Raw genomic sequence first — 72089 nt, forward strand, 5'->3', positions numbered from 1 at the left:
ACAATGCTCCATGACCCCTGTCATCACAATGCTCCATGATCACTTTCATCACAAAAATCCATTACCCCTTTCATCACAACACTCCAGTACGCCTTTCATCACAATGCTCCATGCCCCCTGCCATCACAATGCCCTGTGACCCCTGTCATCACAAAGCTCCATGGCCCTTTTCATCACAATGCTCCACGATACCTGTCATCACAACTCTCCATGGCCCTTGTCGTCACAATGCTCCATGACCCCTCTCATCACAATGCTCCATGACCCCTGTCTTCAAAAAGTTTTATAACCCCTCTCATCACACTGCCCTATGACCCCTGTCATCCCAAGGCTCCGTGGCCCTTGTCATCAGAATGCTCCATAACACCTGTCATCACGATCCTCCATGACCTTGTCATGACAACGCTCCATGACCCCTGTCATCACAAGGCTCCATGGCCATTGACATCAGAATTCCCCATGACACCTGACAACACAATGCTCCAGTACGCCTTTCATCACAATGCTCTAGGCCCCCTGTCATCACAATGCACCATGATCCTTTTCATGACAATAATCCATGACCCCTCTCAACACAATGCTCCAGTATGCCTTTCATCACAATACTCGAAGCTCCCTGTCATCACAATGCCCCATGAGCACTGTCATCAAAATATTCAATGTCCCCTGTGGTCACAATGCTCCATAACCCCTGTAATCACAATGCTCCATGACCCTTGTCATCGCAATTCTCCATGCCCCCTGTCATCGCAATGCTTCAAGACAACTTTCATCACAATGCTTCATGACCCCTTTCATCACAATGCTCCATGACCTCTGACATCACAATGCTCCATGATCCATTTCATCAGAATGCTCCATGACCACTTTCAACACAATGCCCCATGATCGTTATCATGACCATGAACCATGACCCCTTTCATCATAATGCCCTGGTACGCCTTTCACCACAATGCTCCATGATCGCTATCATCACAATGCTCCATGACCACTTTCATCACAATGCTCCATGACCCCTGTCATGACAATGCTTCATGACAACATTCTTCACAATCCTCAATGAACCCTGTCATCACACTGCTCGTGTATCCCTTTCATCACAATTCTCCATGGCCCCTGTCATCACAATGCTCCATAGCCCTTGTCATCACAATGCTTCATGACCCCTGACATCACAATGCTCCGTGACCCGTTTCATCACAATGCTTCATGCTCCTTCTCATCACAATTCTCCAGGACCACATTCATCACAAATCTCCATGACACGTTTCATCACAATGCTAAAAGGCTCTTTTCTTCAAAATGCTCCATGGCGCTTGTCATCACAATGCTCCATGACCACATTCATCACAATGCTCCATGACCACATTCTTCACAATGCTCAATGACACGTTTCATCACAATGCTAAAAGGCCCTTGTCATCACAATGTTCCATGGCGCCTCTCATCACAATGTTCCACAACCTCCAGTTATCACAATGCCCCATAATAACTTTTATCACAATGCTCCATACCCCTTTCATCACAATGCTCCCTGACAATTTTCATCACATTGCTCCATGACCCTAGCATCACAATGCTCAATGATCTGTTTCATCACAATAATCGATGAACCCTTTCATTACAATACTCCAGTATGCATTTCATCACAATGCTCCATGCCCCCTGTCATCACAATGCCCAATGATCCATGTCATCACAATGATCCAAGGCCCTTTCCATCACAATGCTCCATGCGCCCTGTCATCACAATGCTTCATTACCACTTTCATCACAATGATCCATGACTCCTTTCATCACAATGCTCAATGACCCCTGTCATCAAAACGCTTCATTATCCATTTCATCACAATACTCCTTGACCACTTTCATCACAATGCTCCAGTAGGCCTTTCATCAAGATACTCCATGCCCGCTGTCATGACAATTCCCCATGACACTTGTCATCACAATGCTCCATGACCCATTTCAACACAATGCTCCATGACCGCTTTCATCATAATGCTCCATGATCGCTATCATCACAATGATCCATGACCCCTTTCATCACAATGAACCTTGGCTCGTGTCATCACAATGCTCCATGGCCCTTGTCATCACAATAGTCCATGGCGCTTATCATCACAATGCTCCATGCCCACTCTCATCACAATGCTCCAAGACCACATTCATCACAAAGCTCCATGACACGGTTCATCACAATGCTAAAAGGCCCATGTCATCACAATGCTCAATGGCGCTTGTCATCACAAAGCTCCATGACAATATTCATCACAATGCTCCATGATACCTGTCATCACAATGCTCCATGGCCCTCATCATCACAATTCTCCATGACCCATGACACCACAATGCTCCATGATCACTTTCATCACAATAATCCATGACCCCTTTCATTACAATATTCCAGTACGTCTTTCATCACAATGCTCCTTGCCCCCCGTCATCACAATGATCCATATCCCCTATCATCAGAATAAAACATTACCACTTCCATCAAAATGATCCATGACCCCTTTCATCACAATGCACCTTGGCCTGTGTCATCACAATACTCCATGACCCTTGTCATCACAATGCTCCCTGATTCTTTTCATCACAATGCTCCATGTCCACTCTCATTACAATACTCCGTGCTGTGATCTTCTCCAGGCTCCATGCCCTTGTCATCACAATCCTACATGACCCTTTTCATCACAGTGTTAAATGACCCTTTTCATCAAAGTGTTAAATGACCCTTTTCATCACAATGTTAAATGACCCTTGTCATCACCATGCTCCATGGCCCTTCCCATGACAATGCTCCATGACTGCTTTCATCACAATGCTCCATGACCTCTGTCATCACAATGCTCCATGTTGTGGTCTTCACCATGCTCCCTGCCCTTGTCATCACAATCCTACAAGACCCCTTTCATCACAAGCCTCCATGACCACTTTCATCACAATGCTCTATGACGAGTTTCATCCCAATGCTCCATCACCCCTTTCATCACAATGCTCCTTGGCCCGTGTCATTACAACTCTCCATGAACCTTGTTATCACAAAGCTCTATGGCCCTTGTCATCACAATGCTCCATGAGCCATGTTATCACAATGCTCCATGACTCTTTTCATTCCTATGCTCAATGACCCATTTCATCACAATGCTCCATGACCGCCTTCCTCACAATGCTCCATGAGCGCTATCATCACAATAATCCATGATCACTATCATCACAATAATACATGACCCTTTTCAACACAATGCTCCAGTACCACTTTCATCACAATGCTCCATGGCCCCTGTTATCCCAATGCTCCATGACCCCTGTCATCACAGTGGTCCATGCCCATTGTCATCACAATGGTCCATGGTGCTTTTCATCACAAAGCTCCATGCCCACTGACATCACAATGCTCCATGAGCACATTAATCACAAAGCTCCATGACAGGTTTCATCACAATGCTAAAGGCCCATGTCATTACAAGGCTCAATGGCGCTTGTCATCACACTGCTCCATTACCACATTCATCACAATGCTCCATGACAACTGTCATCACAATGCTTCATGGGCCTTGTTGTCACAATGCTCCATGACACTTGTCATCACAATGCTCCATGACTGCTTTCACCACAATGCACCATGGACCTTGTCAACACATTGCTCCATGCCCCCTGTCATCACAAAGCCCCATGACCACTTTTATCACAATGCTGCATTACCACTTTCATCACAATGCTCCCTGACCACTTTCCTCACAATGCTCCATGACCCCTGTCATCACAATGCTCCATGATCACTTTCATCACAAAAATCCATTGCCCCTTTCATCACAACACTCCAGTACGCCTTTTATCACAATGCTCCATGCCCCCTGCCATCACAATGCCCTGTGACCCCTGTCATCACAAAGCTCCATGGCCCTTTTCATCACAATGCTCCACGATACCTGTCATCACAACTCTCCATGGCCCTTGTCGTCACAATGCTCCATGACCCCTCTCATCACAATGCTCCATGACCCCTGTCTTCAAAAAGTTTTATAACCCCTCTCATCACACTGCCCTATGACCCCTGTCATCCCAAGGCTCCGTGGCCCTTGTCATCAGAATGCTCCATAACACCTGTCATCACGATCCTCCATGACCTTGTCATGACAACGCTCCATGACCCCTGTCATCACAAGGCTCCATGGCCATTGACATCAGAATTCCCCATGACACCTGACAACACAATGCTCCAGTACGCCTTTCATCACAATGCTCTAGGCCCCCTGTCATCACAATGCACCATGATCCTTTTCATGACAATAATCCATGACCCCTTTCAACACAATGCTCCAGTATGCCTTTCATCACAATACTCGAAGCCCCCTGTCATCACAATGCCCCATGAGCACTGTCATCAAAATATTCAATGTCCCCTGTGGTCACAATGCTCCATAACCCCTGTAATCACAATGCTCCATGACCCTTGTCATCACAATTCTCCATGCCCCCTGTCATCGCAATGCTTCAAGACAACTTTCATCACAATGCTTCATGACCCCTTTCATCACAATGCTCCATGACCTCTGACATCACAATGCTCCATGATCCATTTCATCAGAATGCTCCATGACCACTTTCAACACAATGCCCCATGATCGTTATCATGACCATGAACCATGACCCCTTTCATCATAATGCCCTGGTACGCCTTTCACCACAATGCTCCATGATCGCTATCATCACAATGCTCCATGACCACTTTCATCACAATGCTCCATGACCCCTGTCATGACAATGCTTCATGACAACATTCTTCACAATCCTCAATGAACCCTGTCATCACACTGCTCGTGTATCCCTTTCATCACAATTCTCCATGGCCCCTGTCATCACAATGCTCCATAGCCCTTGTCATCACAATGCTTCATGACCCCTGACATCACAATGCTCCGTGACCCGTTTCATCACAATGCTTCATGCTCCTTCTCATCACAATTCTCCAGGACCACATTCATCACAAAGCTCCATGACACGTTTCATCACAATGCTAAAAGGCTCTTTTCTTCAAAATGCTCCATGGCGCTTGTCATCACAATGCTCCATGACCACATTCATCACAATGCTCCATGACCACATTCATCACAATGCTCAATGACACGTTTCATCACAATGCTAAAAGGCCCTTGTCATCACAATGTTCCATGGCGCCTCTCATCACAATGTTCCACAACCTCCAGTTATCACAATGCCCCATAATAACTTTTATCACAATGCTCCATACCCCTTTCATCACAATGCTCCCTGACCATTTTCATCACATTGCTCCATGACCCTAGCATCACAATGCTCAATGATCTGTTTCATCACAATAATCGATGAACCCTTTCATTACAATACTCCAGTATGCATTTCATCACAATGCTCCATGCCCCCTGTCATCACAATGCCCAATGATCCATGTCATCACAATGATCCAAGGCCCTTTCCATCACAATGCTCCATGCGCCCTGTCATCACAATGCTTCATTACCACTTTCATCACAATGATCCATGACTCCTTTCATCACAATGCTCAATGACCCCTGTCATCAAAACGCTTCATTATCCATTTCATCACAATACTCCTTGACCACTTTCATCACAATGCTCCAGTAGGCCTTTCATCAAGATACTCCATGCCCGCTGTCATGACAATTCCCCATGACGCCTGTCATCACAATGCTCCATGACACTTGTCATCACAATGCTCCATGACCCATTTCAACACAATGCTCCATGACCGCTTTCATCATAATGCTCCATGATCGCTATCATCACAATGATCCATGACCCCTTTCATCACAATGAACCTTGGCTCGTGTCATCACAATGCTCCATGGCCCTTGTCATCACAATAGTCCATGGCGCTTATCATCACAATGCTCCATGCCCACTCTCATCACAATGCTCCAAGACCACATTCATCACAAAGCTCCATGACACGGTTCATCACAATGCTAAAAGGCCCATGTCATCACAATGCTCAATGGCGCTTGTCATCACAAAGCTCCATGACAATATTCATCACAATGCTCCATGATACCTGTCATCACAATGCTCCATGGCCCTCATCATCACAATTCTCCATGACCCATGACACCACAATGCTCCATGATCACTTTCATCACAATAATCCATGACCCCTTTCATTACAATATTCCAGTACGTCTTTCATCACAATGCTCCTTGCCCCCCGTCATCACAATGATCCATATCCCCTATCATCAGAATAAAACATTACCACTTCCATCAAAATGATCCATGACCCTTTCATCAAAATGATCCATGACCCCTTTCATCACAATGCAACTTGGCCTGTGTCATCACAATACTCCATGACCCTTGTCATCACAATGCTCCCTGATTCTTTTCATCACAATGCTCCATGTCCCCTCTCATTACAATACTCCGTGCTGTGATCTTCTCCAGGCTCCATGCCCTTGTCATCACAATCCTACATGACCCTTTTCATCACAGTGTTAAATGACCCTTTTCATCACAGTGTTAAATGACCCTTTTCATCACAATGTTAAATGACCCTTGTCATCACCATGCTCCATGGCCCTTCCCATGACAATGCTCCATGACTGCTTTCATCACAATGCTCCATGACCTCTGTCATCACAATGCTCCATGTTGTGGTCTTCACCATGCTCCCTGCCCTTGTCATCACAATCCTACATGACCCCTTTCATCACAAGCCTCCATGACCACTTTCATCACAATGCTCTATGACGAGTTTCATCCCAATGCTCCATCACCCCTTTCCTCACAATGCTCCTTGGCCCGTGTCATTACAACTCTCCATGAACCTTGTTATCACAAAGCTCTATGGCCCTTGTCATCACAATGCTCCATGAGCCATGTTATCACAATGCTCCATGACTCTTTTCATTCCTATGCTCAATGACCCATTTCATCACAATGCTCCATGACCGCCTTCCTCACAATGCTCCATGAGCGCTATCATCACAATAATCCATGATCACTATCATCACAATAATACATGACCCTTTTCAACACAATGCTCCAGTACCACTTTCATCACAATGCTCCATGGCCCCTGTTATCCCAATGCTCCATGACCCCTGTCATCACAGTGGTCCATGCCCATTGTCATCACAATGGTCCATGGTGCTTTTCATCACAAAGCTCCATGCCCACTGACATCACAATGCTCCATGAGCACATTAATCACAAAGCTCCATGACAGGTTTCATCACAATTCTAAAGGCCCATGTCATTACAAGGCTCAATGGCGCTTGTCATCACACTGCTCCATTACCACATTCATCACAATGCTCCATGACAACTGTCATCACAATGCTTCATGGGCCTTGTTGTCACAATGCTCCATGACCACTGACTTCACAATTCTCCATGGCCCTTGTCATCACAATTCTCCATGACACTTGTCATCACAATGCTCCATGACTGCTTTCACCACAATGCACCATGGAACTTGTCAACACATTGCTCCATGCCCCCTGTCATCACAAAGCCCAATGACCACTTTTATCACAATGCTGCATTACCACTTTCATCACAATGCTCCCTGACCACTTTCCTCACAATGCTCCATGACCCCTGTCATCACAATGCCCCATGATCCCTTTCATCACAATAATCCATTACCCCTTTCATCACAACACTCCAGTACGCCTTTTATCACAATGCTCCATGCCCCCTGCCATCACAATGCCCTGTGACCCCTGTCATCACAAAGCTCCATGGCCCTTTTCATCACAATGCTCCACGATACCTGTCATCACAACTCTCCATGGCCCTTGTCGTCACAATGCTCCATGACCCCTCTCATCACAATGCTCCATGACCCCTGTTTTCAAAAAGTTTTATGACCCCTCTCATCACACTGCCCTATGACCCCTGTCATCCCAAGGCTCCGTGGCCCTTGTCATCAGAATGCTCCATAACACCTGTCATCACGATCCTCCATGACCTTGTCATGACAACGCTCCATGACCCCTGTCATCACAAGGCTCCATGGCCATTGACATCAGAATTCCCCATGACACCTGACAACACAATGCTCCAGTACGCCTTTCATCACAATGCTCTAGGCCCCCTGTCATCACAATGCACCATGATCCTTTTTATGACAATAATCCATGACCCCTTTCAACACAATGCTCCAGTATGCCTTTCATCACAATACTCGAAGCTCCCTGTCATCACAATGCCCCATGAGCACTGTCATCAAAATATTCAATGTCCCCTGTGGTCACAATGCTCCATAACCCCTGTAATCACAATGCTCCATGACCCTTGTCATCACAATTCTCCATGCCCCCTGTCATCGCAATGCTTCAAGACAACTTTCATCACAATGCTTCATGACCCCTTTCATCACAATGCTCCATGACCTCTGATATCACAATGCTCCATGATCCATTTCATCAGAATGCTCCATGACCACTTTCAACACAATGCCCCATGATCGTTATCATGACCATGAACCATGACCCCTTTCATCATAATGCCCTGGTACGCCTTTCACCACAATGCTCCATGATCGCTATCATCACAATGCTCCATGACCACTTTCATCACAATGCTCCATGACCCCTGTCATGACAATGCTTCATGACAACATTCTTCACAATCCTCAATGAACCCTGTCATCACACTGCTCGTGTATCCCTTTCATCACAATTCTCCATGGCCCCTGTCATCACAATGCTCCATAGCCCTTGTCATCACAATGCTTCATGACCCCTGACATCACAATGCTCCGTGACCCGTTTCATCACAATGCTTCATGCTCCTTCTCATCACAATTCTCCAGGACCACATTCATCACAAAGCTCCATGACACGTTTCATCACAATGCTAAAAGGCTCTTTTCTTCAAAATGCTCCATGGCGCTTGTCATCACAATGCTCCATGACCACATTCATCACAATGCTCCATGACCACATTCATCACAATGCTCAATGACACGTTTCATCACAATGCTAAAAGGCCCTTGTCATCACAATGTTCCATGGCGCCTCTCATCACAATGTTCCACAACCTCCAGTTATCACAATGCCCCATAATAACTTTTATCACAATGCTCCATACCCCTTTCATCACAATGCTCCCTGACCATTTTCATCACATTGCTCCATGACCCTAGCATCACAATGCTCAATGATCTGTTTCATCACAATAATCGATGAACCCTTTCATTACAATACTCCAGTATGCATTTCATCACAATGCTCCATGCCCCCTGTCATCACAATGCCCAATGATCCATGTCATCACAATGATCCAAGGCCCTTTCCATCACAATGCTCCATGCGTCCTGTCATCACAATGCTTCATTACCACTTTCATCACAATGATCCATGACTCTTTTCATCACAATGCTCAATGACCCCTGTCATCAAAACGCTTCATTATCCATTTCATCACAATACTCCTTGACCACTTTCATCACAATGCTCCAGTAGGCCTTTCATCAAGATACTCCATGCCCGCTGTCATGACAATTCCCAATGACGCCTGTCATCACAATGCTCCATGACACTTGTCATCACAATGCTCCATGACCCATTTCAACACAATGCTCCATGACCGCTTTCATCATAATGCTCCATGATCGCTATCATCACAATGATCCATGACCCCTTTCATCACAATGAACCTTGGCTCGTGTCATCACAATGCTCCATGGCCCTTGTCATCACAATAGTCCATGGCGCTTATCATCACAATGCTCCATGCCCACTCTCATCACAATGCTCCAAGACCACATTCATCACAAAGCTCCATGACACGGTTCATCACAATGCTAAAAGGCCCATGTCATCACAATGCTCAATGGCGCTTGTCATCACAAAGCTCCATGACAATATTCATCACAATGCTCCATGATACCTGTCATCACAATGCTCCATGGCCCTCATCATCACAATTCTCCATGACCCATGACACCACAATGCTCCATGATCACTTTCATCACAATAATCCATGACCCCTTTCATTACAATATTCCAGTACGTCTTTCATCACAATGCTCCTTGCCCCCCGTCATCACAATGATCCATATCCCCTATCATCAGAATAAAACATTACCACTTCCATCAAAATGATCCATGACCCTTTCATCAAAATGATCCATGACCCCTTTCATCACAATGCAACTTGGCTGTGTCATCACAATACTCCATGACCCTTGTCATCACAATGCTCCCTGATTCTTTTCATCACAATGCTCCATGTCCACTCTCATTACAATACTCCGTGCTGTGATCTTCTCCAGGCTCCATGCCCTTGTCATCACAATCCTACATGACCCTTTTCATCACAGTGTTAAATGACCCTTTTCATCACAGTGTTAAATGACCCTTTTCATCACAATGTTAAATGACCCTTGTCATCACCATGCTCCATGGCCCTTCCCATGACAATGCTCCATGACTGCTTTCATCACAATGCTCCATGACCTCTGTCATCACAATGCTCCATGTTGTGGTCTTCACCATGCTCCCTGCCCTTGTCATCACAATCCTACATGACCCCTTTCATCACAAGCCTCCATGACCACTTTCATCACAATGCTCTATGACGAGTTTCATCCCAATGCTCCATCACCCCTTTCCTCACAATGCTCCTTGGCCCGTGTCATTACAACTCTCCATGAACCTTGTTATCACAAAGCTCTATGGCCCTTGTCATCACAATGCTCCATGAGCCATGTTATCACAATGCTCCATGACTCTTTTCATTCCTATGCTCAATGACCCATTTCATCACAATGCTCCATGACCGCCTTCCTCACAATGCTCCATGAGCGCTATCATCACAATAATCCATGATCACTATCATCACAATAATACATGACCCTTTTCAACACAATGCTCCAGTACCACTTTCATCACAATGCTCCATGGCCCCTGTTATCCCAATGCTCCATGACCCCTGTCATCACAGTGGTCCATGCCCATTGTCATCACAATGGTCCATGGTGCTTTTCATCACAAAGCTCCATGCCCACTGACATCACAATGCTCCATGAGCACATTAATCACAAAGCTCCATGACAGGTTTCATCACAATTCTAAAGGCCCATGTCATTACAAGGCTCAATGGCGCTTGTCATCACACTGCTCCATTACCACATTCATCACAATGCTCCATGACAACTGTCATCACAATGCTTCATGGGCCTTGTTGTCACAATGCTCCATGACCACTGACTTCACAATTCTCCATGGCCCTTGTCATCACAATTCTCCATGACACTTGTCATCACAATGCTCCATGACTGCTTTCACCACAATGCACCATGGAACTTGTCAACACATTGCTCCATGCCCCCTGTCATCACAAAGCCCAATGACCACTTTTATCACAATGCTGCATTACCACTTTCATCACAATGCTCCCTGACCACTTTCCTCACAATGCTCCATGACCCCTGTCATCACAATGCCCCATGATCCCTTTCATCACAATAATCCATTACCCCTTTCATCACAACACTCCAGTACGCCTTTTATCACAATGCTCCATGCCCCCTGCCATCACAATGCCCTGTGACCCCTGTCATCACAAAGCTCCATGGCCCTTTTCATCACAATGCTCCACGATACCTGTCATCACAACTCTCCATGGCCCTTGTCGTCACAATGCTCCATGACCCCTCTCATCACAATGCTCCATGACCCCTGTTTTCAAAAAGTTTTATGACCCCTCTCATCACACTGCCCTATGACCCCTGTCATCCCAAGGCTCCGTGGCCCTTGTCATCAGAATGCTCCATAACACCTGTCATCACGATCCTCCATGACCTTGTCATGACAACGCTCCATGACCCCTGTCATCACAAGGCTCCATGGCCATTGACATCAGAATTCCCCATGACACCTGACAACACAATGCTCCAGTACGCCTTTCATCACAATGCTCTAGGCCCCCTGTCATCACAATGCACCATGATCCTTTTTATGACAATAATCCATGACCCCTTTCAACACAATGCTCCAGTATGCCTTTCATCACAATACTCGAAGCTCCCTGTCATCACAATGCCCCATGAGCACTGTCATCAAAATATTCAATGTCCCCTGTGGTCACAATGCTCCATAACCCCTGTAATCACAATGCTCCATGACCCTTGTCATCACAATTCTCCATGCCCCCTGTCATCGCAATGCTTCAAGACAACTTTCATCACAATGCTTCATGACCCCTTTCATCACAATGCTCCATGACCTCTGACATCACAATGCTCCATGATCCATTTCATCAGAATGCTCCATGACCACTTTCAACACAATGCCCCATGATCGTTATCATGACCATGAACCATGACCCCTTTCATCATAATGCCCTGGTACGCCTTTCACCACAATGCTCCATGATCGCTATCATCACAATGCTCCATGACCACTTTCATCACAATGCTCCATGACCCCTGTCATGACAATGCTTCATGACAACATTCTTCACAATCCTCAATGAACCCTGTCATCACACTGCTCGTGTATCCCTTTCATCACAATTCTCCATGGCCCCTGTCATCACAATGCTCCATAGCCCTTGTCATCACAATGCTTCATGACCCCTGACATCACAATGCTCCGTGACCCGTTTCATCACAATGCTTCATGCTCCTTCTCATCACAATTCTCCAGGACCACATTCATCACAAATCTCCATGACACGTTTCATCACAATGCTAAAAGGCTCTTTTCTTCAAAATGCTCCATGGCGCTTGTCATCACAATGCTCCATGACCACATTCATCACAATGCTCCATGACCACATTCTTCACAATGCTCAATGACACGTTTCATCACAATGCTAAAAGGCCCTTGTCATCACAATGTTCCATGGCGCCTCTCATCACAATGTTCCACAACCTCCAGTTATCACAATGCCCCATAATAACTTTTATCACAATGCTCCATACCCCTTTCATCACAATGCTCCCTGACAATTTTCATCACATTGCTCCATGACCCTAGCATCACAATGCTCAATGATCTGTTTCATCACAATAATCGATGAACCCTTTCATTACAATACTCCAGTATGCATTTCATCACAATGCTCCATGCCCCCTGTCATCACAATGCCCAATGATCCATGTCATCACAATGATCCAAGGCCCTTTCCATCACAATGCTCCATGCGCCCTGTCATCACAATGCTTCATTACCACTTTCATCACAATGATCCATGACTCCTTTCATCACAATGCTCAATGACCCCTGTCATCAAAACGCTTCATTATCCATTTCATCACAATACTCCTTGACCACTTTCATCACAATGCTCCAGTAGGCCTTTCATCAAGATACTCCATGCCCGCTGTCATGACAATTCCCCATGACACTTGTCATCACAATGCTCCATGACCCATTTCAACACAATGCTCCATGACCGCTTTCATCATAATGCTCCATGATCGCTATCATCACAATGATCCATGACCCCTTTCATCACAATGAACCTTGGCTCGTGTCATCACAATGCTCCATGGCCCTTGTCATCACAATAGTCCATGGCGCTTATCATCACAATGCTCCATGCCCACTCTCATCACAATGCTCCAAGACCACATTCATCACAAAGCTCCATGACACGGTTCATCACAATGCTAAAAGGCCCATGTCATCACAATGCTCAATGGCGCTTGTCATCACAAAGCTCCATGACAATATTCATCACAATGCTCCATGATACCTGTCATCACAATGCTCCATGGCCCTCATCATCACAATTCTCCATGACCCATGACACCACAATGCTCCATGATCACTTTCATCACAATAATCCATGACCCCTTTCATTACAATATTCCAGTACGTCTTTCATCACAATGCTCCTTGCCCCCCGTCATCACAATGATCCATATCCCCTATCATCAGAATAAAACATTACCACTTCCATCAAAATGATCCATGACCCCTTTCATCACAATGCACCTTGGCCTGTGTCATCACAATACTCCATGACCCTTGTCATCACAATGCTCCCTGATTCTTTTCATCACAATGCTCCATGTCCACTCTCATTACAATACTCCGTGCTGTGATCTTCTCCAGGCTCCATGCCCTTGTCATCACAATCCTACATGACCCTTTTCATCACAGTGTTAAATGACCCTTTTCATCAAAGTGTTAAATGACCCTTTTCATCACAATGTTAAATGACCCTTGTCATCACCATGCTCCATGGCCCTTCCCATGACAATGCTCCATGACTGCTTTCATCACAATGCTCCATGACCTCTGTCATCACAATGCTCCATGTTGTGGTCTTCACCATGCTCCCTGCCCTTGTCATCACAATCCTACAAGACCCCTTTCATCACAAGCCTCCATGACCACTTTCATCACAATGCTCTATGACGAGTTTCATCCCAATGCTCCATCACCCCTTTCATCACAATGCTCCTTGGCCCGTGTCATTACAACTCTCCATGAACCTTGTTATCACAAAGCTCTATGGCCCTTGTCATCACAATGCTCCATGAGCCATGTTATCACAATGCTCCATGACTCTTTTCATTCCTATGCTCAATGACCCATTTCATCACAATGCTCCATGACCGCCTTCCTCACAATGCTCCATGAGCGCTATCATCACAATAATCCATGATCACTATCATCACAATAATACATGACCCTTTTCAACACAATGCTCCAGTACCACTTTCATCACAATGCTCCATGGCCCCTGTTATCCCAATGCTCCATGACCCCTGTCATCACAGTGGTCCATGCCCATTGTCATCACAATGGTCCATGGTGCTTTTCATCACAAAGCTCCATGCCCACTGACATCACAATGCTCCATGAGCACATTAATCACAAAGCTCCATGACAGGTTTCATCACAATGCTAAAGGCCCATGTCATTACAATGCTCAATGGCGCTTGTCATCACACTGCTCCATTACCACATTCATCACAATGCTCCATGACAACTGTCATCACAATGCTTCATGGGCCTTGTTGTCACAACGCTCCATGACCACTGGCTTCACAATTCTCCATGGCCCTTGTCATCACAATTCTCCATGACACTTGTCATCACAATGCTCCATGACTGCTTTCACCACAATGCACCATGGACCTTGTCAACACATTGCTCCATGCCCCCTGTCATCACAAAGCCCCATGACCACTTTTATCACAATGCTGCATTACCACTTTCATCACAATGCTCCCTGACCACTTTCCTCACAATGCTCCATGACCCCTGTCATCACAATGCTCCATGATCCCTTTCATCACAATAATCCATTACCCCTTTCATCACAACACTCCAGTACGCCTTTTATCACAATGCTCCATGCCCCCTGCCATCACAATGCCCTGTGACCCCTGTCATCACAAAGCTCCATGGCCCTTTTCATCACAATGCTCCACGATACCTGTCATCACAACTCTCCATGGCCCTTGTCGTCACAATGCTCCATGACCCCTCTCATCACAATGCTCCATTACCCCTGTTTTCAAAAAGTTTTATGACCCCTCTCATCACACTGCCCTATGACCCCTGTCATCCCAAGGCTCCGTGGCCCTTGTCATCAGAATGCTCCATAACACCTGCATCACGATCCTCCATGACCTTTTCATGACAACGCTCCATGACCCCTGTCATCACAAGGCTCCATGGCCATTGACATCAGAATTCCCCATGACACCTGACAACACAATGCTCCAGTACGCCTTTCATCACAATGCTCTAGGCCCCCTGTCATCACAATGCACCATGATCCTTTTCATGACAATAATCCATGACCCCTTTCAACACAATGCTCCAGTATGCCTTTCATCACAATACTCGAAGCTCCCTGTCATCACAATGCCCCATGAGCACTGTCATCAAAATATTCAATGTCCCCTGTGGTCACAATGCTCCATAACCCCTGTAATCACAATGCTCCATGACCCTTGTCATCACAATTCTCCATGCCCCCTGTCATCGCAATGCTTCAAGACAACTTTCATCACAATGCTTCATGACCCCTTTCATCACAATGCTCCATGACCTCTGATATCACAATGCTCCATGATCCATTTCATCAGAATGCTCCATGACCACTTTCAACACAATGCCCCATGATCGTTATCATGACCATGAACCATGACCCCTTTCATCATAATGCCCTGGTAGGCCTTTCACCACAATGCTCCATGATCGCTATCATCACAATGCTCCATGACCACTTTCATCACAATGCTCCATGACCCCTGTCATGACAATGCTTCATGACAACATTCTTCACAATCCTCAATGAACCCTGTCATCACACTGCTCGTGTATCCCTTTCATCACAATTCTCCATGGCCCCTGTCATCACAATGCTCCATAGCCCTTGTCATCACAATGCTTCATGACCCCTGACATCACAATGCTCCGTGACCCGTTTCATCACAATGCTTCATGCTCCTTCTCATCACAATTCTCCAGGACCACATTCATCACAAAGCTCCATGACACGTTTCATCACAATGCTAAAAGGCTCTTTTCTTCAAAATGCTCCATGGCGCTTGTCATCACAATGCTCCATGACCACATTCATCACAATGCTCCATGACCACATTCATCACAATGCTCAATGACACGTTTCATCACAATGCTAAAAGGCCCTTGTCATCACAATGTTCCATGGCGCCTCTCATCACAATGTTCCACAACCTCCAGTTATCACAATGCCCCATAATAACTTTTATCACAATGCTCCATACCCCTTTCATCACAATGCTCCCTGACCATTTTCATCACATTGCTCCATGACCCTAGCATCACAATGCTCAATGATCTGTTTCATCACAATAATCGATGAACCCTTTCATTACAATACTCCAGTATGCATTTCATCACAATGCTCCATGCCCCCTGTCATCACAATGCCTAATGATCCATGTCATCACAATGATCCAAGGCCCTTTCCATCACAATGCTCCATGCGCCCTGTCATCACAATGCTTCATTACCACTTTCATCACAATGATCCATGACTCCTTTCATCACAATGCTCAATGACCCCTGTCATCAAAACGCTTCATTATCCATTTCATCACAATACTCCTTGACCACTTTCATCACAATGCTCCAGTAGGCCTTTCATCAAGATACTCCATGCCCGCTGTCATGACAATTCCCCATGACGCCTGTCATCACAATGCTCCATGACACTTGTCATCACAATGCTCCATGACCCATTTCAACACAATGCTCCATGACCGCTTTCATCATAATGCTCCATGATCGCTATCATCACAATGATCCATGACCCCTTTCATCACAATGAACCTTGGCTCGTGTCATCACAATGCTCCATGGCCCTTGTCATCACAATAGTCCATGGCGCTTATCATCACAATGCTCCATGCCCACTCTCATCACAATGCTCCAAGACCACATTCATCACAAAGCTCCATGACACGGTTCATCACAATGCTAAAAGGCCCATGTCATCACAATGCTCAATGGCGCTTGTCATCACAAAGCTCCATGACAATATTCATCACAATGCTCCATGATACCTGTCATCACAATGCTCCATGGCCCTCATCATCACAATTCTCCATGACCCATGACACCACAATGCTCCATGATCACTTTCATCACAATAATCCATGACCCCTTTCATTACAATATTCCAGTACGTCTTTCATCACAATGCTCCTTGCCCCCCGTCATCACAATGATCCATATCCCCTATCATCAGAATAAATCATTACCACTTCCATCAAAATGATCCATGACCCTTTCATCAAAATGATCCATGACCCCTTTCATCACAATGCAACTTGGCCTGTGTCATCACAATACTCCATGACCCTTGTCATCACAATGCTCCCTGATTCTTTTCATCACAATGCTCCATGTCCCCTCTCATTACAATACTCCGTGCTGTGATCTTCTCCAGGCTCCATGCCCTTGTCATCACAATCCTACATGACCCTTTTCATCACAGTGTTAAATGACCCTTTTCATCACAATGTTAAATGACCCTTGTCATCACCATGCTCCATGGCCCTTCCCATGACAATGCTCCATGACTGCTTTCATCACAATGCTCCATGACCTCTGTCATCACAATGCTCCATGTTGTGGTCTTCACCATGCTCCCTGCCCTTGTCATCACAATCCTACAAGACCCGTTTCATCACAAGCCTCCATGACCACTTTCATCACAATGCTCTATGACGAGTTTCATCCCAATGCTCCATCACCCCTTTCATCACAATGCTCCTTGGCCCGTGTCATTACAACTCTCCATGAACCTTGTTATCACAAAGCTCTATGGCCCTTGTCATCACAATGCTCCATGAGCCATGTTATCACAATGCTCCATGACTCTTTTCATTCCTATGCTCAATGACCCTTTTCATCACAATGCTCCATGACCGCCTTCCTCACAATGCTCCATGAGCGCTATCATCACAATAATCCATGATCACTATCATCACAATAATACATGACCCTTTTCAACACAATGCTCCAGTACCACTTTCATCACAATGCTCCATGGCCCCTGTTATCCCAATGCTCCATGACCCCTGTCATCACAGTGGTCCATGCCCATTGTCATCACAATGGTCCATGGTGCTTTTCATCACAAAGCTCCATGCCCACTGACATCACAATGCTCCATGAGCACATTAATCACAAAGCTCCATGACAGGTTTCATCACAATGCTAAAGGCCCATGTCATTACAAGGCTCAATGGCGCTTGTCATCACACTGCTCCATTACCACATTCATCACAATGCTCCATGACAACTGTCATCACAATGCTTCATGGGCCTTGTTGTCACAATGCTCCATGACACTTGTCATCACAATGCTCCATGACTGCTTTCACCACAATGCACCATGGACCTTGTCAACACATTGCTCCATGCCCCCTGTCATCACAAAGCCCCATGACCACTTTTATCACAATGCTGCATTACCACTTTCATCACAATGCTCCCTGACCACTTTCCTCACAATGCTCCATGACCCCTGTCATCACAATGCTCCATGATCACTTTCATCACAAAAATCCATTACCCCTTTCATCACAACACTCCAGTACGCCTTTTATCACAATGCTCCATGCCCCCTGCCATCACAATGCCCTGTGACCCCTGTCATCACAAAGCTCCATGGCCCTTTTCATCACAATGCTCCACGATACCTGTCATCACAACTCTCCATGGCCCTTGTCGTCACAATGCTCCATGACCCCTCTCATCACAATGCTCCATGACCCCTGTCTTCAAAAAGTTTTATAACCCCTCTCATCACACTGCCCTATGACCCCTGTCATCCCAAGGCTCCGTGGCCCTTGTCATCAGAATGCTCCATAACACCTGTCATCACGATCCTCCATGACCTTGTCATGACAACGCTCCATGACCCCTGTCATCACAAGGCTCCATGGCCATTGACATCATAATTCCCCATGACACCTGACAACACAATGCTCCAGTACGCCTTTCATCACAATGCTCTAGGCCCCCTGTCATCACAATGCACCATGATCCTTTTCATGACAATAATCCATGACCCCTTTCAACACAATGCTCCAGTATGCCTTTCATCACAATACTCGAAGCCCCCTGTCATCACAATGCCCCATGAGCACTGTCATCAAAATATTCAATGTCCCCTGTGGTCACAATGCTCCATAACCCCTGTAATCACAATGCTCCATGACCCTTGTCATCACAATTCTCCATGCCCCCTGTCATCGCAATGCTTCAAGACAACTTTCATCACAATGCTTCATGACCCCTTTCATCACAATGCTCCATGACCTCTGACATCACAATGCTCCATGATCCATTTCATCAGAATGCTCCATGACCACTTTCAACACAATGCCCCATGATCGTTATCATGACCATGAACCATGACCCCTTTCATCATAATGCCCTGGTACGCCTTTCACCACAATGCTCCATGATCGCTATCATCACAATGCTCCATGACCACTTTCATCACAATGCTCCATGACCCCTGTCATGACAATGCTTCATGACAACATTCTTCACAATCCTCAATGAACCCTGTCATCACACTGCTCGTGTATCCCTTTCATCACAATTCTCCATGGCCCCTGTCATCACAATGCTCCATAGCCCTTGTCATCACAATGCTTCATGACCCCTGACATCACAATGCTCCGTGACCCGTTTCATCACAATGCTTCATGCTCCTTCTCATCACAATTCTCCAGGACCACATTCATCACAAAGCTCCATGACACGTTTCATCACAATGCTAAAAGGCTCTTTTCTTCAAAATGCTCCATGGCGCTTGTCATCACAATGCTCCATGACCACATTCATCACAATGCTCCATGACCACATTCATCACAATGCTCAATGACACGTTTCATCACAATGCTAAAAGGCCCTTGTCATCACAATGTTCCATGGCGCCTCTCATCACAATGTTCCACAACCTCCAGTTATCACAATGCCCCATAATAACTTTTATCACAATGCTCCATACCCCTTTCATCACAATGCTCCCTGACCATTTTCATCACATTGCTCCATGACCCTAGCATCACAATGCTCAATGATCTGTTTCATCACAATAATCGATGAACCCTTTCATTACAATACTCCAGTATGCATTTCATCACAATGCTCCATGCCCCCTGTCATCACAATGCCCAATGATCCATGTCATCACAATGATCCAAGGCCCTTTCCATCACAATGCTCCATGCGCCCTGTCATCACAATGCTTCATTACCACTTTCATCACAATGATCCATGACTCCTTTCATCACAATGCTCAATGACCCCTGTCATCAAAACGCTTCATTATCCATTTCATCACAATACTCCTTGACCACTTTCATCACAATGCTCCAGTAGGCCTTTCATCAAGATACTCCATGCCCGCTGTCATGACAATTCCCCATGACGCCTGTCATCACAATGCTCCATGACACTTGTCATCACAATGCTCCATGACCCATTTCAACACAATGCTCCATGACCGCTTTCATCATAATGCTCCATGATCGCTATCATCACAATGATCCATGACCCCTTTCATCACAATGAACCTTGGCTCGTGTCATCACAATGCTCCATGGCCCTTGTCATCACAATAGTCCATGGCGCTTATCATCACAATGCTCCATGCCCACTCTCATCACAATGCTCCAAGACCACATTCATCACAAAGCTCCATGACACGGTTCATCACAATGCTAAAAGGCCCATGTCATCACAATGCTCAATGGCGCTTGTCATCACAAAGCTCCATGACAATATTCATCACAATGCTCCATGATACCTGTCATCACAATGCTCCATGGCCCTCATCATCACAATTCTCCATGACCCATGACACCACAATGCTCCATGATCACTTTCATCACAATAATCCATGACCCCTTTCATTACAATATTCCAGTACGTCTTTCATCACAATGCTCCTTGCCCCCCGTCATCACAATGATCCATATCCCCTATCATCAGAATAAAACATTACCACTTCCATCAAAATGATCCATGACCCTTTCATCAAAATGATCCATGACCCCTTTCATCACAATGCAACTTGGCCTGTGTCATCACAATACTCCATGACCCTTGTCATCACAATGCTCCCTGATTCTTTTCATCACAATGCTCCATGTCCCCTCTCATTACAATACTCCGTGCTGTGATCTTCTCCAGGCTCCATGCCCTTGTCATCACAATCCTACATGACCCTTTTCATCACAGTGTTAAATGACCCTTTTCATCACAGTGTTAAATGACCCTTTTCATCACAATGTTAAATGACCCTTGTCATCACCATGCTCCATGGCCCTTCCCATGACAATGCTCCATGACTGCTTTCATCACAATGCTCCATGACCTCTGTCATCACAATGCTCCATGTTGTGGTCTTCACCATGCTCCCTGCCCTTGTCATCACAATCCTACATGACCCCTTTCATCACAAGCCTCCATGACCACTTTCATCACAATGCTCTATGACGAGTTTCATCCCAATGCTCCATCACCCCTTTCCTCACAATGCTCCTTGGCCCGTGTCATTACAACTCTCCATGAACCTTGTTATCACAAAGCTCTATGGCCCTTGTCATCACAATGCTCCATGAGCCATGTTATCACAATGCTCCATGACTCTTTTCATTCCTATGCTCAATGACCCATTTCATCACAATGCTCCATGACCGCCTTCCTCACAATGCTCCATGAGCGCTATCATCACAATAATCCATGATCACTATCATCACAATAATACATGACCCTTTTCAACACAATGCTCCAGTACCACTTTCATCACAATGCTCCATGGCCCCTGTTATCCCAATGCTCCATGACCCCTGTCATCACAGTGGTCCATGCCCATTGTCATCACAATGGTCCATGGTGCTTTTCATCACAAAGCTCCATGCCCACTGACATCACAATGCTCCATGAGCACATTAATCACAAAGCTCCATGACAGGTTTCATCACAATTCTAAAGGCCCATGTCATTACAAGGCTCAATGGCGCTTGTCATCACACTGCTCCATTACCACATTCATCACAATGCTCCATGACAACTGTCATCACAATGCTTCATGGGCCTTGTTGTCACAATGCTCCATGACCACTGACTTCACAATTCTCCATGGCCCTTGTCATCACAATTCTCCATGACACTTGTCATCACAATGCTCCATGACTGCTTTCACCACAATGCACCATGGAACTTGTCAACACATTGCTCCATGCCCCCTGTCATCACAAAGCCCAATGACCACTTTTATCACAATGCTGCATTACCACTTTCATCACAATGCTCCCTGACCACTTTCCTCACAATGCTCCATGACCCCTGTCATCACAATGCCCCATGATCCCTTTCATCACAATAATCCATTACCCCTTTCATCACAACACTCCAGTACGCCTTTTATCACAATGCTCCATGCCCCCTGCCATCACAATGCCCTGTGACCCCTGTCATCACAAAGCTCCATGGCCCTTTTCATCACAATGCTCCACGATACCTGTCATCACAACTCTCCATGGCCCTTGTCGTCACAATGCTCCATGACCCCTCTCATCACAATGCTCCATGACCCCTGTTTTCAAAAAGTTTTATGACCCCTCTCATCACACTGCCCTATGACCCCTGTCATCCCAAGGCTCCGTGGCCCTTGTCATCAGAATGCTCCATAACACCTGTCATCACGATCCTCCATGACCTTGTCATGACAACGCTCCATGACCCCTGTCATCACAAGGCTCCATGGCCATTGACATCAGAATTCCCCATGACACCTGACAACACAATGCTCCAGTACGCCTTTCATCACAATGCTCTAGGCCCCCTGTCATCACAATGCACCATGATCCTTTTTATGACAATAATCCATGACCCCTTTCAACACAATGCTCCAGTATGCCTTTCATCACAATACTCGAAGCTCCCTGTCATCACAATGCCCCATGAGCACTGTCATCAAAATATTCAATGTCCCCTGTGGTCACAATGCTCCATAACCCCTGTAATCACAATGCTCCATGACCCTTGTCATCACAATTCTCCATGCCCCCTGTCATCGCAATGCTTCAAGACAACTTTCATCACAATGCTTCATGACCCCTTTCATCACAATGCTCCATGACCTCTGATATCACAATGCTCCATGATCCATTTCATCAGAATGCTCCATGACCACTTTCAACACAATGCCCCATGATCGTTATCATGACCATGAACCATGACCCCTTTCATCATAATGCCCTGGTACGCCTTTCACCACAATGCTCCATGATCGCTATCATCACAATGCTCCATGACCACTTTCATCACAATGCTCCATGACCCCTGTCATGACAATGCTTCATGACAACATTCTTCACAATCCTCAATGAACCCTGTCATCACACTGCTCGTGTATCCCTTTCATCACAATTCTCCATGGCCCCTGTCATCACAATGCTCCATAGCCCTTGTCATCACAATGCTTCATGACCCCTGACATCACAATGCTCCGTGACCCGTTTCATCACAATGCTTCATGCTCCTTCTCATCACAATTCTCCAGGACCACATTCATCACAAAGCTCCATGACACGTTTCATCACAATGCTAAAAGGCTCTTTTCTTCAAAATGCTCCATGGCGCTTGTCATCACAATGCTCCATGACCACATTCATCACAATGCTCCATGACCACATTCATCACAATGCTCAATGACACGTTTCATCACAATGCTAAAAGGCCCTTGTCATCACAATGTTCCATGGCGCCTCTCATCACAATGTTCCACAACCTCCAGTTATCACAATGCCCCATAATAACTTTTATCACAATGCTCCATACCCCTTTCATCACAATGCTCCCTGACCATTTTCATCACATTGCTCCATGACCCTAGCATCACAATGCTCAATGATCTGTTTCATCACAATAATCGATGAACCCTTTCATTACAATACTCCAGTATGCATTTCATCACAATGCTCCATGCCCCCTGTCATCACAATGCCCAATGATCCATGTCATCACAATGATCCAAGGCCCTTTCCATCACAATGCTCCATGCGTCCTGTCATCACAATGCTTCATTACCACTTTCATCACAATGATCCATGACTCTTTTCATCACAATGCTCAATGACCCCTGTCATCAAAACGCTTCATTATCCATTTCATCACAATACTCCTTGACCACTTTCATCACAATGCTCCAGTAGGCCTTTCATCAAGATACTCCATGCCCGCTGTCATGACAATTCCCAATGACGCCTGTCATCACAATGCTCCATGACACTTGTCATCACAATGCTCCATGACCCATTTCAACACAATGCTCCATGACCGCTTTCATCATAATGCTCCATGATCGCTATCATCACAATGATCCATGACCCCTTTCATCACAATGAACCTTGGCTCGTGTCATCACAATGCTCCATGGCCCTTGTCATCACAATAGTCCATGGCGCTTATCATCACAATGCTCCATGCCCACTCTCATCACAATGCTCCAAGACCACATTCATCACAAAGCTCCATGACACGGTTCATCACAATGCTAAAAGGCCCATGTCATCACAATGCTCAATGGCGCTTGTCATCACAAAGCTCCATGACAATATTCATCACAATGCTCCATGATACCTGTCATCACAATGCTCCATGGCCCTCATCATCACAATTCTCCATGACCCATGACACCACAATGCTCCATGATCACTTTCATCACAATAATCCATGACCCCTTTCATTACAATATTCCAGTACGTCTTTCATCACAATGCTCCTTGCCCCCCGTCATCACAATGATCCATATCCCCTATCATCAGAATAAAACATTACCACTTCCATCAAAATGATCCATGACCCTTTCATCAAAATGATCCATGACCCCTTTCATCACAATGCAACTTGGCTGTGTCATCACAATACTCCATGACCCTTGTCATCACAATGCTCCCTGATTCTTTTCATCACAATGCTCCATGTCCACTCTCATTACAATACTCCGTGCTGTGATCTTCTCCAGGCTCCATGCCCTTGTCATCACAATCCTACATGACCCTTTTCATCACAGTGTTAAATGACCCTTTTCATCACAGTGTTAAATGACCCTTTTCATCACAATGTTAAATGACCCTTGTCATCACCATGCTCCATGGCCCTTCCCATGACAATGCTCCATGACTGCTTTCATCACAATGCTCCATGACCTCTGTCATCACAATGCTCCATGTTGTGGTCTTCACCATGCTCCCTGCCCTTGTCATCACAATCCTACATGACCCCTTTCATCACAAGCCTCCATGACCACTTTCATCACAATGCTCTATGACGAGTTTCATCCCAATGCTCCATCACCCCTTTCCTCACAATGCTCCTTGGCCCGTGTCATTACAACTCTCCATGAACCTTGTTATCACAAAGCTCTATGGCCCTTGTCATCACAATGCTCCATGAGCCATGTTATCACAATGCTCCATGACTCTTTTCATTCCTATGCTCAATGACCCATTTCATCACAATGCTCCATGACCGCCTTCCTCACAATGCTCCATGAGCGCTATCATCACAATAATCCATGATCACTATCATCACAATAATACATGACCCTTTTCAACACAATGCTCCAGTACCACTTTCATCACAATGCTCCATGGCCCCTGTTATCCCAATGCTCCATGACCCCTGTCATCACAGTGGTCCATGCCCATTGTCATCACAATGGTCCATGGTGCTTTTCATCACAAAGCTCCATGCCCACTGACATCACAATGCTCCATGAGCACATTAATCACAAAGCTCCATGACAGGTTTCATCACAATTCTAAAGGCCCATGTCATTACAAGGCTCAATGGCGCTTGTCATCACACTGCTCCATTACCACATTCATCACAATGCTCCATGACAACTGTCATCACAATGCTTCATGGGCCTTGTTGTCACAATGCTCCATGACCACTGACTTCACAATTCTCCATGGCCCTTGTCATCACAATTCTCCATGACACTTGTCATCACAATGCTCCATGACTGCTTTCACCACAATGCACCATGGAACTTGTCAACACATTGCTCCATGCCCCCTGTCATCACAAAGCCCAATGACCACTTTTATCACAATGCTGCATTACCACTTTCATCACAATGCTCCCTGACCACTTTCCTCACAATGCTCCATGACCCCTGTCATCACAATGCCCCATGATCCCTTTCATCACAATAATCCATTACCCCTTTCATCACAACACTCCAGTACGCCTTTTATCACAATGCTCCATGCCCCCTGCCATCACAATGCCCTGTGACCCCTGTCATCACAAAGCTCCATGGCCCTTTTCATCACAATGCTCCACGATACCTGTCATCACAACTCTCCATGGCCCTTGTCGTCACAATGCTCCATGACCCCTCTCATCACAATGCTCCATGACCCCTGTTTTCAAAAAGTTTTATGACCCCTCTCATCACACTGCCCTATGACCCCTGTCATCCCAAGGCTCCGTGGCCCTTGTCATCAGAATGCTCCATAACACCTGTCATCACGATCCTCCATGACCTTGTCATGACAACGCTCCATGACCCCTGTCATCACAAGGCTCCATGGCCATTGACATCAGAATTCCCCATGACACCTGACAACACAATGCTCCAGTACGCCTTTCATCACAATGCTCTAGGCCCCCTGTCATCACAATGCACCATGATCCTTTTTATGACAATAATCCATGACCCCTTTCAACACAATGCTCCAGTATGCCTTTCATCACAATACTCGAAGCTCCCTGTCATCACAATGCCCCATGAGCACTGTCATCAAAATATTCAATGTCCCCTGTGGTCACAATGCTCCATAACCCCTGTAATCACAATGCTCCATGACCCTTGTCATCACAATTCTCCATGCCCCCTGTCATCGCAATGCTTCAAGACAACTTTCATCACAATGCTTCATGACCCCTTTCATCACAATGCTCCATGACCTCTGATATCACAATGCTCCATGATCCATTTCATCAGAATGCTCCATGACCACTTTCAACACAATGCCCCATGATCGTTATCATGACCATGAACCATGACCCCTTTCATCATAATGCCCTGGTACGCCTTTCACCACAATGCGCCATGATCGCTATCATCACAATGCTCCATGACCACTTTCATCACAATGCTCCATGACCCCTGTCATGACAATGCTTCATGACAACATTCTTCACAATCCTCAATGAACCCTGTCATCACACTGCTCGTGTATCCCTTTCATCACAATTCTCCATGGCCCCTGTCATCACAATGCTCCATAGCCCTTGTCATCACAATGCTTCATGACCCCTGACATCACAATGCTCCGTGACCCGTTTCATCACAATGCTTCATGCTCCTTCTCATCACAATTCTCCAGGACCACATTCATCACAAAGCTCCATGACACGTTTCATCACAATGCTAAAAGGCTCTTTTCTTCAAAATGCTCCATGGCGCTTGTCATCACAATGCTCCATGACCACATTCATCACAATGCTCCATGACCACATTCATCACAATGCTCAATGACACGTTTCATCACAATGCTAAAAGGCCCTTGTCATCACAATGTTCCATGGCGCCTCTCATCACAATGTTCCACAACCTCCAGTTATCACAATGCCCCATAATAACTTTTATCACAATGCTCCATACCCCTTTCATCACAATGCTCCCTGACCATTTTCATCACATTGCTCCATGACCCTAGCATCACAATGCTCAATGATCTGTTTCATCACAATAATCGATGAACCCTTTCATTACAATACTCCAGTATGCATTTCATCACAATGCTCCATGCCCCCTGTCATCACAATGCCCAATGATCCATGTCATCACAATGATCCAAGGCCCTTTCCATCACAATGCTCCATGCGCCCTGTCATCACAATGCTTCATTACCACTTTCATCACAATGATCCATGACTCCTTTCATCACAATGCTCAATGACCCCTGTCATCAAAACGCTTCATTATCCATTTCATCACAATACTCCTTGACCACTTTCATCACAATGCTCCAGTAGGCCTTTCATCAAGATACTCCATGCCCGCTGTCATGACAATTCCCCATGACGCCTGTCATCACAATGCTCCATGACACTTGTCATCACAATGCTCCATGACCCATTTCAACACAATGCTCCATGACCGCTTTCATCATAATGCTCCATGATCGCTATCATCACAATGATCCATGACCCCTTTCATCACAATGAACCTTGGCTCGTGTCATCACAATGCTCCATGGCCCTTGTCATCACAATAGTCCATGGCGCTTATCATCACAATGCTCCATGCCCACTCTCATCACAATGCTCCAAGACCACATTCATCACAAAGCTCCATGACATGGTTCATCACAATGCTAAAAGGCCCATGTCATCACAATGCTCAATGGCGCTTGTCATCACAAAGCTCCATGACAATATTCATCACAATGCTCCATGATACCTGTCATCACAATGCTCCATGGCCCTCATCATCACAATTCTCCATGACCCATGACACCACAATGCTCCATGATCACTTTCATCACAATAATCCATGACCCCTTTCATTACAATATTCCAGTACGTCTTTCATCACAATGCTCCTTGCCCCCCGTCATCACAATGATCCATATCCCCTATCATCAGAATAAAACATTACCACTTCCATCAAAATGATCCATGACCCTTTCATCAAAATGATCCATGACCCCTTTCATCACAATGCAACTTGGCCTGTGTCATCACAATACTCCATGACCCTTGTCATCACAATGCTCCCTGATTCTTTTCATCACAATGCTCCATGTCCCCTCTCATTACAATACTCCGTGCTGTGATCTTCTCCAGGCTCCATGCCCTTGTCATCACAATCCTACATGACCCTTTTCATCACAGTGTTAAATGACCCTTTTCATCACAGTGTTAAAAGACCCTTTTCATCACAATGTTAAATGACCCTTGTCATCACCATGCTCCATGGCCCTTCCCATGACAATGCTCCATGACTGCTTTCATCACAATGCTCCATGACCTCTGTCATCACAATGCTCCATGTTGTGGTCTTCACCATGCTCCCTGCCCTTGTCATCACAATCCTACATGACCCCTTTCATCACAAGCCTCCATGACCACTTTCATCACAATGCTCTATGACGAGTTTCATCCCAATGCTCCATCACCCCTTTCCTCACAATGCTCCTTGGCCCGTGTCTTTACAACTCTCCATGAACCTTGTTATCACAAAGCTCTATGGCCCTTGTCATCACAATGCTCCATGAGCCATGTTATCACAATGCTCCATGACTCTTTTCATTCCTATGCTCAATGACCCATTTCATCACAATGCTCCATGACCGCCTTCCTCACAATGCTCCATGAGCGCTATCATCACAATAATCCATGATCACTATCATCACAATAATACATGACCCTTTTCAACACAATGCTCCAGTACCACTTTCATCACAATGCTCCATGGCCCCTGTTATCCCAATGCTCCATGACCCCTGTCATCACAGTGGTCCATGCCCATTGTCATCACAATGGTCCATGGTGCTTTTCATCACAAAGCTCCATGCCCACTGACATCACAATGCTCCATGAGCACATTAATCACAAAGCTCCATGACAGGTTTCATCACAATTCTAAAGGCCCATGTCATTACAAGGCTCAATGGCGCTTGTCATCACACTGCTCCATTACCACATTCATCACAATGCTCCATGACAACTGTCATCACAATGCTTCATGGGCCTTGTTGTCACAATGCTCCATGACCACTGACTTCACAATTCTCCATGGCCCTTGTCATCACAATTCTCCATGACACTTGTCATCACAATGCTCCATGACTGCTTTCACCACAATGCACCATGGAACTTGTCAACACATTGCTCCATGCCCCCTGTCATCACAAAGCCCAATGACCACTTTTATCACAATGCTGCATTACCACTTTCATCACAATGCTCCCTGACCACTTTCCTCACAATGCTCCATGACCCCTGTCATCACAATGCCCCATGATCCCTTTCATCACAATAATCCATTACCCCTTTCATCACAACACTCCAGTACGCCTTTTATCACAATGCTCCATGCCCCCTGCCATCACAATGCCCTGTGACCCCTGTCATCACAAAGCTCCATGGCCCTTTTCATCACAATGCTCCACGATACCTGTCATCACAACTCTCCATGGCCCTTGTCGTCACAATGCTCCATGACCCCTCTCATCACAATGCTCCATGACCCCTGTTTTCAAAAAGTTTTATGACCCCTCTCATCACACTGCCCTATGACCCCTGTCATCCCAAGGCTCCGTGGCCCTTGTCATCAGAATGCTCCATAACACCTGTCATCACGATCCTCCATGACCTTGTCATGACAACGCTCCATGACCCCTGTCATCACAAGGCTCCATGGCCATTGACATCAGAATTCCCCATGACACCTGACAACACAATGCTCCAGTACGCCTTTCATCACAATGCTCTAGGCCCCCTGTCATCACAATGCACCATGATCCTTTTTATGACAATAATCCATGACCCCTTTCAACACAATGCTCCAGTATGCCTTTCATCACAATACTCGAAGCTCCCTGTCATCACAATGCCCCATGAGCACTGTCATCAAAATATTCAATGTCCCCTGTGGTCACAATGCTCCATAACCCCTGTAATCACAATGCTCCATGACCCTTGTCATCACAATTCTCCATGCCCCCTGTCATCGCAATGCTTCAAGACAACTTTCATCACAATGCTTCATGACCCCTTTCATCACAATGCTCCATGACCTCTGATATCACAATGCTCCATGATCCATTTCATCAGAATGCTCCATGACCACTTTCAACACAATGCCCCATGATCGTTATCATGACCATGAACCATGACCCCTTTCATCATAATGCCCTGGTACGCCTTTCACCACAATGCTCCATGATCGCTATCATCACAATGCTCCATGACCACTTTCATCACAATGCTCCATGACCCCTGTCATGACAATGCTTCATGACAACATTCTTCACAATCCTCAATGAACCCTGTCATCACACTGCTCGTGTATCCCTTTCATCACAATTCTCCATGGCCCCTGTCATCACAATGCTCCATAGCCCTTGTCATCACAATGCTTCATGACCCCTGACATCACAATGCTCCGTGACCCGTTTCATCACAATGCTTCATGCTCCTTCTCATCACAATTCTCCAGGACCACATTCATCACAAAGCTCCATGACACGTTTCATCACAATGCTAAAAGGCTCTTTTCTTCAAAATGCTCCATGGCGCTTGTCATCACAATGCTCCATGACCACATTCATCACAATGCTCCATGACCACATTCATCACAATGCTCAATGACACGTTTCATCACAATGCTAAAAGGCCCTTGTCATCACAATGTTCCATGGCGCCTCTCATCACAATGTTCCACAACCTCCAGTTATCACAATGCCCCATAATAACTTTTATCACAATGCTCCATACCCCTTTCATCACAATGCTCCCTGACCATTTTCATCACATTGCTCCATGACCCTAGCATCACAATGCTCAATGATCTGTTTCATCACAATAATCGATGAACCCTTTCATTACAATACTCCAGTATGCATTTCATCACAATGCTCCATGCCCCCTGTCATCACAATGCCCAATGATCCATGTCATCACAATGATCCAAGGCCCTTTCCATCACAATGCTCCATGCGCCCTGTCATCACAATGCTTCATTACCACTTTCATCACAATGATCCATGACTCCTTTCATCACAATGCTCAATGACCCCTGTCATCAAAACGCTTCATTATCCATTTCATCACAATACTCCTTGACCACTTTCATCACAAAGCTCCAGTAGGCCTTTCATCAAGATACTCCATGCCCGCTGTCATGACAATTCCCCATGACGCCTGTCATCACAATGCTCCATGACACTTGTCATCACAATGCTCCATGACCCATTTCAACACAATGCTCCATGACCGCTTTCATCATAATGCTCCATGATCGCTATCATCACAATGATCCATGACCCCTTTCATCACAATGAACCTTGGCTCGTGTCATCACAATGCTCCATGGCCCTTGTCATCACAATAGTCCATGGCGCTTATCATCACAATGCTCCATGCCCACTCTCATCACAATGCTCCAAGACCACATTCATCACAAAGCTCCATGACACGGTTCATCACAATGCTAAAAGGCCCATGTCATCACAATGCTCAATGGCGCTTGTCATCACAAAGCTCCATGACAATATTCATCACAATGCTCCATGATACCTGTCATCACAATGCTCCATGGCCCTCATCATCACAATTCTCCATGACCCATGACACCACAATGCTCCATGATCACTTTCATCACAATAATCCATGACCCCTTTCATTACAATATTCCAGTACGTCTTTCATCACAATGCTCCTTGCCCCCCGTCATCACAATGATCCATATCCCCTATCATCAGAATAAAACATTACCACTTCCATCAAAATGATCCATGACCCTTTCATCAAAATGATCCATGACCCCTTTCATCACAATGCAACTTGGCCTGTGTCATCACAATACTCCATGACCCTTGTCATCACAATGCTCCCTGATTCTTTTCATCACAATGCTCCATGTCCCCTCTCATTACAATACTCCGTGCTGTGATCTTCTCCAGGCTCCATGCCCTTGTCATCACAATCCTACATGACCCTTTTCATCACAGTGTTAAATGACCCTTTTCATCACAGTGTTAAATGACCCTTTTCATCACAATGTTAAATGACCCTTGTCATCACCATGCTCCATGGCCCTTCCCATGACAATGCTCCATGACTGCTTTCATCACAATGCTCCATGACCTCTGTCATCACAATGCTCCATGTTGTGGTCTTCACCATGCTCCCTGCCCTTGTCATCACAATCCTACATGACCCCTTTCATCACAAGCCTCCATGACCACTTTCATCACAATGCTCTATGACGAGTTTCATCCCAATGCTCCATCACCCCTTTCCTCACAATGCTCCTTGGCCCGTGTCTTTACAACTCTCCATGAACCTTGTTATCACAAAGCTCTATGGCCCTTGTCATCACAATGCTCCATGAGCCATGTTATCACAATGCTCCATGACTCTTTTCATTCCTATGCTCAATGACCCATTTCATCACAATGCTCCATGACCGCCTTCCTCACAATGCTCCATGAGCGCTATCATCACAATAATCCATGATCACTATCATCACAATAATACATGACCCTTTTCAACACAATGCTCCAGTACCACTTTCATCACAATGCTCCATGGCCCCTGTTATCCCAATGCTCCATGACCCCTGTCATCACAGTGGTCCATGCCCATTGTCATCACAATGGTCCATGGTGCTTTTCATCACAAAGCTCCATGCCCACTGACATCACAATGCTCCATGAGCACATTAATCACAAAGCTCCATGACAGGTTTCATCACAATTCTAAAGGCCCATGTCATTACAAGGCTCAATGGCGCTTGTCATCACACTGCTCCATTACCACATTCATCACAATGCTCCATGACAACTGTCATCACAATGCTTCATGGGCCTTGTTGTCACAATGCTCCATGACCACTGACTTCACAATTCTCCATGGCCCTTGTCATCACAATTCTCCATGACACTTGTCATCACAATGCTCCATGACTGCTTTCACCACAATGCACCATGGAACTTGTCAACACATTGCTCCATGCCCCCTGTCATCACAAAGCCCAATGACCACTTTTATCACAATGCTGCATTACCACTTTCATCACAATGCTCCCTGACCACTTTCCTCACAATGCTCCATGACCCCTGTCATCACAATGCCCCATGATCCCTTTCATCACAATAATCCATTACCCCTTTCATCACAACACTCCAGTACGCCTTTTATCACAATGCTCCATGCCCCCTGCCATCACAATGCCCTGTGACCCCTGTCATCACAAAGCTCCATGGCCCTTTTCATCACAATGCTCCACGATACCTGTCATCACAACTCTCCATGGCCCTTGTCGTCACAATGCTCCATGACCCCTCTCATCACAATGCTCCATGACCCCTGTTTTCAAAAAGTTTTATGACCCCTCTCATCACACTGCCCTATGACCCCTGTCATCCCAAGGCTCCGTGGCCCTTGTCATCAGAATGCTCCATAACACCTGTCATCACGATCCTCCATGACCTTGTCATGACAACGCTCCATGACCCCTGTCATCACAAGGCTCCATGGCCATTGACATCAGAATTCCCCATGACACCTGACAACACAATGCTCCAGTACGCCTTTCATCACAATGCTCTAGGCCCCCTGTCATCACAATGCACCATGATCCTTTTCATGACAATAATCCATGACCCCTTTCAACACAATGCTCCAGTATGCCTTTCATCACAATACTCGAAGCCCCCTGTCATCACAATGCTCCATGAGCACTGTCATCAAAATATTCAATGTCCCCTGTGGTCACAATGCTCCATAACCCCTGTAATCACAATGCTCCATGACCCTTGTCATCACAATTCTCCATGCCCCCTGTCATCGCAATGCTTCAAGACAACTTTCATCACAATGCTTCATGACCCCTTTCATCACAATGCTCCATGACCTCTGATATCACAATGCTCCATGATCCATTTCATCAGAATGCTCCATGACCACTTTCAACACAATGCCCCATGATCGTTATCATGACCATGAACCATGACCCCTTTCATCATAATGCCCTGGTACGCCTTTCACCACAATGCTCCATGATCGCTATCATCACAATGCTCCATGACCACTTTCTTCACAATGCTCCATGACCCCTGTCATGACAATGCTTCATGACAACATTCTTCACAATCCTCAATGAACCCTGTCATCACACTGCTCGTGTATCCCTTTCATCACAATTCTCCATGGCCCCTGTCATCACAATGCTCCATAGCCCTTGTCATCACAATGCTTCATGACCCCTGACATCACAATGCTCCGTGACCCGTTTCATCACAATGCTTCATGCTCCTTCTCATCACAATTCTCCAGGACCACATTCATCACAAAGCTCCATGACACGTTTCATCACAATGCTAAAAGGCTCTTTTCTTCAAAATGCTCCATGGCGCTTGTCATCACAATGCTCAATGACCACATTCATCACAATGCTCCATGACCACATTCATCACAATGCTCAATGACACGTTTCATCACAATGCTAAAAGGCCCTTGTCATCACAATGTTCCATGGCGCCTCTCATCACAATGTTCCACAACCTCCGGTTATCACAATGCCCCATAACACCTTTTATCACAATGCTCCATACCCCTTTCATCACAATGCTCCCTGACCATTTTCATCACATTGCTCCATGACCCTAGCATCACAATGCTCAATGATCTCTTTCATCACAATAATCGATGAACCCTTTCATTACAATACTCCAGTGCGCATTTCATCACAATGCTCCATGCCCCCTCTCATCACAATGCCCAATGACCCATGTCATCACAATGCTCCAAGGCCCTTTCCATCACAATGCTCCATGCGCCCTGTCATCACAATTCTCCATGACCCCTGTCATCACAATGCTTCATTACCACTTTCATCACAATGATCCATGACTCCTTTCATCACAATGCTCCTTGGTCCGTGTCATCACAATGCTCCATGACCCCTGTCATCACAATTCTCCATGACCCCTGTCATCACAACGCTCCAGGACCCCTGTCATCACAATGCTCCATGCCACCTGTCATCACAATGCTTCTTGACAACTTTCATCATAATGCTCAATGACCCGTGTCATCACAATGCTCGTGTACACATTTCATCACAATGGTCCATGGCTACTCTCATTGCAAGGCTCCATGACACCTGTCATCACAATGCTCCATGGCGTTTGTCATCACAATGCTCCTTGTCCACTATCATCACAATGCTCCATGACACATTTCATCACAATGCTACAAGGCCCTTGTCATAACAATGCTCCATGACCCTTGTCATCACAATACTCCATGACCACTTTCATCACAACGCTCAATGACCCCTGTTATCAAAATTCTCCATTATCCATTTCATCACAATACTCCTTGACCACTTTCATCACAATGCTCCAGTAGGCCTTTCATCACAGTACTCCATGCCCGCTGTCATGACAATTCCCCATGACGCCTGTCATCACAATGCTCCATGTCCACTGTCATCACAATGCTCCTTAACCCCTGTCATCACAATGCTCCAGTACCCCTTTCATCAGAATTCTTCATGCCCTCTGTCACCACAATGATCCATAACCGCTTTCATCACAATGCCCCATGACCTCTTTCACCACAATTCTCCATGGAATTTGTCATCACAATGCTCCATGCCCGTGTCATCACAATGCTTCATAACAACTTTCATCATAATGCTCAATGACCCGTGTCATCACAATGCTCGTGTACACATTTCATCACAATGGTCCATGGCTACTGTCATCGCAAAGCTCCATGACACCTGTCATCACAATGCTCCATGGCGCTTGTCATCACAATGCTAAAAGGCCCTTGACATAACAATGCTCCATGACCCTTGTCATCACAATGCTCCATGACCACTGTCATCACAACGCTCAATGACCCCTGTCATCAAAACGCTCCATTATCCATTTCATCACAATACTCCTTGACCACTTTCATCACAATGCTCCAATAGGCCTTTCATTACGATACTCCATGCCCGCTGTCATGACAATTCCCCATGACGCCTGTCATCACAATGCCCAATGACCCATGTCATCACAATGCCCCATGACCTCTTTCATCACAATTCTCCATGGAATTTGTCATCACAAAGCTCCATGCCTGTTCATCACAATGCTACATGACACTTGTCATCACAATGCTCCATGACCCATTTAAACACAATGCTCCATGACCGCTTTCATCATAATGCTCCAAGATCGCTATCATCACAATGATCCTTGACCCCTTTCATCTCAATGCACCTTGGCTCGTGTCATCACAATGCTCCATGCCCCTTGTCATCACAATAGTCCATGGCGCTTGTCATCACAATGCTCCATGCCCACTCTCATCACAATGCTTCAAGACCACATTCATCACAAAGCTCCATGACATGGTTCATCACAATGCTAAAATGCCCATGTCATCACAATGCTCAATGGCACTTGTCATCACAAAGCTCCATGACAATTTTCATCACAATGCTCCATGATACCTGTCATCACAATGCTCCATGGCCCTCATCATCACAAATCTCCATGACCCATGACACCACAATGCTCCATGATCACTTTCATCACAATAATCCATGACCCCTTTCATTACAATACTCCAGTACGTCTTTCATCACAATGCTCCTTGCCCCTGTCATCACAATGATCCATATCCCCTATCATCAAAATAATACATTACCACTTCCATCAAAATGATCCATGACCCCTTTCATCAAAATGATCCATGACCCCTTTCATCACAATGCACCTTGGCCTGTGTCATCACAATACTCCATGACCCTTGTCATCACAATGCTCTATGGCACTTGTCATCACAATGCTCCATGGCCCTTTCCATGACAAGGCTCCATGACTGCTTTCAGCACAATGCTCCATGACCTCTGTCATCACAATGCTCCATGACCCCTGTCACCACAATGACCCATGACAATTTTCATCACAATGCTCCATGGTCCTTATCATCATACTGATCAATGCCCCCTGTCATTCAACTGCTTCATGAACATTTTCATCACAATGCTCCTTATTCCATATCATCACAATTATCCATGACCCTTGTGGCCACAATGCTCCATGGCCCCTGTTATCACTATGCTCCATGACCACTGTCATCACAATGCTCCATGCCCCTTGTCATCACAATGATCCATGGCGCGTTTCATCACAATGCTCCATGCACACTGTCATCGTAATGCTCCATGACCACATTCACCACAAGGCTCCATGACATGTTTCATCACAATGCTCAATAACCCCTGTCATCACAATGCTCCATGGCCCTTTTCATCACAATGCTCCATGATCCCTGATATCACAAGGCTCCGTGACACAATCCATCACAATGCTCAGTGACCCCTGTCATCACAATGCTCCATAGCCCTTGTCATCACAATGCTTCATGACCCCTGACATCACAATGCTCCATGACCCGTTTCATCACAATGCTTCATGCTCCTTGTCTTCACAATTCTCCAGGACCACATTCATCACAAAGCCCCATGACACGTTTCATCACAATGCTAAAAGGCTCTTTTCATCAAAATGCTCCATGGCACTTTTCATCAAAATGCTCCATGACCCATTTCAACACAATGCTCCATGACCACTTTCATCACAATGCTCAATGACACGTTTCATCACAATGCTAAAAGGCCCTTGTCATCACAATGTTCCATGGCGCTCCTCATCACAATGTTCAACGCCCCCTGTTATCACAATGCCCCATAACACCTTTTATCACAATGCTCCATACCCCTTTCATCACAATGCTCCCTGACCATTTTCATCACATTGCTCCATGACCCTAGCATCACAATGCTCAATGATCTCTTTCATCACAATAATCGATGAACCCTTTCATTACAATACTCCAGTACGCATTTCATCACAATGCTCCATGCCCCCCCTCATCACAATGCCCAATGACCCATGTCATCACATTGCTCCAAGGCCCTTTCCATCACAATGCTCCATGGCCCTTGTCATCACAATAGTCCATGGCGCTTATCATCACAATGCTCCATGCCCACTCTCATCACAATGCTCCAAGACCACATTCATCACAAAGCTCCATGACACGGTTCATCACAATGCTAAAAGGCCCATGTCATCACAATGCTCAATGGCGCTTGTCATCACAAAGCTCCATGACAATATTCATCACAATGCTCCATGATACCTGTCATCACAATGCTCCATGGCCCTCATCATCACAATTCTCCATGACCCATGACACCACAATGCTCCATGATCACTTTCATCACAATAATCCATGACACCTTTCATTACAATATTCCAGTACGTCTTTCATCACAATGCTCCTTGCCCCCCGTCATCACAATGATCCACATCCCCTATCATCAGAATAAAACATTACAACTTCCATCAAAATGATCCATGACCCTTTCATCAAAATGATCCATGACCCCTTTCATCACAATGCAACGTGGCCTGTGTCATCACAATACTCCATGACCCTTGTCATCACAATGCTCCCTGATTCTTTTCATCACAATGCTCCATGTCCCCTCTCATTACAATACTCCGTGCTGTGATCTTCTCCAGGCTCCATGCCCTTGTCATCACAATCCTACATGACCCTTTTCATCACAGTGTTAAATGACCCTTTTCATCACAGTGTTAAATGACCCTTTTCATCACAATGTTAAATGACCCTTGTCATCACCATGCTCCATGGCCCTTCCCATGACAATGCTCCATGACTGCTTTCATCACAATGCTCCATGACCTCTGTCATCACAATGCTCCATGTTGTGGTCTTCACCATGCTCCCTGCCCTTGTCATCACAATCCTACATGACCCCTTTCATCACAAGCCTCCATGACCACTTTCATCACAATGCTCTATGACGAGTTTCATCCCAATGCTCCATCACCCCTTTCATCACAATGCTCCTTGGCCCGTGTCATTACAACTCTCCATGAACCTTGTTATCACAAAGCTCTATGGCCCTTGTCATCACAATGCTCCATGAGCCATGTTATCACAATGCTCCATGACTCTTTTCATTCCTATGCTCAATGACCCATTTCATCACAATGCTCCATGACCGCCTTCCTCACAATGCTCCATGAGCGCTATCATCACAACAATCCATGATCACTATCATCACAATAATACATGACCCTTTTCAACACAATGCTCCAGTACCACTTTCATCACAATGCTCCATGGCCCCTGTTATCCCAATGCTCCATGACCCCTGTCATCACAGTGGTCCATGCCCATTGTCATCACAATGGTCCATGGTGCTTTTCATCACAAAGCTCCATGCCCACTGACATCACAATGCTCCATGAGCACATTAATCACAAAGCTCCATGACAGGTTTCATCACAATTCTAAAGGCCCATGTCATTACAATGCTCAATGGTGCTTGTCATCACACTGCTCCATTACCACATTCATCACAATGCTCCATGACAACTGTCATCACAATGCTTCATGGGCCTTGTTGTCACAATGCTCCATGACCACTGACTTCACAATTCTCCATGGCCCTTGTCATCACAATTCTCCATGACACTTGTCATCACAATGCTCCATGACTGCTTTCACCACAATGCACCATGGACCTTGTCAACACATTGCTCCATGCCCCCTGTCATCACAAAGACCCATGACCACTTTTATCACAATGCTGCATTACCACTTTCATCACAATGCTCCCTGACCACTTTCCTCACAATGCTCCATGACCCCTGTCATCACAATGCTCCATGATCCCTTTCATCACAATAATCCATTACCCCTTTCATCACAACACTCCAGTACGCCTTTTATCACAATGCTCCATGCCCCCTGCCATCACAATGCCCTGTGACCCCTGTCATCACAAAGCTCCATGGCCCTTTTCATCACAATGCTCCACGATACCTGTCATCACAACTCTCCATGGCCCTTGTCGTCACAATGCTCCATGACCCCTCTCATCACACTGCCCTATGACCCCTGTCATCCCAAGGCTCCGTGGCCCTTGTCATCAGAATGCTCCATAACACCTGTCATCACGATCCTCCATGACCTTGTCATGACAACGCTCCATGACCCCTGTCATCACAAGGCTCCATGGCCATTGACATCAGAATTCCCCATGACACCTGACAACACAATGCTCCAGTACGCCTTTCATCACAATGCTCTAGGCCCCCTGTCATCACAATGCACCATGATCCTTTTCATGACAATAATCCATGACCCCTTTCAACACAATGCTCCAGTATGCCTTTCATCACAATACTCGAAGCCCCCTGTCATCACAATGCCCCATGAGCACTGTCATCAAAATATTCAATGTCCCCTGTGGTCACAATGCTCCATAACCCCTGTAATCACAATGCTCTATGACCCTTGTCATCACAATTCTCCATGCCCCCTGTCATCGCAATGCTTCAAGACAACATTCATCACAATGCTTCATGACCCCTTTCATCACAATGCTCCATGACCTCTGACATCACAATGCTCCATGATCCATTTCATCAGAATGCTCCATGACCACTTTCAACACAATGCCCCATGATCGTTATCATGACCATGAACCATGACCCCTTTCATCATAATGCCCTGGTACGCCTTTCGCCACAATGCTCCATGATCGCTATCATCACAATGCTCCATGACCACTTTCATCACAATGCTCCATGACCCCTGTCATGACAATGCTTCATGACAACATTCTTCACAATCCTCAATGAACCCTGTCATCACACTGCTCGTGTATCCCTTTCATCACAATTCTCCATGGCCCCTGTCATCACAATGCTCCATAGCCCTTGTCATCACAATGCTTCATGACCCCTGACATCACAATGCTCCGTGACCCGTTTCATCACAATGCTTCATGCTCCTTCTCATCACAATTCTCCAGGACCACATTCATCACAAAGCTCCATGACACGTTTCATCACAATGCTAAAAGGCTCTTTTCTTCAAAATGCTCCATGGCGCTTGTCATCACAATGCTCAATGACCACATTCATCACAATGCTCCATGACCACATTCATCACAATGCTCAATGACACGTTTCATCACAATGCTAAAAGGCCCTTGTCATCACAATGTTCCATGGCGCCTCTCATCACAATGTTCCACAACCTCCGGTTATCACAATGCCCCATAACACCTTTTATCACAATGCTCCATACCCCTTTCATCACAATGCTCCCTGACCATTTTCATCACATTGCTCCATGACCCTAGCATCACAATGCTCAATGATCTCTTTCATCACAATAATCGATGAACCCTTTCATTACAATACTCCAGTACGCATTTCATCACAATGCTCCATGCCCCCTCTCATCACAATGCCCAATGACCCATGTCATCACAATGCTCCAAGGCCCTTTCCATCACAATGCTCCATGCGCCCTGTCATCACAATTCTCCATGACCCCTGTCATCACAATGCTTCATTACCACTTTCATCACAATGATCCATGACTCCTTTCATCACAATGCTCCTTGGTCCGTGTCATCACAATGCTCCATGACCCCTGTCATCACAATTCTCCATGACCCCTGTCATCACAACGCTCCAGGACCCCTGTCATCACAATGCTCCATGCCACCTGTCATCACAATGCTTCATGACAACTTTCATCATAATGCTCAATGACCCGTGTCATCACAATGCTCGTGTACACATTTCATCACAATGGTCCATGGCTACTCTCATTGCAAGGCTCCATGACACCTGTCATCGCAATGCTCCATGGCGTTTGTCATCACAATGCTCCTTGTCCACTATCATCACAATGCTCCATGACACATTTCATCACAATGCTACAAGGCCCTTGTCATAACAATGCTCCATGACCCTTGTCATCACAATACTCCAGGACCACTTTCATCACAACGCTCAATGACCCCTGTTATCAAAATTCTCCATTATCCATTTCATCACAATACTCCTTGACCACTTTCATCACAATGCTCCAGTAGGCATTTCATCACAGTACTCCATGCCCGCTGTCATGACAATTCCCCATGACGCCTGTCATCACAATGCTCCATGTCCCCTCTCATTACAATACTCCGTGCTGTGATCTTCTCCAGGCTCCATGCCCTTGTCATCACAATCCTACATGACCCTTTTCATCACAGTGTTAAATGACCCTTTTCATCACAGTGTTAAATGACACTTTTCATCACAATGTTAAATGACCCTTGTCATCACCATGCTCCATGGCCCTTCCCATGACAATGCTCCATGACTGCTTTCATCACAATGCTCCATGACCTCTGTCATCACAATGCTCCATGTTGTGGTCTTCACCATGCTCCCTGCCCTTGTCATCACAATCCTACATGACCCCTTTCATCACAAGCCTCCATGACCACTTTCATCACAATGCTCTATGACGAGTTTCATCCCAATGCTCCATCACCCCTTTCATCACAATGCTCCTTGGCCCGTGTCATTACAACTCTCCATGAACCTTGTTATCACAAAGCTCTATGACCCTTGTCATCACAATGCTCCATGAGCCATGTTATCACAATGCTCCATGACTCTTTTCATTCCTATGCTCAATGACCCATTTCATCACAATGCTCCATGACCGCCTTCCTCACAATGCTCCATGAGCGCTATCATCACAATAATCCATGATCACTATCATCACAATAATACATGACCCTTTTCAACACAATGCTCCAGTACCACTTTCATCACAATGCTCCATGGCCCCTGTTATCCCAATGCTCCATGACCCCTGTCATCACAGTGGTCCATGCCCATTGTCATCACAATGGTCCATGGTGCTTTTCATCACAAAGCTCCATGCCCACTGACATCACAATGCTCCATGAGCACATTAATCACAAAGCTCCATGACAGGTTTCATCACAATGCTAAAGGCCCATGTCATTACAATGCTCAATGGTGCTTGTCATCACACTGCTCCATTACCACATTCATCACAATGCTCCATGACAACTGTCATCACAATGCTTCATGGGCCTTGTTGTCACAATGCTCCATGACCACTGACTTCACAATTCTCCATGGCCCTTGTCATCACAATTCTCCATGACACCTGTCATCACAATGCTCCATGACTGCTTTCACCACAATGCACCATGGACCTTGTCAACACATTGCTCCATGCCCCCTGTCATCACAAAGACCCATGACCACTTTTATCACAATGCTGCATTACCACTTTCATCACAATGCTCCCTGACCACTTTCCTCACAATGCTCCATGACCCCTGTCATCACAATGCTCCATGATCCCTTTCATCACAATAATCCATTACCCCTTTCATCACAACACTCCAGTACGCCTTTTATCACAATGCTCCATGCCCCCTGCCATCACAATGCCCTGTGACCCCTGTCATCACAAAGCTCCATGGCCCTTTTCATCACAATGCTCCACGATACCTGTCATCACAACTCTCCATGGCCCTTGTCGTCACAATGCTCCATGACCCCTCTCATCACACTGCCCTATGACCCCTGTCATCCCAAGGCTCCGTGGCCCTTGTCATCAGAATGCTCCATAACACCTGTCATCACGATCCTCCATGACCTTGTCATGACAACGCTCCATGACCCCTGTCATCACAAGGCTCCATGGCCATTGACATCAGAATTCCCCATGACACCTGACAACACAATGCTCCAGTACGCCTTTCATCACAATGCTCTAGGCCCCCTGTCATCACAATGCACCATGATCCTTTTCATGACAATAATCCATGACCCCTTTCAACACAATGCTCCAGTATGCCTTTCATCACAATACTCGAAGCCCCCTGTCATCACAATGCCCCATGAGCACTGTCATCAAAATATTCAATGTCCCCTGTGGTCACAATGCTCCATAACCCCTGTAATCACAATGCTCTATGACCCTTGTCATCACAATTCTCCATGCCCCCTGTCATCGCAATGCTTCAAGACAACATTCATCACAATGCTTCATGACCCCTTTCATCACAATGCTCCATGACCTCTGACATCACAATGCTCCATGATCCATTTCATCAGAATGCTCCATGACCACTTTCAACACAATGCCCCATGATCGTTATCATGACCATGAACCATGACCCCTTTCATCATAATGCCCTGGTACGCCTTTCACCACAATGCTCCATGATCGCTATCATCACAATGCTCCATGACCACTTTCATCACAATGCTCCATGACAACTGTCATCACAATGCTTCATGGGCCTTGTTGTCACAATGCTCCATGACCACTGACTTCACAATTCTCCATGGCCCTTGTCATCACAATTCTCCATGACACTTGTCATCACAATGCTCCATGACTGCTTTCACCACAATGCACCATGGAACTTGTCAACACATTGCTCCATGCCCCCTGTCATCACAAAGCCCAATGACCACTTTTATCACAATGCTGCATTACCACTTTCATCACAATGCTCCCTGACCACTTTCCTCACAATGCTCCATGACCCCTGTCATCACAATGCCCCATGATCCCTTTCATCACAATAATCCATTACCCCTTTCATCACAACACTCCAGTACGCCTTTTATCACAATGCTCCATGCCCCCTGCCATCACAATGCCCTGTGACCCCTGTCATCACAAAGCTCCATGGCCCTTTTCATCACAATGCTCCACGATACCTGTCATCACAACTCTCCATGGCCCTTGTCGTCACAATGCTCCATGACCCCTCTCATCACAATGCTCCATGACCCCTGTTTTCAAAAAGTTTTATGACCCCTCTCATCACACTGCCCTATGACCCCTGTCATCCCAAGGCTCCGTGGCCCTTGTCATCAGAATGCTCCATAACACCTGTCATCACGATCCTCCATGACCTTGTCATGACAACGCTCCATGACCCCTGTCATCACAAGGCTCCATGGCCATTGACATCAGAATTCCCCATGACACCTGACAACACAATGCTCCAGTACGCCTTTCATCACAATGCTCTAGGCCCCCTGTCATCACAATGCACCATGATCCTTTTTATGACAATAATCCATGACCCCTTTCAACACAATGCTCCAGTATGCCTTTCATCACAATACTCGAAGCTCCCTGTCATCACAATGCCCCATGAGCACTGTCATCAAAATATTCAATGTCCCCTGTGGTCACAATGCTCCATAACCCCTGTAATCACAATGCTCCATGACCCTTGTCATCACAATTCTCCATGCCCCCTGTCATCGCAATGCTTCAAGACAACTTTCATCACAATGCTTCATGACCCCTTTCATCACAATGCTCCATGACCTCTGATATCACAATGCTCCATGATCCATTTCATCAGAATGCTCCATGACCACTTTCAACACAATGCCCCATGATCGTTATCATGACCATGAACCATGACCCCTTTCATCATAATGCCCTGGTAGGCCTTTCACCACAATGCTCCATGATCGCTATCATCACAATGCTCCATGACCACTTTCATCACAATGCTCCATGACCCCTGTCATGACAATGCTTCATGACAACATTCTTCACAATCCTCAATGAACCCTGTCATCACACTGCTCGTGTATCCCTTTCATCACAATTCTCCATGGCCCCTGTCATCACAATGCTCCATAGCCCTTGTCATCACAATGCTTCATGACCCCTGACATCACAATGCTCCGTGACCCGTTTCATCACAATGCTTCATGCTCCTTCTCATCACAATTCTCCAGGACCACATTCATCACAAAGCTCCATGACACGTTTCATCACAATGCTAAAAGGCTCTTTTCTTCAAAATGCTCCATGGCGCTTGTCATCACAATGCTCCATGACCACATTCATCACAATGCTCCATGACCACATTCATCACAATGCTCAATGACACGTTTCATCACAATGCTAAAAGGCCCTTGTCATCACAATGTTCCATGGCGCCTCTCATCACAATGTTCCACAACCTCCAGTTATCACAATGCCCCATAATAACTTTTATCACAATGCTCCATACCCCTTTCATCACAATGCTCCCTGACCATTTTCATCACATTGCTCCATGACCCTAGCATCACAATGCTCAATGATCTGTTTCATCACAATAATCGATGAACCCTTTCATTACAATACTCCAGTATGCATTTCATCACAATGCTCCATGCCCCCTGTCATCACAATGCCCAATGATCCATGTCATCACAATGATCCAAGGCCCTTTCCATCACAATGCTCCATGCGTCCTGTCATCACAATGCTTCATTACCACTTTCATCACAATGATCCATGACTCTTTTCATCACAATGCTCAATGACCCCTGTCATCAAAACGCTTCATTATCCATTTCATCACAATACTCCTTGACCACTTTCATCACAATGCTCCAGTAGGCCTTTCATCAAGATACTCCATGCCCGCTGTCATGACAATTCCCCATGACGCCTGTCATCACAATGCTCCATGACACTTGTCATCACAATGCTCCATGACCCATTTCAACACAATGCTCCATGACCGCTTTCATCATAATGCTCCATGATCGCTATCATCACAATGATCCATGACCCCTTTCATCACAATGAACCTTGGCTCGTGTCATCACAATGCTCCATGGCCCTTGTCATCACAATAGTCCATGGCGCTTATCATCACAATGCTCCATGCCCACTCTCATCACAATGCTCCAAGACCACATTCATCACAAAGCTCCATGACACGGTTCATCACAATGCTAAAAGGCCCATGTCATCACAATGCTCAATGGCGCTTGTCATCACAAAGCTCCATGACAATATTCATCACAATGCTCCATGATACCTGTCATCACAATGCTCCATGGCCCTCATCATCACAATTCTCCATGACCCATGACACCACAATGCTCCATGATCACTTTCATCACAATAATCCATGACCCCTTTCATTACAATATTCCAGTACGTCTTTCATCACAATGCTCCTTGCCCCCCGTCATCACAATGATCCATATCCCCTATCATCAGAATAAAACATTACCACTTCCATCAAAATGATCCATGACCCTTTCATCAAAATGATCCATGACCCCTTTCATCACAATGCAACTTGGCTGTGTCATCACAATACTCCATGACCCTTGTCATCACAATGCTCCCTGATTCTTTTCATCACAATGCTCCATGTCCCCTCTCATTACAATACTCCGTGCTGTGATCTTCTCCAGGCTCCATGCCCTTGTCATCACAATCCTACATGACCCTTTTCATCACAGTGTTAAATGACCCTTTTCATCACAGTGTTAAATGACCCTTTTCATCACAATGTTAAATGACCCTTGTCATCACCATGCTCCATGGCCCTTCCCATGACAATGCTCCATGACTGCTTTCATCACAATGCTCCATGACCTCTGTCATCACAATGCTCCATGTTGTGGTCTTCACCATGCTCCCTGCCCTTGTCATCACAATCCTACATGACCCCTTTCATCACAAGCCTCCATGACCACTTTCATCACAATGCTCTATGACGAGTTTCATCCCAATGCTCCATCACCCCTTTCCTCACAATGCTCCTTGGCCCGTGTCATTACAACTCTCCATGAACCTTGTTATCACAAAGCTCTATGGCCCTTGTCATCACAATGCTCCATGAGCCATGTTATCACAATGCTCCATGACTCTTTTCATTCCTATGCTCAATGACCCATTTCATCACAATGCTCCATGACCGCCTTCCTCACAATGCTCCATGAGCGCTATCATCACAATAATCCATGATCACTATCATCACAATAATACATGACCCTTTTCAACACAATGCTCCAGTACCACTTTCATCACAATGCTCCATGGCCCCTGTTATCCCAATGCTCCATGACCCCTGTCATCACAGTGGTCCATGCCCATTGTCATCACAATGGTCCATGGTGCTTTTCATCACAAAGCTCCATGCCCACTGACATCACAATGCTCCATGAGCACATTAATCACAAAGCTCCATGACAGGTTTCATCACAATTCTAAAGGCCCATGTCATTACAAGGCTCAATGGCGCTTGTCATCACACTGCTCCATTACCACATTCATCACAATGCTCCATGACAACTGTCATCACAATGCTTCATGGGCCTTGTTGTCACAATGCTCCATGACCACTGACTTCACAATTCTCCATGGCCCTTGTCATCACAATTCTCCATGACACTTGTCATCACAATGCTCCATGACTGCTTTCACCACAATGCACCATGGAACTTGTCAACACATTGCTCCATGCCCCCTGTCATCACAAAGCCCAATGACCACTTTTATCACAATGCTGCATTACCACTTTCATCACAATGCTCCCTGACCACTTTCCTCACAATGCTCCATGACCCCTGTCATCACAATGCCCCATGATCCCTTTCATCACAATAATCCATTACCCCTTTCATCACAACACTCCAGTACGCCTTTTATCACAATGCTCCATGCCCCCTGCCATCACAATGCCCTGTGACCCCTGTCATCACAAAGCTCCATGGCCCTTTTCATCACAATGCTCCACGATACCTGTCATCACAACTCTCCATGGCCCTTGTCGTCACAATGCTCCATGACCCCTCTCATCACAATGCTCCATGACCCCTGTTTTCAAAAAGTTTTATGACCCCTCTCATCACACTGCCCTATGACCCCTGTCATCCCAAGGCTCCGTGGCCCTTGTCATCAGAATGCTCCATAACACCTGTCATCACGATCCTCCATGACCTTGTCATGACAACGCTCCATGACCCCTGTCATCACAAGGCTCCATGGCCATTGACATCAGAATTCCCCATGACACCTGACAACACAATGCTCCAGTACGCCTTTCATCACAATGCTCTAGGCCCCCTGTCATCACAATGCACCATGATCCTTTTTATGACAATAATCCATGACCCCTTTCAACACAATGCTCCAGTATGCCTTTCATCACAATACTCGAAGCTCCCTGTCATCACAATGCCCCATGAGCACTGTCATCAAAATATTCAATGTCCCCTGTGGTCACAATGCTCCATAACCCCTGTAATCACAATGCTCCATGACCCTTGTCATCACAATTCTCCATGCCCCCTGTCATCGCAATGCTTCAAGACAACTTTCATCACAATGCTTCATGACCCCTTTCATCACAATGCTCCATGACCTCTGATATCACAATGCTCCATGATCCATTTCATCAGAATGCTCCATGACCACTTTCAACACAATGCCCCATGATCGTTATCATGACCATGAACCATGACCCCTTTCATCATAATGCCCTGGTACGCCTTTCACCACAATGCTCCATGATCGCTATCATCACAATGCTCCATGACCACTTTCATCACAATGCTCCATGACCCCTGTCATGACAATGCTTCATGACAACATTCTTGACAATCCTCAATGAACCCTGTCATCACACTGCTCGTGTATCCCTTTCATCACAATTCTCCATGGCCCCTGTCATCACAATGCTCCATAGCCCTTGTCATCACAATGCTTCATGACCCCTGACATCACAATGCTCCGTGACCCGTTTCATCACAATGCTTCATGCTCCTTCTCATCACAATTCTCCAGGACCACATTCATCACAAAGCTCCATGACACGTTTCATCACAATGCTAAAAGGCTCTTTTCTTCAAAATGCTCCATGGCGCTTGTCATCACAATGCTCCATGACCACATTCATCACAATGCTCCATGACCACATTCATCACAATGCTCAATGACACGTTTCATCACAATGCTAAAAGGCCCTTGTCATCACAATGTTCCATGGCGCCTCTCATCACAATGTTCCACAACCTCCAGTTATCACAATGCCCCATAATAACTTTTATCACAATGCTCCATACCCCTTTCATCACAATGCTCCCTGACCATTTTCATCACATTGCTCCATGACCCTAGCATCACAATGCTCAATGATCTGTTTCATCACAATAATCGATGAACCCTTTCATTACAATACTCCAGTATGCATTTCATCACAATGCTCCATGCCCCCTGTCATCACAATGCCCAATGATCCATGTCATCACAATGATCCAAGGCCCTTTCCATCACAATGCTCCATGCGTCCTGTCATCACAATGCTTCATTACCACTTTCATCACAATGATCCATGACTCTTTTCATCACAATGCTCAATGACCCCTGTCATCAAAACGCTTCATTATCCATTTCATCACAATACTCCTTGACCACTTTCATCACAATGCTCCAGTAGGCCTTTCATCAAGATACTCCATGCCCGCTGTCATGACAATTCCCCATGACGCCTGTCATCACAATGCTCCATGACACTTGTCATCACAATGCTCCATGACCCATTTCAACACAATGCTCCATGACCGCTTTCATCATAATGCTCCATGATCGCTATCATCACAATGATCCATGACCCCTTTCATCACAATGAACCTTGGCTCGTGTCATCACAATGCTCCATGGCCCTTGTCATCACAATAGTCCATGGCGCTTATCATCACAATGCTCCATGCCCACTCTCATCACAATGCTCCAAGACCACATTCATCACAAAGCTCCATGACACGGTTCATCACAATGCTAAAAGGCCCATGTCATCACAATGCTCAATGGCGCTTGTCATCACAAAGCTCCATGACAATATTCATCACAATGCTCCATGATACCTGTCATCACAATGCTCCATGGCCCTCATCATCACAATTCTCCATGACCCATGACACCACAATGCTCCATGATCACTTTCATCACAATAATCCATGACCCCTTTCATTACAATATTCCAGTACGTCTTTCATCACAATGCTCCTTGCCCCCCGTCATCACAATGATCCATATCCCCTATCATCAGAATAAAACATTACCACTTCCATCAAAATGATCCATGACCCTTTCATCAAAATGATCCATGACCCCTTTCATCACAATGCAACTTGGCTGTGTCATCACAATACTCCATGACCCTTGTCATCACAATGCTCCCTGATTCTTTTCATCACAATGCTCCATGTCCCCTCTCATTACAATACTCCGTGCTGTGATCTTCTCCAGGCTCCATGCCCTTGTCATCACAATCCTACATGACCCTTTTCATCACAGTGTTAAATGACCCTTTTCATCACAGTGTTAAATGACCCTTTTCATCACAATGTTAAATGACCCTTGTCATCACCATGCTCCATGGCCCTTCCCATGACAATGCTCCATGACTGCTTTCATCACAATGCTCCATGACCTCTGTCATCACAATGCTCCATGTTGTGGTCTTCACCATGCTCCCTGCCCTTGTCATCACAATCCTACATGACCCCTTTCATCACAAGCCTCCATGACCACTTTCATCACAATGCTCTATGACGAGTTTCATCCCAATGCTCCATCACCCCTTTCCTCACAATGCTCCTTGGTCCGTGTCATTACAACTCTCCATGAACCTTGTTATCACAAAGCTCTATGGCCCTTGTCATCACAATGCTCCATGAGCCATGTTATCACAATGCTCCATGACTCTTTTCATTCCTATGCTCAATGACCCATTTCATCACAATGCTCCATGACCGCCTTCCTCACAATGCTCCATGAGCGCTATCATCACAATAATCCATGATCACTATCATCACAATAATACATGACCCTTTTCAACACAATGCTCCAGTACCACTTTCATCACAATGCTCCATGGCCCCTGTTATCCCAATGCTCCATGACCCCTGTCATCACAGTGGTCCATGCCCATTGTCATCACAATGGTCCATGGTGCTTTTCATCACAAAGCTCCATGCCCACTGACATCACAATGCTCCATGAGCACATTAATCACAAAGCTCCATGACAGGTTTCATCACAATTCTAAAGGCCCATGTCATTACAAGGCTCAATGGCGCTTGTCATCACACTGCTCCATTACCACATTCATCACAATGCTCCATGACAACTGTCATCACAATGCTTCATGGGCCTTGTTGTCACAATGCTCCATGACCACTGACTTCACAATTCTCCATGGCCCTTGTCATCACAATTCTCCATGACACTTGTCATCACAATGCTCCATGACTGCTTTCACCACAATGCACCATGGAACTTGTCAACACATTGCTCCATGCCCCCTGTCATCACAAAGCCCAATGACCACTTTTATCACAATGCTGCATTACCACTTTCATCACAATGCTCCCTGACCACTTTCCTCACAATGCTCCATGACCCCTGTCATCACAATGCCCCATGATCCCTTTCATCACAATAATCCATTACCCCTTTCATCACAACACTCCAGTACGCCTTTTATCACAATGCTCCATGCCCCCTGCCATCACAATGCCCTGTGACCCCTGTCATCACAAAGCTCCATGGCCCTTTTCATCACAATGCTCCACGATACCTGTCATCACAACTCTCCATGGCCCTTGTCGTCACAATGCTCCATGACCCCTCTCATCACAATGCTCCATGACCCCTGTTTTCAAAAAGTTTTATGACCCCTCTCATCACACTGCCCTATGACCCCTGTCATCCCAAGGCTCCGTGGCCCTTGTCATCAGAATGCTCCATAACACCTGTCATCACGATCCTCCATGACCTTGTCATGACAACGCTCCATGACCCCTGTCATCACAAGGCTCCATGGCCATTGACATCAGAATTCCCCATGACACCTGACAACACAATGCTCCAGTACGCCTTTCATCACAATGCTCTAGGCCCCCTGTCATCACAATGCACCATGATCCTTTTTATGACAATAATCCATGACCCCTTTCAACACAATGCTCCAGTATGCCTTTCATCACAATACTCGAAGCTCCCTGTCATCACAATGCCCCATGAGCACTGTCATCAAAATATTCAATGTCCCCTGTGGTCACAATGCTCCATAACCCCTGTAATCACAATGCTCCATGACCCTTGTCATCACAATTCTCCATGCCCCCTGTCATCGCAATGCTTCAAGACAACTTTCATCACAATGCTTCATGACCCCTTTCATCACAATGCTCCATGACCTCTGATATCACAATGCTCCATGATCCATTTCATCAGAATGCTCCATGACCACTTTCAACACAATGCCCCATGATCGTTATCATGACCATGAACCATGACCCCTTTCATCATAATGCCCTGGTACGCCTTTCACCACAATGCTCCATGATCGCTATCATCACAATGCTCCATGACCACTTTCATCACAATGCTCCATGACCCCTGTCATGACAATGCTTCATGACAACATTCTTCACAATCCTCAATGAACCCTGTCATCACACTGCTCGTGTATCCCTTTCATCACAATTCTCCATGGCCCCTGTCATCACAATGCTCCATAGCCCTTGTCATCACAATGCTTCATGACCCCTGACATCACAATGCTCCGTGACCCGTTTCATCACAATGCTTCATGCTCCTTCTCATCACAATTCTCCAGGACCACATTCATCACAAAGCTCCATGACACGTTTCATCACAATGCTAAAAGGCTCTTTTCTTCAAAATGCTCCATGGCGCTTGTCATCACAATGCTCCATGACCACATTCATCACAATGCTCCATGACCACATTCATCACAATGCTCAATGACACGTTTCATCACAATGCTAAAAGGCCCTTGTCATCACAATGTTCCATGGCGCCTCTCATCACAATGTTCCACAACCTCCAGTTATCACAATGCCCCATAATAACTTTTATCACAATGCTCCATACCCCTTTCATCACAATGCTCCCTGACCATTTTCATCACATTGCTCCATGACCCTAGCATCACAATGCTCAATGATCTGTTTCATCACAATAATCGATGAACCCTTTCATTACAATACTCCAGTATGCATTTCATCACAATGCTCCATGCCCCCTGTCATCACAATGCCCAATGATCCATGTCATCACAATGATCCAAGGCCCTTTCCATCACAATGCTCCATGCGTCCTGTCATCACAATGCTTCATTACCACTTTCATCACAATGATCCATGACTCTTTTCATCACAATGCTCAATGACCCCTGTCATCAAAACGCTTCATTATCCATTTCATCACAATACTCCTTGACCACTTTCATCACAATGCTCCAGTAGGCCTTTCATCAAGATACTCCATGCCCGCTGTCATGACAATTCCCCATGACGCCTGTCATCACAATGCTCCATGACACTTGTCATCACAATGCTCCATGACCCATTTCAACACAATGCTCCATGACCGCTTTCATCATAATGCTCCATGATCGCTATCATCACAATGATCCATGACCCCTTTCATCACAATGAACCTTGGCTCGTGTCATCACAATGCTCCATGGCCCTTGTCATCACAATAGTCCATGGCGCTTATCATCACAATGCTCCATGCCCACTCTCATCACAATGCTCCAAGACCACATTCATCACAAAGCTCCATGACACGGTTCATCACAATGCTAAAAGGCCCATGTCATCACAATGCTCAATGGCGCTTGTCATCACAAAGCTCCATGACAATATTCATCACAATGCTCCATGATACCTGTCATCACAATGCTCCATGGCCCTCATCATCACAATTCTCCATGACCCATGACACCACAATGCTCCATGATCACTTTCATCACAATAATCCATGACCCCTTTCATTACAATATTCCAGTACGTCTTTCATCACAATGCTCCTTGCCCCCCGTCATCACAATGATCCATATCCCCTATCATCAGAATAAAACATTACCACTTCCATCAAAATGATCCATGACCCTTTCATCAAAATGATCCATGACCCCTTTCATCACAATGCAACTTGGCTGTGTCATCACAATACTCCATGACCCTTGTCATCACAATGCTCCCTGATTCTTTTCATCACAATGCTCCATGTCCCCTCTCATTACAATACTCCGTGCTGTGATCTTCTCCAGGCTCCATGCCCTTGTCATCACAATCCTACATGACCCTTTTCATCACAGTGTTAAATGACCCTTTTCATCACAGTGTTAAATGACCCTTTTCATCACAATGTTAAATGACCCTTGTCATCACCATGCTCCATGGCCCTTCCCATGACAATGCTCCATGACTGCTTTCATCACAATGCTCCATGACCTCTGTCATCACAATGCTCCATGTTGTGGTCTTCACCATGCTCCCTGCCCTTGTCATCACAATCCTACATGACCCCTTTCATCACAAGCCTCCATGACCACTTTCATCACAATGCTCTATGACGAGTTTCATCCCAATGCTCCATCACCCCTTTCCTCACAATGCTCCTTGGTCCGTGTCATTACAACTCTCCATGAACCTTGTTATCACAAAGCTCTATGGCCCTTGTCATCACAATGCTCCATGAGCCATGTTATCACAATGCTCCATGACTCTTTTCATTCCTATGCTCAATGACCCATTTCATCACAATGCTCCATGACCGCCTTCCTCACAATGCTCCATGAGCGCTATCATCACAATAATCCATGATCACTATCATCACAATAATACATGACCCTTTTCAACACAATGCTCCAGTACCACTTTCATCACAATGCTCCATGGCCCCTGTTATCCCAATGCTCCATGACCCCTGTCATCACAGTGGTCCATGCCCATTGTCATCACAATGGTCCATGGTGCTTTTCATCACAAAGCTCCATGCCCACTGACATCACAATGCTCCATGAGCACATTAATCACAAAGCTCCATGACAGGTTTCATCACAATTCTAAAGGCCCATGTCATTACAAGGCTCAATGGCGCTTGTCATCACACTGCTCCATTACCACATTCATCACAATGCTCCATGACAACTGTCATCACAATGCTTCATGGGCCTTGTTGTCACAATGCTCCATGACCACTGACTTCACAATTCTCCATGGCCCTTGTCATCACAATTCTCCATGACACTTGTCATCACAATGCTCCATGACTGCTTTCACCACAATGCACCATGGAACTTGTCAACACATTGCTCCATGCCCCCTGTCATCACAAAGCCCAATGACCACTTTTATCACAATGCTGCATTACCACTTTCATCACAATGCTCCCTGACCACTTTCCTCACAATGCTCCATGACCCCTGTCATCACAATGCCCCATGATCCCTTTCATCACAATAATCCATTACCCCTTTCATCACAACACTCCAGTACGCCTTTTATCACAATGCTCCATGCCCCCTGCCATCACAATGCCCTGTGACCCCTGTCATCACAAAGCTCCATGGCCCTTTTCATCACAATGCTCCACGATACCTGTCATCACAACTCTCCATGGCCCTTGTCGTCACAATGCTCCATGACCCCTCTCATCACAATGCTCCATGACCCCTGTTTTCAAAAAGTTTTATGACCCCTCTCATCACACTGCCCTATGACCCCTGTCATCCCAAGGCTCCGTGGCCCTTGTCATCAGAATGCTCCATAACACCTGTCATCACGATCCTCCATGACCTTGTCATGACAACGCTCCATGACCCCTGTCATCACAAGGCTCCATGGCCATTGACATCAGAATTCCCCATGACACCTGACAACACAATGCTCCAGTACGCCTTTCATCACAATGCTCTAGGCCCCCTGTCATCACAATGCACCATGATCCTTTTTATGACAATAATCCATGACCCCTTTCAACACAATGCTCCAGTATGCCTTTCATCACAATACTCGAAGCTCCCTGTCATCACAATGCCCCATGAGCACTGTCATCAAAATATTCAATGTCCCCTGTGGTCACAATGCTCCATAACCCCTGTAATCACAATGCTCCATGACCCTTGTCATCACAATTCTCCATGCCCCCTGTCATCGCAATGCTTCAAGACAACTTTCATCACAATGCTTCATGACCCCTTTCATCACAATGCTCCATGACCTCTGATATCACAATGCTCCATGATCCATTTCATCAGAATGCTCCATGACCACTTTCAACACAATGCCCCATGATCGTTATCATGACCATGAACCATGACCCCTTTCATCATAATGCCCTGGTACGCCTTTCACCACAATGCTCCATGATCGCTATCATCACAATGCTCCATGACCACTTTCATCACAATGCTCCATGACCCCTGTCATGACAATGCTTCATGACAACATTCTTCACAATCCTCAATGAACCCTGTCATCACACTGCTCGTGTATCCCTTTCATCACAATTCTCCATGGCCCCTGTCATCACAATGCTCCATAGCCCTTGTCATCACAATGCTTCATGACCCCTGACATCACAATGCTCCGTGACCCGTTTCATCACAATGCTTCATGCTCCTTCTCATCACAATTCTCCAGGACCACATTCATCACAAAGCTCCATGACACGTTTCATCACAATGCTAAAAGGCTCTTTTCTTCAAAATGCTCCATGGCGCTTGTCATCACAATGCTCCATGACCACATTCATCACAATGCTCCATGACCACATTCATCACAATGCTCAATGACACGTTTCATCACAATGCTAAAAGGCCCTTGTCATCACAATGTTCCATGGCGCCTCTCATCACAATGTTCCACAACCTCCAGTTATCACAATGCCCCATAATAACTTTTATCACAATGCTCCATACCCCTTTCATCACAATGCTCCCTGACCATTTTCATCACATTGCTCCATGACCCTAGCATCACAATGCTCAATGATCTGTTTCATCACAATAATCGATGAACCCTTTCATTACAATACTCCAGTATGCATTTCATCACAATGCTCCATGCGCCCTGTCATCACAATGCTTCATTACCACTTTCATCACAATGATCCATGACTCCTTTCATCACAATGCTCAATGACCCCTGTCATCAAAACGCTTCATTATCCATTTCATCACAATACTCCTTGACCACTTTCATCACAATGCTCCAGTAGGCCTTTCATCAAGATACTCCATGCCCGCTGTCATGACAATTCCCCATGACGCCTGTCATCACAATGCTCCATGACACTTGTCATCACAATGCTCCATGACCCATTTCAACACAATGCTCCATGACCGCTTTCATCATAATGCTCCATGATCGCTATCATCACAATGATCCATGACCCCTTTCATCACAATGAACCTTGGCTCGTGTCATCACAATGCTCCATGGCCCTTGTCATCACAATAGTCCATGGCGCTTATCATCACAATGCTCCATGCCCACTCTCATCACAATGCTCCAAGACCACATTCATCACAAAGCTCCATGACACGGTTCATCACAATGCTAAAAGGCCCATGTCATCACAATGCTCAATGGCGCTTGTCATCACAAAGCTCCATGACAATATTCATCACAATGCTCCATGATACCTGTCATCACAATGCTCCATGGCCCTCATCATCACAATTCTCCATGACCCATGACACCACAATGCTCCATGATCACTTTCATCACAATAATCCATGACCCCTTTCATTACAATATTCCAGTACGTCTTTCATCACAATGCTCCTTGCCCCCCGTCATCACAATGATCCATATCCCCTATCATCAGAATAAAACATTACCACTTCCATCAAAATGATCCATGACCCTTTCATCAAAATGATCCATGACCCCTTTCATCACAATGCAACTTGGCCTGTGTCATCACAATACTCCATGACCCTTGTCATCACAATGCTCCCTGATTCTTTTCATCACAATGCTCCATGTCCACTCTCATTACAATACTCCGTGCTGTGATCTTCTCCAGGCTCCATGCCCTTGTCATCACAATCCTACATGACCCTTTTCATCACAGTGTTAAATGACCCTTTTCATCACAGTGTTAAATGACCCTTTTCATCACAATGTTAAATGACCCTTGTCATCACCATGCTCCATGGCCCTTCCCATGACAATGCTCCATGACTGCTTTCATCACAATGCTCCATGACCTCTGTCATCACAATGCTCCATGTTGTGGTCTTCACCATGCTCCCTGCCCTTGTCATCACAATCCTACATGACCCCTTTCATCACAAGCCTCCATGACCACTTTCATCACAATGCTCTATGACGAGTTTCATCCCAATGCTCCATCACCACTTTCATCACAATGCTCCTTGGCCCGTGTCATTACAACTCTCCATGAACCTTGTTATCACAAAGCTCTATGACCCTTGTCATCACAATGCTCCATGAGCCATGTTATCACAATGCTCCATGACTCTTTTCATTCCTATGCTCAATGACCCATTTCATCACAATGCTCCATGACCGCCTTCCTCACAATGCTCCATGAGCGCTATCATCACAATAATCCATGATCACTATCATCACAATAATACATGACCCTTTTCAACACAATGCTCCAGTACCACTTTCATCATAATGCTCCATGGCCCCTGTTATCCCAATGCTCCATGACCCCTGTCATCACAGTGGTCCATGCCCATTGTCATCACAATGGTCCATGGTGCTTTTCATCACAAAGCTCCATGCCCACTGACATCACAATGCTCCATGAGCACATTAATCACAAAGCTCCATGACAGGTTTCATCACAATGCTAAAGGGCCATGTCATTACAATGCTCAATGGCGCTTGTCATCACACTGCTCCATTACCACTTTCATCACAATGCTCCATGACTGCTTTCACCACAATGCACCATGGACCTTGTCAACACATTGCTCCATGCCCCCTGTCATCACAAAGCCCCATGACCACTTTTATCACAATGCTGCATTACCACTTTCATCACAATGCTCCCTGACCACTTTCCTCACAATGCTCCATGACCCCTGTCATCACAATGCTCCATGATCCCTTTCATCACAATAATCCATTACCCCTTTCATCACAACACTCCAGTACGCCTTTTATCACAATGCTCCATGCCCCCTGCCATCACAATGCCCTGTGACCCCTGTCATCACAAAGCTCCATGGCCCTTTTCATCACAATGCTCCACGATACCTGTCATCACAACTCTCCATGGCCCTTGTCGTCACAATGCTCCATGACCCCTCTCATCACACTGCCCTATGACCCCTGTCATCCCAAGGCTCCGTGGCCCTTGTCATCAGAATGCTCCATAACACCTGTCATCACGATCCTCCATGACCTTGTCATGACAACGCTCCATGACCCCTGTCATCACAAGGCTCCATGGCCATTGACATCAGAATTCCCCATGACACCTGACAACACAATGCTCCAGTACGCCTTTCATCACAATGCTCTAGGCCCCCTGTCATCACAATGCACCATGATCCTTTTCATGACAATAATCCATGACCCCTTTCAACACAATGCTCCAGTATGCCTTTCATCACAATACTCGAAGCCCCCTGTCATCACAATGCCCCATGAGCACTGTCATCAAAATATTCAATGTCCCCTGTGGTCACAATGCTCCATAACCCCTGTAATCACAATGCTCTATGACCCTTGTCATCACAATTCTCCATGCCCCCTGTCATCGCAATGCTTCAAGACAACATTCATCACAATGCTTCATGACCCCTTTCATCACAATGCTCCATGACCTCTGACATCACAATGCTCCATGATCCATTTCATCAGAATGCTCCATGACCACTTTCAACACAATGCCCCATGATCGTTATCATGACCATGAACCATGACCCCTTTCATCATAATGCCCTGGTACGCCTTTCGCCACAATGCTCCATGATCGCTATCATCACAATGCTCCATGACCACTTTCATCACAATGCTCCATGACCCCTGTCATGACAATGCTTCATGACAACATTCTTCACAATCCTCAATGAACCCTGTCATCACACTGCTCGTGTATCCCTTTCATCACAATTCTCCATGGCCCCTGTCATCACAATGCTCCATAGCCCTTGTCATCACAATGCTTCATGACCCCTGACATCACAATGCTCCGTGACCCGTTTCATCACAATGCTTCATGCTCCTTCTCATCACAATTCTCCAGGACCACATTCATCACAAATCTCCATGACACGTTTCATCACAATGCTAAAAGGCTCTTTTCTTCAAAATGCTCCATGGCGCTTGTCATCACAATGCTCAATGACCACATTCATCACAATGCTCCATGACCACATTCATCACAATGCTCAATGACACGTTTCATCACAATGCTAAAAGGCCCTTGTCATCACAATGTTCCATGGCGCCTCTCATCACAATGTTCCACAACCTCCGGTTATCACAATGCCCCATAACACCTTTTATCACAATGCTCCATACCCCTTTCATCACAATGCTCCCTGACCATTTTCATCACATTGCTCCATGACCCTAGCATCACAATGCTCAATGATCTCTTTCATCACAATAATCGATGAACCCTTTCATTACAATACTCCAGTACGCATTTCATCACAATGCTCCATGCCCCCTCTCATCACAATGCCCAATGACCCATGTCATCACAATGCTCCAAGGCCCTTTCCATCACAATGCTCCATGCGCCCTGTCATCACAATTCTCCATGACCCCTGTCATCACAATGCTTCATTACCACTTTCATCACAATGATCCATGACTCCTTTCATCACAATGCTCCTTGGTCCGTGTCATCACAATGCTCCATGACCCCTGTCATCACAATTCTCCATGACCCCTGTCATCACAACGCTCCAGGACCCCTGTCATCACAATGCTCCATGCCACCTGTCATCACAATGCTTCATGACAACTTTCATCATAATGCTCAATGACCCGTGTCATCACAATGCTCGTGTACACATTTCATCACAATGGTCCATGGCTACTCTCATTGCAAGGCTCCATGACACCTGTCATCGCAATGCTCCATGGCGTTTGTCATCACAATGCTCCTTGTCCACTATCATCACAATGCTCCATGACACATTTCATCACAATGCTACAAGGCCCTTGTCATAACAATGCTCCATGACCCTTGTCATCACAATACTCCAGGACCACTTTCATCACAATGCTCAATGACCCCTGTTATCAAAATTCTCCATTATCCATTTCATCACAATACTCCTTGACCACTTTCATCACAATGCTCCAGTAGGCATTTCATCACAGTACTCCATGCCCGCTGTCATGACAATTCCCCATGACGCCTGTCATCACAATGCTCCATGTCCCCTCTCATTACAATACTCCGTGCTGTGATCTTCTCCAGGCTCCATGCCCTTGTCATCACAATCCTACATGACCCTTTTCATCACAGTGTTAAATGACCCTTTTCATCACAGTGTTAAATGACACTTTTCATCACAATGTTAAATGACCCTTGTCATCACCATGCTCCATGGCCCTTCCCATGACAATGCTCCATGACTGCTTTCATCACAATGCTCCATGACCTCTGTCATCACAATGCTCCATGTTGTGGTCTTCACCATGCTCCCTGCCCTTGTCATCACAATCCTACATGACCCCTTTCATCACAAGCCTCCATGACCACTTTCATCACAATGCTCTATGACGAGTTTCATCCCAATGCTCCATCACCCCTTTCATCACAATGCTCCTTGGCCCGTGTCATTACAACTCTCCATGAACCTTGTTATCACAAAGCTCTATGACCCTTGTCATCACAATGCTCCATGAGCCATGTTATCACAATGCTCCATGACTCTTTTCATTCCTATGTTCAATGACCCATTTCATCACAATGCTCCATGACCGCCTTCCTCACAATGCTCCATGAGCGCTATCATCACAATAATCCATGATCACTATCATCACAATAATACATGACCCTTTTCAACACAATGCTCCAGTACCACTTTCATCACAATGCTCCATGGCCCCTGTTATCCCAATGCTCCATGACCCCTGTCATCACAGTGGTCCATGCCCATTGTCATCACAATGGTCCATGGTGCTTTTCATCACAAAGCTCCATGCCCACTGACATCACAATGCTCCATGAGCACATTAATCACAAAGCTCCATGACAGGTTTCATCACAATGCTAAAGGCCCATGTCATTACAATGCTCAATGGCGCTTGTCATCACACTGCTCCATTACCACATTCATCACAATGCTCCATGACAACTGTCATCACAATGCTTCATGGGTCTTGTTGTCACAATGCTCCATGACCACTGACTTCACAATTCTCCATGGCCCTTGTCATCACAATTCTCCATGACACTTGTCATCACAATGCTCCATGACTGCTTTCACCACAATGCACCATGGACCTTGTCAACACATTGCTCCATGCCCCCTGTCATCACAAAGACCCATGACCACTTTTATCACAATGCTGCATTACCACTTTCATCACAATGCTCCCTGACCACTTTCCTCACAATGCTCCATGACCCCTGTCATCACAATGCTCCATGATCCCTTTCATCACAATAATCCATTACCCCTTTCATCACAACACTCCAGTACGCCTTTTATCACAATGCTCCATGCCCCCTGCCATCACAATGCCCTGTGACCCCTGTCATCACAAAGCTCCATGGCCCTTTTCATCACAATGCTCCACGATACCTGTCATCACAACTCTCCATGGCCCTTGTCGTCACAATGCTCCATGACCCCTCTCATCACACTGCCCTATGACCCCTGTCATCCCAAGGCTCCGTGGCCCTTGTCATCAGAATGCTCCATAACACCTGTCATCACGATCCTCCATGACCTTGTCATGACAACGCTCCATGACCCCTGTCATCACAAGGCTCCATGGCCATTGACATCAGAATTCCCCATGACACCTGACAACACAATGCTCCAGTACGCCTTTCATCACAATGCTCTAGGCCCCCTGTCATCACAATGCACCATGATCCTTTTCATGACAATAATCCATGACCCCTTTCAACACAATGCTCCAGTATGCCTTTCATCACAATACTCGAAGCCCCCTGTCATCACAATGCCCCATGAGCACTGTCATCAAAATATTCAATGTCCCCTGTGGTCACAATGCTCCATAACCCCTGTAATCACAATGCTCTATGACCCTTGTCATCACAATTCTCCATGCCCCCTGTCATCGCAATGCTTCAAGACAACATTCATCACAATGCTTCATGACCCCTTTCATCACAATGCTCCATGACCTCTGACATCACAATGCTCCATGATCCATTTCATCAGAATGCTCCATGACCACTTTCAACACAATGCCCCATGATCGTTATCATGACCATGAACCATGACCCCTTTCATCATAATGCCCTGGTACGCCTTTCACCACAATGCTCCATGATCGCTATCATCACAATGCTCCATGACCACTTTCATCACAATGCTCCATGACCCCTGTCATGACAATGCTTCATGACAACATTCTTCACAATCCTCAATGAACCCTGTCATCACACTGCTCGTGTATCCCTTTCATCACAATTCTCCATGGCCCCTGTCATCACAATGCTCCATAGCCCTTGTCATCACAATGCTTCATGACCCCTGACATCACAATGCTCCGTGACCCGTTTCATCACAATGCTTCATGCTCCTTCTCATCACAATTCTCCAGGACCACATTCATCACAAAGCTCCATGACACGTTTCATCACAATGCTAAAAGGCTCTTTTCTTCAAAATGCTCCATGGCGCTTGTCATCACAATGCTCAATGACCACATTCATCACAATGCTCCATGACCACATTCATCACAATGCTCAATGACACGTTTCATCACAATGCTAAAAGGCCCTTGTCATCACAATGTTCCATGGCGCCTCTCATCACAATGTTCCACAACCTCCGGTTATCACAATGCCCCATAACACCTTTTATCACAATGCTCCATACCCCTTTCATCACAATGCTCCCTGACCATTTTCATCACATTGCTCCATGACCCTAGCATCACAATGCTCAATGATCTCTTTCATCACAATAATCGATGAACCCTTTCATTACAATACTCCAGTACGCATTTCATCACAATGCTCCATGCCCCCTCTCATCACAATGCCCAATGACCCATGTCATCACAATGCTCCAAGGCCCTTTCCATCACAATGCTCCATGCGCCCTGTCATCACAATTCTCCATGACCCCTGTCATCACAATGCTTCATTACCACTTTCATCACAATGATCCAAGACTCCTTTCATCACAATGCTCCTTGGTCCGTGTCATCACAATGCTCCATGACCCCTGTCATCACAATTCTCCATGACCCCTGTCATCACAACGCTCCAGGACCCCTGTCATCACAATGCTCCATGCCACCTGTCATCACAATGCTTCATGACAACTTTCATCATAATGCTCAATGACCCGTGTCATCACAATGCTCGTGTACACATTTCATCACAATGGTCCATGGCTACTCTCATTGCAAGGCTCCATGACACCTGTCATCGCAATGCTCCATGGCGTTTGTCATCACAATGCTCCTTGTCCACTATCATCACAATGCTCCATGACACATTTCATCACAATGCTACAAGGCCCTTGTCATAACAATGCTCCATGACCCTTGTCATCACAATACTCCAGGACCACTTTCATCACAACGCTCAATGACCCCTGTTATCAAAATTCTCCATTATCCATTTCATCACAATACTCCTTGACCACTTTCATCACAATGCTCCAGTAGGCATTTCATCACAGTACTCCATGCCCGCTGTCATGACAATTCCCCATGACGCCTGTCATCACAATGCTCCATGTCCCCTCTCATTACAATACTCCGTGCTGTGATCTTCTCCAGGCTCCATGCCCTTGTCATCACAATCCTACATGACCCTTTTCATCACAGTGTTAAATGACCCTTTTCATCACAGTGTTAAATGACACTTTTCATCACAATGTTAAATGACCCTTGTCATCACCATGCTCCATGGCCCTTCCCATGACAATGCTCCATGACTGCTTTCATCACAATGCTCCATGACCTCTGTCATCACAATGCTCCATGTTGTGGTCTTCACCATGCTCCCTGCCCTTGTCATCACAATCCTACATGACCCCTTTCATCACAAGCCTCCATGACCACTTTCATCACAATGCTCTATGACGAGTTTCATCCCAATGCTCCATCACCCCTTTCATCACAATGCTCCTTGGCCCGTGTCATTACAACTCTCCATGAACCTTGTTATCACAAAGCTCTATGGCCCTTGTCATCACAATGCTCCATGAGCCATGTTATCACAATGCTCCATGACTCTTTTCATTCCTATGCTCAATGACCCATTTCATCACAATGCTCCATGACCGCCTTCCTCACAATGCTCCATGAGCGCTATCATCACAATAATCCATGATCACTATCATCACAATAATACATGACCCTTTTCAACACAATGCTCCAGTACCACTTTCATCATAATGCTCCATGGCCCCTGTTATCCCAATGCTCCATGACCCCTGTCATCACAGTGGTCCATGCCCATTGTCATCACAATGGTCCATGGTGCTTTTCATCACAAAGCTCCATGCCCACTGACATCACAATGCTCCATGAGCACATTAATCACAAAGCTCCATGACAGGTTTCATCACAATGCTAAAGGCCCATGTCATTACAATGCTCAATGGCGCTTGTCATCACACTGCTCCATTACCACATTCATCACAATGCTCCATGACAACTGTCATCACAATGCTTCATGGGCCTTGTTGTCACAATGCTCCATGACCACTGACTTCACAATTCTCCATGGCCCTTGTCATCACAATTCTCCATGACACTTGTCATCACAATGCTCCATGACTGCTTTCACCACAATGCACCATGGACCTTGTCAACACATTGCTCCATGCCCCCTGTCATCACAAAGACCCATGACCACTTTTATCACAATGCTGCATTACCACTTTCATCACAATGCTCCCTGACCACTTTCCTCACAATGCTCCATGACCCCTGTCATCACAATGCTCCATGATCCCTTTCATCACAATAATCCATTACCCCTTTCATCACAACACTCCAGTACGCCTTTTATCACAATGCTCCATGCCCCCTGCCATCACAATTCCCTGTGACCCCTGTCATCACAAAGCTCCATGGCCCTTTTCATCACAATGCTCCACGATACCTGTCATCACAACTCTCCATGGCCCTTGTCGTCACAATGCTCCATGACCCCTCTCATCACACTGCCCTATGACCCCTGTCATCCCAAGGCTCCATGGCCCTTGTCATCAGAATGCTCCATAACACCTGTCATCACGATCCTCCATGACCTTGTCATGACAACGCTCCATGACCCCTGTCATCACAAGGCTCCATGGCCATTGACATCAGAATTCCCCATGACACCTGACAACACAATGCTCCAGTACGCCTTTCATCACAATGCTCTAGGCCCCCTGTCATCACAATGCACCATGATCCTTTTCATGACAATAATCCATGACCCCTTTCAACACAATGCTCCAGTATGCCTTTCATCACAATACTCGAAGCCCCCTGTCATCACAATGCCCCATGAGCACTGTCATCAAAATATTCAATGTCCCCTGTGGTCACAATGCTCCATAACCCCTGTAATCACAATGCTCTATGACCCTTGTCATCACAATTCTCCATGCCCCCTGTCATCGCAATGCTTCAAGACAACTTTCATCACAATGCTTCATGACCCCTTTCATCACAATGCTCCATGACCTCTGACATCACAATGCTCCATGATCCATTTCATCAGAATGCTCCATGACCACTTTCAACACAATGCCCCATGATCGTTATCATGACCATGAACCATGACCCCTTTCATCATAATGCCCTGGTACGCCTTTCACCACAATGCTCCATGATCGCTATCATCACAATGCTCCATGACCACTTTCATCACAATGCTCCATGACCCCTGTCATGACAATGCTTCATGACAACATTCTTCACAATCCTCAATGAACCTTGTCATCACACTGCTCGTGTATCCCTTTCATCACAATTCTCCATGGCCCCTGTCATCACAATGCTCCATAGCCCTTGTCATCACAATGCTTCATGACCCCTGACATCACAATGCTCCGTGACCCGTTTCATCACAATGCTTCATGCTCCTTCTCATCACAATTCTCCAGGACCACATTCATCACAAATCTCCATGACACGTTTCATCACAATGCTAAAAGGCTCTTTTCTTCAAAATGCTCCATGGCGCTTGTCATCACAATGCTCAATGACCACATTCATCACAATGCTCCATGACCACATTCATCACAATGCTCAATGACACGTTTCATCACAATGCTAAAAGGCCCTTGTCATCACAATGTTCCATGGCGCCTCTCATCACAATGTTCCACAACCTCCGGTTATCACAATGCCCCATAACACCTTTTATCACAATGCTCCATACCCCTTTCATCACAATGCTCCCTGACCATTTTCATCACATTGCTCCATGACCCTAGCATCACAATGCTCAATGATCTCTTTCATCACAATAATCGATGAACCCTTTCATTACAATACTCCAGTACGCATTTCATCACAATGCTCCATGCCCCCTCTCATCACAATGCCCAATGACCCATGTCATCACAATGCTCCAAGGCCCTTTCCATCACAATGCTCCATGCGCCCTGTCATCACAATTCTCCATGACCCCTGTCATCACAGTGCTTCATTACCACTTTCATCACAATGATCCATGACTCCTTTCATCACAATGCTCCTTGGTCCGTGTCATCACAATGCTCCATGACCCCTGTCATCACAATTCTCCATGACCCCTGTCATCACAACGCTCCAGGACCCCTGTCATCACAATGCTCCATGCCACCTGTCATCACAATGCTTCATGACAACTTTCATCATAATGCTCAATGACCCGTGTCATCACAATGCTCGTGTACACATTTCATCACAATGGTCCATGGCTACTCTCATTGCAAGGCTCCATGACACCTGTCATCGCAATGCTCCATGGCGTTTGTCATCACAATGCTCCTTGTCCACTATCATCACAATGCTCCATGACACATTTCATCACAATGCTACAAGGCCCTTGTCATAACAATGCTCCATGACCCTTTTCCTCACAATACTCCATGACCACTTTCATCACAACGCTCAATGACCCCTGTTATCAAAATTCTCCATTATCCATTTCATCACAATACTCCTTGACCACTTTCATCACAATGCTCCAGTAGGCCTTTCATCACAGTACTCCATGCCCGCTGTCATGACAATTCCCCATGACGCCTGTCATCACAATGCTCCATGTCCACTGTCATCACAATGCTCCTTAACCCCTGTCATCACAATGCTCCAGTACCCCTTTCATCAGAATTCTTCATGCCCTCTGTCACCACAATGATCCATAACCGCTTTCATCACAATGCCCCATGACCTCTTTCACCACAATTCTCCATGGAATTTGTCATCACAATGCTCCATGCCCGTGTCATCACAATGCTTCATAACAACTTTCATCATAATGCTCAATGACCCGTGTCATCACAATGCTCGTGTACACATTTCATCACAATGGTCCATGGCTACTGTCATCGCAAAGCTCCATGACACCTGTCATCACAATGCTCCATGGCGCTTGTCATCACAATGCTAAAAGGCCCTTGACATAACAATGCTCCATGACCCTTGTCATCACAATGCTCCATGACCACTGTCATCACAACGCTCAATGACCCCTGTCATCAAAACGCTCCATTATCCATTTCATCACAATACTCCTTGACCATTTTCATCACAATGCTCCAATAGGCCTTTCATTACGATACTCCATGCCCGCTGTCATGACAATTCCCCATGACGCCTGTCATCACAATGCCCAATGACCCATGTCATCACAATGCCCCATGACCTCTTTCATCACAATTCTCCATGGAATTTGTCATCACAAAGCTCCATGCCTGTTCATCACAATGCTACATGACACTTGTCATCACAATGCTCCATGACCCATTTAAACACAATGCTCCATGACCGCTTTCATCATAATGCTCCAAGATCGCTATCATCACAATGATCCTTGACCCCTTTCATCTCAATGCACCTTGGCTCGTGTCATCACAATGCTCCATGCCCGTTGTCATCACAATAGTCCATGGCGCTTGTCATCACAATGCTCCATGCCCACTCTCATCACAATGCTTCAAGACCACATTCATCACAAAGCTCCATGACATGGTTCATCACAATGCTAAAAGGCCCATGTCATCACAATGCTCAATGGCACTTGTCATCACAAAGCTCCATGACAATTTTCATCACAATGCTCCATGATACCTGTCATCACAATGCTCCATGGCCCTCATCATCACAAATCTCCATGACCCATGACACCACAATGCTCCATGATCACTTTCATCACAATAATCCATGACCCCTTTCATTACAATACTCCAGTACGTCTTTCATCACAATGCTCCTTGCCCCTGTCATCACAATGATCCATATCCCCTATCATCAAAATAATACATTACCACTTCCATCAAAATGATCCATGACCCCTTTCATCAAAATGATCCATGACCCCTTTCATCACAATGCACCTTGGCCTGTGTCATCACAATACTCCATGACCCTTGTCATCACAATGCTCTATGGCACTTGTCATCACAATGCTCCCTGATTCTTTTCATCACAATGCTCCATGACCCCTCTCATTACAATACTCCGTGCTGTGATCTTCTCCAGGCTCCATGCCCGTGTCATCACAATCCTACATGACCCTTGTCATCACAATGCTCCATGGCCCTTTCCATGACAAGGCTCCATGGCCCTTTCCATGACAAGGCTCCATGACTGCTTTCAGCACAATGCTCCATGACCTCTGTCATCACAATGCTCCATGACCCCTGTCACCACAATGACCCATGACAATTTTCATCACAATGCTCCATGGTCCTTATCATCATACTGATCAATGCCCCCTGTCATTCAAATGCTTCATGAACATTTTCATCACAATGCTCCTTATTCCATATCATCACAATTATCCATGACCCTTGTGGCCACAATGCTCCATGGCCCCTGTTATCACTATGCTCCATGACCACTGTCATCACAATGCTCCATGGCC

Source organism: Eschrichtius robustus, chromosome 3 (genome assembly GCF_028021215.1).
Source record: "Eschrichtius robustus isolate mEscRob2 chromosome 3, mEscRob2.pri, whole genome shotgun sequence".
Lineage (NCBI taxonomy): Eukaryota > Metazoa > Chordata > Mammalia > Artiodactyla > Eschrichtiidae > Eschrichtius > Eschrichtius robustus.